General features: G+C 37.5%; 1 protein-coding gene and 1 pseudogene across 4 annotated transcripts; one reads left to right on the top strand and one right to left on the bottom strand.

Moving 5' to 3' along the window:
• Window positions 1-15,727: 15,727 nt before the first annotated feature.
• On the bottom strand, window positions 15,728-59,841 carry LOC148196555 (uncharacterized; annotated as a pseudogene).
• Window positions 39,603-56,942, top strand: LOC124847194 (uncharacterized). Of its 4 annotated transcripts, none has more exons than XM_088092800.1 (3): window positions 39,604-40,054; window positions 40,263-40,487; window positions 42,402-44,561. In XM_088092800.1, exon 3 carries the CDS (start codon window positions 42,889-42,891, stop codon window positions 44,245-44,247), a length of 1,359 nt encoding a protein of 452 aa, XP_087948926.1. In that variant the 5' UTR covers window positions 39,604-40,054; window positions 40,263-40,487; window positions 42,402-42,888; the 3' UTR covers window positions 44,248-44,561. The 4 variants fall into 4 exon arrangements, with proteins under 4 accessions (XP_087948927.1, XP_087948926.1, XP_087948925.1 ...); XM_088092802.1 differs by adding an exon at window positions 56,649-56,942 and having other exon boundaries at window positions 39,605-40,487; window positions 42,402-43,855; XM_088092801.1 differs by having other exon boundaries at window positions 39,603-40,487; window positions 42,886-44,561.
• Window positions 59,842-72,089: the final 12,248 nt, after the last annotated feature.

Genomic DNA, 72,089 nt, shown 5'->3' with positions numbered 1-72,089 from the left:
AACATCAATGATCATGCAATTGAATGAGTTAAAAAAAGCATGCATAGAGTATAGAGGAAAAACCCTAACAATTAATGAAGTAAAGCATATATAATGAAGAATCAATTCAATACATGAGAGTTTCAAAGGATTACATCGTTTCCCCAACAAGAATGGAGGTTTAGTTCACCATAGACATGGTGAAACTAGATGAACAATGGAATGAAAGAATGGAAGATATAGAAAAACCCTAGAAAGAGAAGAGGAGACTCCCGCATCCCCAAATCTACCCTCAAGGGGTGAAAAGTGTGTTTCTGTGCTCAAGCCATCAAAAGATACAATCCTTAGGACGTGCAAGTCCTTAAATAGAACATAAAAATAACAGAAAACAGGTCCAAGCCCATAAAAATAACAGAAAACAGGTCCAAGCCCACGTCGTCGACGCTTAGTGGGACTTTTGGCTCTCAGCAGTAGCTGCGACACTCAAATGACGCATGACCGTTCGGTTTCACTTTCGACCGATTGGTCTTACACTGTTGATCGTTTGGCATGACTTCTACCACTTCATTCAGCTTCTTGTCTCACAAACCGTTCGGTTTGCCTATGCTTTTCTGCAGCCGTTCGGTCCTCAATTACACCGTTTGGCAGTTGTCTTTCTTGGTCACACCGTTCGGCCTAGTTCAACCACCTTCACACTGTTCGGTCTTTGTTATGAACTGTTCGATCTCTGTCTTCTCCTCTATCTGACCGTTTGGTTACCGTTCGGTCTGGGTTCTTAACCGTTCGGTTTGTATTCTCCCGCATCCTACCATTTAGTCTGGTACTGTTTCTGTCTTTTTTGGGTTCCCACTCCTTGCTACTTCAACTTCTTTCATCCAATTCATCTTAATTCTTGTGAAAACAAGGAAAACCAAGCATAAAACCCATCCAACTCTCTTATTTCCAAAACTAAAACAAAAGCATGATTTCAAGCTAGTTTTTAAGTCATAAAGGTGTTTTTAATATCAAAATTAAGTATAAAAATAACGGGTTTTCAACCGTTATCAACTGTGCTTACTGCATCTGCCCAAAAGTACTTTGGCATGTTCCTTTCACTCAACATTGTTCTTGTTAACTCTTTCAATGCCCTATTCTTTCTTTCAACCACACCATTTTGTTGAGTTGTTCTAGGTGCTAAGAAATTGTGAGATATTCTCATTTCCGCACAGTATTCATCAAATGCTTCATTCTGAAATTCTTTGTCGTGGTCACACTAGAACAAAAACAGCATATTACGTCGATTATTTTTGGCTTTTAGCGACGAATTCGCGACTGACGTCATAGCGGGTGACGTAAATTTTACGTCGAATATCACTGGGTGACGTTGATAGGGGAATTTGACCTCAGTGGACCGAGAATTGACGTATGCCTAACGTCGATTTTATGCAACGACGTGAGGTTACGTCCATTAGTAAAGAGAATGACGTCCAATATTTGAATAAATATTTATATTTATAGTCAGATTTGTCGTCTGATGTACGAGGGAAGTGACGTAAAGTTAACGTTAATACGAAAGATAAGGGACGTAATGTTCACGTCGAAGTTCAAAGAGGACGTCAATTTTTGAGTAATATTTGAATAAATATTTTTATTTAAAGGAATGTTTGATGTCAAGTATAAGGGGATGGACGTAAGGTTAACGTCGAACTTTTCGACATTGGACGTTACTGTCGGTGTTTGAACGTCGTACGGGGTATACTTTGACGTTACATTCAGTGTTTTTTTTTAAATTTGATTCGGTTTAGCTCATTTAACCAAACCTGAAATACATAAACCAATTTTCCAATTCATATATATTCACAGAATTAATTAATTTAAACCATGCTATCATCAACTCATCAATTCCAATTAAATAGTAAAACTAAAAGATGCTAATGCTATCATCAAAACTTAAAAGAACCCAGTTTTCCATTCATCTATTCACAATATTAATATATTCACACTATTCATCTATTCATAATAATCTATTAACAGTTTAAAAGCTGCACAAGTAAGCAAATGCTACTATCATGAAAGGAAAAACCTAAAGTTATAGCTATTTAAAATGTTTATTCAAATATCCTGCCCAATCCTCTCTTATCGTCTTTATTACTGAAGTGGACAATGAAGAGGTAGTGTTGAACCGCTGCATAATCAAGGAAACTTTACTATTATATTCATTTTAATGTCAAAAGTTTATTGATATTTGTAAGATTTTCAAATGTAAATTTCTACCTCAGTCCATTCCCCTCTCATTTCTGCTCGGATGATTGCCTTTATCCATGACATGATGTAGTAGCCACATGCCCAGGAATCATTCTGCTTATTACACTAAACATGTGAAAGAACTTAGTCAAATGTAATGGTTTGTTTAAATTTGACTACGAAAATTAAAGGTTAAAGATCAACGAATTCCAACCTTAGGATATATAATTTCAAGTTGTTGTCCTCTGGTCCTAGTCACAACTCTAAACAAATTTGAAGCATTTGAAACATTAGAAACATAAGTTAATATATTAATATCATAATGAATTGATAAGAATGAATGTAATACTTACGTTTGTATCAAGGACTTCAACTTCGCTTTAATCTTCCTATGAAGAGAACAAAACCATACAACTTGTGATTTTTTTGGAATGATCACCATGAGTTGCCAATGGCCCCTATCATGTACCAACAACTAGTGAGTTAGTTTATTGATTAAAATTTGATAAAAGTTGACAATATTGGGAAACACATACGCATAAATGTATGACGCAATATATATCTCTCTGTTAGACTCAGTCATCCATGTTTGAATATATGATTTTCTGGAATCTAATGTGTTTCCAGATGGTTGAATGGTTTGAGGTTCAAGAAAGTCGTAAACTGACGCCTGACCTGATTCCACTACGATGGTGTCCGTGTACCTGTAAGAATAAAGTTAAGTATATTTATTAAAAAGTAATAATACTAATATACAAATTGAAAAATAACAAATAAAAAACTTACATGCACCATAGTTGTATGCATGAAATGTTCAGCATTTTTTCTCCACCAATGATCTCATATGCATCATCGAAATTAATATACAATGGAACATGGCACTCGAGGCCAAATGTTCTTAACTCCCATTGCATCTCTACCGGTCCTTTTCTCAACTTATTTAATCTCGAGGTCAATATGGATATAGGATCATGGTCTTCTGCTTCCTCACGACCCTCATTCACAGGTTGAGCAATTGGTTATTTCTTAGGACGGTAGACCTGTAACTCACATTTACAAAAGTTAGGAATCATTTAATTATAACACGAAGATTTAAGATAATAAAAAGTAGAATATAATATCGTTGGTGGGGCAAAATATGGCATGATCATAACCTTAGGCCAAGCTATAAATGTGCCTAAGTGATGAGAGGGTCGCACCTCTCACAAAAGTTGTGCATAAAAGAATGCAGTATAGTGCTAGGAAGTGACTCCTAGGTCGTCTCTCAAGGACCAAATGTGGTTCGAGTCTTAGGTCAAACATGAAGTGGGGGGTTTTGTGGATATTTTTGTGCAGAAAAATAAAATAAATTAAAAACAACAGTGTAGAACACGTAAATGACAGCAATGAAGAAAATACAGAAAAAAAAAACGGTAAATTTGGGAAAACGGTAAAAATGGAATTTAACTTTTTTGAAAACATAAATTGGAAACGAAATTTTGACAGAATTAAAATGCAAAGCTGAAATTCACAACAGAACAGAAAATGAAAGTAATTGCATCCAAAATCTAAACGAGAAAACGGAACGATAAACAAATTTTAATGCGTAGATGAAAGTAAAATTCAACAAGATTGATTAGAAAATGCAGAATGGAGATTACGATTAACATTCAACTTGAAACTGGAAATTAAAGAAACACAAAACCTCCCCCAGAGGGGAGGAGAAAACCAAAGCCAGAACGTAAATTTCTTCCTAATTCCTACTCCTAAAATCTACTCCTTTCTTCTCTGCTTGCTGCTGCCATTTTATAGCCAATTCTCTGACACTTCTCTGAACAAAGAAAAAAAGAAATGAACTAATACCGTGTGCACCTAATCCAGCAAAATCAATCACCGCTTGCAGCTGCTCAAAATGAAAATCACCGTGCAGAAGGGATAAAGCTCAATGGCAAATGGAAAATGGCAAATGCAATGCTTAGTCATCAATCAAAGAATCTCATTCACGGAAACACCACTTAAAAAAAAAAAGATAAATGTGTGAACAGTAAAATAAACTAAATGAGTAAGCTCCTAATGCATTCCAATGTATAACATGTAAAAGCTTCTCGGTCAACGAGTGTGCACCGCTAATAAATGAAAATGAGTTCTTTATTCAGCCGTAACCCTTCATCTCTCAATGTCCCTCCTGTTCAAAAACCGAGAGAAAAAGAAAGAGCCCTCCAAGTGGCGGCTGGACGTCCCTCACTCCCTACCCTACACTCTTTTTTCTACCCTTGCTGGACCCCCTTTGTGTGATATGTTGTGCTTCTTTTCTCCAGCTGCTGGGCCTTCCGTGTGCACCTCCCATGACTCCACGTTTCCAAGCTGGAATGCTGGATGCACCCCCCTGCTCCCATGCTTCCGTGATCTCTCTGCCACCACATTTCTCTGCTACGTGAAGCCCACCAACAGCCCTTTGCTTGCTGTTTTCCAAAAGAGAAAGAAAGGGAACGTGCGGATCCATGTGCTACTGTCCAAAAATCCCTTCTCATGGGCCCTCTCTCATTTCACGTGGCAGCTTCTTTTAAGGACATAGGATGTGTGCTATTTCTTCAATTGAATTGAATGTACTTTTCTTAATAGGCCAAAAATTAATCCAGCCATGACTGACACCGTTGGTTGGTTGCTGCCTTTCAATGTGGTCCCCTCCATTTTGCTTCTTAAAATTCAAGAATTAAAGGACTTGCTTAAGAGTGTTGGGAGGTCTTAGCATCATCCAATGATCAATTCCAGCCACCACAATTACTAAACAGCAAGCAAACAATGCAACGGATTAGAAATCACTCAAACAGCAGTAATCCTGGACTGACATATGAGAGTAAAATAAATACTGGGAACAGCACAGAATGAATTTGAACAAAGTAAAAACTATATGTTAAAATAGACATCCAGACGAAACTATGAAAAAAAATTGCATGGAAAACGGATAAGAATTGAACTCAAACGAAGACACACAAGTTGACACAAACAGCAGTAATCACTGGACTGACATATGAGAGTAAAATAAATACTGGGAACAGCACAGAATGAATTTGAACAAAGTAAAAACTATACGTGAAAATAGACATCCATACGAAACTATGAAAAAAAATTGGATAGAAAACGGATAAGAATTGAACTCGAACGAAGACACACAAGTTGACACAACATTCACGCAGCACTGTGCGAAAATTGAAATGACTGAGATGCATTTGGCTCAATTTCCATTTCTCATTTAACCTTCAAATGTCCCAAATTGTATCTCCAAATTTTCCTTGTAAAATAATTAGCTCAGATGATTCAAATTAGTTAAAATAAGAATTTCCGATCAAATTTAGCACAATTAGGAAAAATAGGATAATATTGTACATTCAAGCACAATTCCTTGATTAAATCCGGTACAATAAACTAAGTGAAATCAATAAAATATTGATTCATCAAAATAGACCACACTTAGTCTTTTGCACTCCTGGGCAAAATCAAGACGCAAATCAAGGAATAATTCAAGGGACATCAGGGAAGTGACACAATCTCAGCACATAGAAAACAGAGACTCACAAGAAAACAAACAGAATTACACAGTTCTCAAGAAATCTGGACAGAGAAAAGAAGTAGACAATTCCAACGCATAATGAATAAGAGAAAACAGATACTCATGAAATCATCCAAGCAATTCAAGACATGGCAAAATGATCAATCAGCTCAAGAGGTGAATCAAAAGTAACAGAACCTCACAGATGCACTACTGTATCTCTCAAGTGTCTAAGGTAAGAAATGTCAACTCAATGCACTCAAGAAAGCAAGCAACAACAGACTTGGCAAATCTCTAATATCAACACTCAAAACATATGCATGTTCAAATCAAAAGGTCTTTTATGGATGTAATGGGGCCAAGGACATGGGAGGATAACATATGGATGAGAAGCTATAAACCAAAAGAAATAGAGGAGCAATGGGGAACAAGTGTAAACACAGTCAACTCACACCCAAAACGTCTAATTCAATCCTCTTCTTGACTCCATTATTCACAAATTTTTATTTTTTTTTTTCATTTTTTTTTTCTCTATATTTTTTTTCTCATCCTGTCTCTTTTCTTTTCTCTCTGTTAGGACACAACTATAAGAGACAAGATGCACAACATATTTACAAACATAAAACAAGAAGAGGAACCAACCAGCCAATTCATCAGAAACCCCAAGGAGACCACACTTGTTCCCAAAACACTTCCACAACTCCAAAATTCCCTAAGGTTAAGGTAATCATGGTTTTTCACTTAGGGCTAGTGTATGAGCTTCAAAACAAAGAAATGAGGAAAGTATAGGCTCAAAAAGGGTTTTCAAAGGTTTAGAACAAGGTAGGCTTATTTGGCTAGAGAGGCTCAAGAACAAAAATGCCTTTATCACTTCCAAACATGCATATTAATCAAGAATTATCAACAAGAGTCAAACCAAGGCATATGTGCAAGCAATCAAGAGACATATCACACACAAGAAAGAACATCAAGTGGCTCAAATCTCACACAGGGTAATTCTGTCACAATCAATTCAACTCTCGAAAATCATAATCATCTTCCAAGCAGAGAAAAGCAAGGATTTCCAACCAATCAGAGTATCAATGAAGTGAAAGACACATCTACAACCTAAATAAAGTCCAGAAATCAAGAGAAACATGTAAAACTGTACACAAGACACGACAAAAATAACCTAGAAAAGAAAAAATTTAACACGAAAAACAAAAACTAACAAAGAAAAATCAGAATATCCCCCAATAGACCACACTTAAACTACACAGTGCCCTCAATGTGTCATAAGCATAAGATCGAAAATCAAAACAGTCAACAGATCATGGACAAGTGCAATAAAAGTAGGGAAAGGGGGAGAAGAGAGAAAGGAAACTCCCCTGATCATGGTGGCAGTTGCCAATTTTGGACTTTCAGGGAGATGTCTTCCACCACAGGATTCAGCAAACGAGTTTTGAGGAGGACCAACTTCATCAGTACCGCCATATCATCCAAGACGAGATGTTTCTTCTTTCTTCTCCCAGCAAACTCTTCCATCAGTAGCTTTCCTTCCACTGGCAGTTGTTCAGTGTGTGACATCGGAATGGAGATCTCTGGCTCAATCAAAGAAGTAGCAGTACACTCTCCTTCATTAATCATGATTTCCTTAATGTCAGCACCTGTATTCTCATTTAATTCTGCAGCATGGTCATCAAACTCACAATTAATAGCATCTGTTATACGCTTAGAATCTGTTTGTAACACATAATCAATTTCAATACAGATCGGGCAAGAACCAGATTCACAATCACATTCAAAGTTCTCAGAGAACTGTGTCAGATCAAAGTTCAGTCCTAACTCTATAGAGTTATCAGATTGCACAGTTTCCACCTCAAAATCAATATTGATATATGCATCATCAACAGAATCAAAGGTCAGTTCAAGGCTATTATCATTCAATATTTCATCACGGCAATCATGTCCATTCAAAACAACCCTTAGACCAATGGGTTCAATGGCTGATACTGAATCAAAAATTTTAGAATGGTCAATCAAATATGTATCAGTATCAGTCATGAATCCTATAGAATCAGTGTGCATCAAATCACAGGCATTTGAATGCATAAGCAAATCAGGTAAAGTGTTTGGAATCTCAAGTTCAGAATAAACCTGTTTTTGCTCACTGAAATTTTTCTTACCAATCTCCAAGTCATCAGCTGCATCCTTAAGGCTATCATTTAAATCAAGGTCAGTGCAAGGATAGTGAACATCACGTATGTCAATGTGCTCTACAGGGAATAATGAATCCACAACATGAGTGTGCACATGTGTATCAATATCAGAATCCAGAACAGGCTTAAATGGTTCAAGTTTTACCAATTCAAAAGCATTAAAATTTACTTGAACCTCAGATACATGAGTAGGGATTTCAAGTTTACAGTAAACCTGCTCAGGTTTTTCCTTTACTACCTCACTTGGATTTTGACCCGCCAGCTTGCAGAGCAACTTCTTTGCCTCTGTTGGAGTTCTGTCCATCAAAGATCCACCAGCAGCTACATCCACTAATATCCTTTCATTGTCCAGGAGCCCTTCATAAAAGTAAATCAAGAGCAAATGCTCTGAAATTTGGTGGTTTGGACAGGCTGTGCAGAGCCTGTTAAACCTCTCCCAATAATCTGCCAGGCTTTCTTCTTGAAATTGCTCAATGGTAGTGATCTCCCTCCTAATGTTGCTTACCTTTGCTGCTGGAAAGAACTTGTTGAGGAATCTCTGTTGTGTTTCCTGCCAACTATCAAAAGGATACTGGTATAGGAACCAGTCTCTTGCTGCACCTTGAAGGGACATTGGAAACACTTTCATCAACACTGTCTCCTTTGAAACACCAGGAGGCCTCATCGACAAACACACCAAACAAAACTCCTTGAGGTGCCTATATGGATCTTCATGTGCCAACCCATGGAATTTGGGAAGACTCTTGATCAGATCATATATCCAGTCTTGAGAATCTGTCATCTCCTCTATTGTAGTGCAAAACTTGTCTCAGACCTGGACTTCCACTTCAAACAAAGATTAAACCAAACATATAGAAACATAACATGGGGGAAAACCATTATTTACATAATTTGAAACTTCCAGAAACAACAACTAAATGCACAAAATACAAAAAAATGATAAAAATCTAAAAACACAAAAATCGATAAAAGAAGTAAACCCAAACAAGACTAACTAAACATCCTAAAACACATCACACAACACAACACTAACACAACAAAAGACACTAACACAACAAAAGACCTAAGACTGAACCGTTGGTCCCCGGCAACGGCGCCATTTTGATGAGAGGGTCGCACCTCTCACAAAAGTTGTGCATAAAAGAATGCAGTATAGTGCTAGGAAGTGACTCCTAGGTCGTCTCTCAAGGACCAAATGTGGTTCGAGTCTTAGGTCAAACATGAAGTGGGGGGTTTTGTGGATATTTTTGTGCAGAAAAATAAAATAAATTAAAAACAACAGTGTAGAACACGTAAATGACAGCAATGAAGAAAATACAGAAAAAAAAAAACGGTAAATTTGGGAAAACGGTAAAAATGGAATTTAACTTTTTTGAAAACATAAATTGGAAACGAAATTTTGACAGAATTAAAATGCAAAGCTGAAATTCACAACAGAACAGAAAATGAAAGTAATTGCATCCAAAATCTAAACGAGAAAACGGAACGATAAACAAATTTTAATGCGTAGATGAAAGTAAAATTCAACAAGATTGATTAGAAAATGCAGAATGGAGATTACGATTAACATTCAACTTGAAACTGGAAATTAAAGAAACACAAAACCTCCCCCAGAGGGGAGGAGAAAACCAAAGCCAGAACGTAAATTTCTTCCTAATTCCTACTCCTAAAATCTACTCCTTTCTTCTCTGCTTGCTGCTGCCATTTTATAGCCAATTCTCTGACACTTCTCTGAACAAAGAAAAAAAGAAATGAACTAATACCGTGTGCACCTAATCCAGCAAAATCAATCACCGCTTGCAGCTGCTCAAAATGAAAATCACCGTGCAGAAGGGATAAAGCTCAATGGCAAATGGAAAATGGCAAATGCAATGCTTAGTCATCAATCAAAGAATCTCATTCACGGAAACACCACTTAAAAAAAAAAAGATAAATGTGTGAACAGTAAAATAAACTAAATGAGTAAGCTCCTAATGCATTCCAATGTATAACATGTAAAAGCTTCTCGGTCAACGAGTGTGCACCGCTAATAAATGAAAATGAGTTCTTTATTCAGCCGTAACCCTTCATCTCTCAATGTCCCTCCTGTTCAAAAACCGAGAGAAAAAGAAAGAGCCCTCCAAGTGGCGGCTGGACGTCCCTCACTCCCTACCCTACACTCTTTTTTCTACCCTTGCTGGACCCCCTTTGTGTGATATGTTGTGCTTCTTTTCTCCAGCTGCTGGGCCTTCCGTGTGCACCTCTGATGAGTCAATATTTTATTCACTTCACTTAGTTTAGTGTGCTAAAATTAATCAGGGAATTGTGCATAAATGTCCGGTATTTTTCCGTTTTTGTTAATTGTGCTTAATTTGACCAAAAATTCTTATTTTAATTAATTTGAATTATTTGAGTTAATTATTTGCATTATTAATTACAGGAAAAATTTTGGAATTATATTTGGGACATTTGGAGGTCAAAAGAAAATGCCACATCAATTTTATTTTAAACTAAGATGAGAGAGGAGGTGTGGATTTCAATTTTGGGGGTGCATCTAGCACATGGTCCAGCCGAGAAAATGAACTGGAGGTGCTGCCACGTATTTTTGGAAGCACACAGCAGCCTTGGAGCTCACGGTTGCACATCACGCACAGCTCAGTCCAGCAGCTTTCACATGGGAAGAAAGGGGTGCATCCAGCAGCACACTCACGCTCACGGCCCATGGGGCCCATCCACCACCTACAAAGTCATTTTCTTTGGAAAAGAGGAGCACACCCCACGGCCATGTCCAGCAACACCACGCGGATGAAGAGCTCACAACCTGCACACACGCTGTCCAGCGTTGGAAGGGTCTACAAAAAGAAGAGAAGCAGCATGCGGTGGAGGGAGAAGAAGCTGGCCCAAAGCAGAAGTGAAGCACACATCAGCACACGGGTGCATCCAGCAGCCACGTCCACGGCCCAGCTAGCATCCAGCAAGACATGGAGGTGCACGAAGAAGCCATGGAAGAAGCGGTCCAGCACACGTCCAGAGCTCTCTGTCCAACACCCAATGGAGGAGGCCACGTCCAAAGAGGGAGGTGCAGCTGGTCCACGGGTTTTTGAATCCAGCAGAGAAAAGGGAGGTCTGGGCTTTGAATAAAGGTGGGTTACGGAGATGAGAAAAACACAAGGTGACGGGATGGAGAAGAGGGAGCTGACCTAGTAGGAGTTCTAGTAGGGTAGGGCTGTGGGACGTGTGTGGTTTAGCCGCCACCCTCACGGATTCATTAGATTGGAACGTTTTTTTTAATTTTAAAAACAGAGAAAGCAGCGCACGTAAGGGAGAGAAGGCAAGAACACGGGGGATTTTCTGGATTTCACTTTTTTCCTTTACTTTTTGGGTTCTGTAACCTTTGGAGCATCATGGATATTCAGTTTTAAATGGAAATTGGTCGATTCTTCTCATATTCCTTTAATCTCTATGCATTTCCACTCATGTTACTTGCAGTTCAGTTTAGTTTTTCATTTTTTAGGTTTTATAGTTTCTGAAGTTAGGAGCTTCATTAGTGGTAGCAGTATGTGTCACGGTTTTGGAAAGGACAAGGAAGTGGGGTCTTTGAATACTGCATGGTTCCTATTCCCTTTCTTAGAGTAATCCACGGTTTTGGGGAAAGAAAAGAAGTGTATTTTAATCATTTGAGAAGCTCATGGTGCAGCACGTTGATAGAATGTAGTGCGTGAAAGGAGTGGAGGATGCAGCTGCAACAAGTCAGCAAGTTTAGGTAGAAAACAAAGTGGTGGAGCCATGAAAAGGCCTTTCACGTGAAGAAGATGGCAAGTGGCCCACGGCCACCTTGATTGCATTTCTTTGTGTCTTTTGGAATGTATGGTTACACGTTATTAGCTTTCCATTTAATTGCTTTCAATTGTTTTTGCAATGAGTGGATCATGTGGTGATTAAATTATGAAGAAGTTGGAAGTGCACGTTGTTGCTGGAAGGAAGTAGCATGCCAATTGTTTTAACTTTTCATTGTTTGCAACACATAAGTGTCACGGCCAAGAGGAACTAAGCAGAAGCATGTGATTTGTTTAATTTTCTCTAAGGGGAATTTAAGAAGTGTGCACGGTGTTGGAGCATTTTCAAGAGACTAGAAAGTTTTATTCTCTTTAGTTAATCATTTAAGGAAGATGATGCAGAGGTGTGAAATTTTTATTTGGAAAAGAAGTGGGATACGTTGGAGATGTGGGGTCATGGTTAATGGTAGAAAAGTTTTATTTTCTTTTATTTCTTTTGTCTTGGAATATTTTATATTGTATGTTTAAATGCTTTTCTTCTTTTTGATGGTGAATGTGTAGGATAGATGATAATATTGTGCATTTAATGTTTTAGTGTAACCGTTGCATGTTTACAGCTTGAATTGTGTTTGGATATTTATCTGTTGTAATTTCCATTTCAATGTTTTTATTCATGTTCGGTTGTGTTTAATTCCCAGTTTTAATTTAGTTTATTCTTAATCACAAAAACACTTTCAAAAAAAAAAAAAAAAAACCCCCCCACTACGTGTTTGATCTGAGACTGAACCCAATTTGGTCCTTGAGAGACGACCTAGGAGTCACTTCCTAGTCTATACTGCATTCTTTTATGCACAACTTTTGTTGAGAGGTGCGACCCTCTCATCAACCTCCCATGACTCCACGTTTCCAAGCTGGAATGCTGGATGCACCCCCCTGCTCCCATGCTTCCGTGATCTCTCTGCCACCACATTTCTCTGCTACGTGAAGCCCACCAACAGCCCTTTGCTTGCTGTTTTCCAAAAGAGAAAGAAAGGGAACGTGCGGATCCATGTGCTACTGTCCAAAAATCCCTTCTCATGGGCCCTCTCTCATTTCACGTGGCAGCTTCTTTTAAGGACATAGGATGTGTGCTATTTCTTCAATTGAATTGAATGTACTTTTCTTAATAGGCCAAAAATTAATCCAGCCATGACTGACACCGTTGGTTGGTTGCTGCCTTTCAATGTGGTCCCCTCCATTTTGCTTCTTAAAATTCAAGAATTAAAGGACTTGCTTAAGAGTGTTGGGAGGTCTTAGCATCATCCAATGATCAATTCCAGCCACCACAATTACTAAACAGCAAGCAAACAATGCAACGGATTAGAAATCACTCAAACAGCAGTAATCCTGGACTGACATATGAGAGTAAAATAAATACTGGGAACAGCACAGAATGAATTTGAACAAAGTAAAAACTATATGTTAAAATAGACATCCAGACGAAACTATGAAAAAAAATTGCATGGAAAACGGATAAGAATTGAACTCAAACGAAGACACACAAGTTGACACAAACAGCAGTAATCACTGGACTGACATATGAGAGTAAAATAAATACTGGGAACAGCACAGAATGAATTTGAACAAAGTAAAAACTATACGTGAAAATAGACATCCATACGAAACTATGAAAAAAAATTGCATAGAAAACGGATAAGAATTGAACTCGAACGAAGACACACAAGTTGACACAACATTCACGCAGCACTGTGCGAAAATTGAAATGACTGAGATGCATTTGGCTCAATTTCCATTTCTCATTTAACCTTCAAATGTCCCAAATTGTATCTCCAAATTTTCCTTGTAAAATAATTAGCTCAGATGATTCAAATTAGTTAAAATAAGAATTTCCGATCAAATTTAGCACAATTAGGAAAAATAGGATAATATTGTACATTCAAGCACAATTCCTTGATTAAATCCGGTACAATAAACTAAGTGAAATCAATAAAATATTGATTCATCAAAATAGACCACACTTAGTCTTTTGCACTCCTGGGCAAAATCAAGACGCAAATCAAGGAATAATTCAAGGGACATCAGGGAAGTGACACAATCTCAGCACATAGAAAACAGAGACTCACAAGAAAACAAACAGAATTACACAGTTCTCAAGAAATCTGGACAGAGAAAAGAAGTAGACAATTCCAACGCATAATGAATAAGAGAAAACAAATACTCATGAAATCATCCAAGCAATTCAAGACATGGCAAAATGATCAATCAGCTCAAGAGGTGAATCAAAAGTAACAGAACCTCACAGATGCACTACTGTATCTCTCAAGTGTCTAAGGTAAGAAATGTCAACTCAATGCACTCAAGAAAGCAAGCAACAACAGACTTGGCAAATCTCTAATATCAACACTCAAAACATATGCATGTTCAAATCAAAAGGTCTTTTATGGATGTAATGGGGCCAAGGACAATACATTGCAAACTAGTGATTAGGAGTAGGCTTTCTTCACCGAGACATCGGGTTTAAGGTAAATTAAAAAGTGGCATTAACATTAATGAAGAAAGATGAATTCTTGAATATATGAGAGTGGATAGGATTAATTGAAAACCCCAACAACATCATCATTCCATATATTTCAATCACGTTTTGCTTCTTTTGTCCAATTGATCAATACATGCATTCATATTTACATTTTAGTATTTGCATTTAAATCTACAAGAATTCGTTCACAAGTCTAATTTAATCAACAAATCACATAACTGTTTAGGCCGTGAGTCCTTTGGGAAATGATACTTGGTCTTACCATTTTATTATTACTTGATACAATTCGGTTACACTTGCCGAGGGTTAACAGCACTACGCACGCAGGATCCTCATCAACCAAAAACTCATAATGAATATTGTAATCAGTACAATCTGTAGTAGAGCATGAGGCTTTGGTGCTCAAACGAGGTGTAGTAGGATCATCTGTAGGGGCGTCCTCCTGCTGTGACTGTTGTTGTTGCTCTTGTTGTTCTTGTTGTTGTTGTTGTTTTTCTGTTGTTGTTGTTGGGTGATATCGCAAGTTTTTCTTTGATCAATCTTAAGCGTTCACCCATGCTTTCCTCTAATTCGACTTGCACCTATTGCCTGATGTTACTAACGATTTCCTGAGGCACGACTTCTATGCTTCTTGGTTTAGGGCCAAAGTAGTCCCTCAATCCAATAGCTCCTCCAACAGCACGCACACGACCTGGACGGTCTAGCCGACCTGTGGTTGCTACTAGGAGGTCCTCCCTACCTTGTGCCACAAATGTGCCTTGACTATATTGGTCAACCAAGTCATCCTGCATATCATAATGAAGTTAGACACATTAAAAAGTTTGTTACAAATTTTTTTTATGAACTATGGTAATCAGTTAAAAGTTTCTACTTACAATTCTCTCTGAAACCTCCTGAGCAGACTGGGATGTAAACTGGCCATTGGACTTTGTTCGTGCAACCTTCCACAATTCATGTCTGGCTGGTGGAGGTGCTAGATCAAGTGACTCAAGACCTAACTCCTCAGCGTGACGTTTTCTCATCTTTTTCTCTAATAACGCATAACCACCATGTGACAGTACGTGGTGTATCATTAAGCTTCTGCCTCTGCTGGGCGGCTATCCTTTTCACCTATGAAAAAATGAAAATCATTAAGCATAAATCACAACTTAACATCTTGTGTGACTAGAGAAAAATATTAAAAAACATACCTGGCAGTCAGGAGTAAGTCTAGATTCTTTAAACTGCACCCACTCCTCCTAAGTTATTTTATATTGTGTACAAGGAGTGTCATTCTGTTTAGAGCCAAAGACGTATTGACGTGTCATTCTTGTCTTGAAGTCCCTCTACCGGACTGCAATGTGGGATAAAATCTTCTTCCTTATCCTCTCATCATTAGGGATATCCCAATTTTCCTATTAAAAACAAAATTAATGTTAAAGCATGATCAACAAAAATAAGTCAAGTAAAACATCTTAAACGTACCAAAATATCCTGCCATAGTAGATTTTTGTCAACCTGTGGGACATCATCTCAACAAGTAGCGACAATAGGGGACATGTGCTTTTGCCATCACGCCCAAGTAACTCCTGAACGATGCTGCATGTGCCCCAATACGCACAAATGTTCGGGGATCAAACTCCACCGTCACTGGTTTCTCATTAACCCGACGGGATGTGACATCAGGCATCCGAGTCACAGATCTACCCCCTCCTCCCGTCGGACCAGATCCAGAGCTCGTCATACCTGTTTACAAAGTGTTAGTTAATTATAGTTAGAACAGACAAAATAAATAAATTGTACAAGTAATTAAAACAATGTTAAGACACCTATTTATCCCATATGCCTTCATTGGGATCACATAGAGTTGCATGTATTTCATCGGGTACATCATCAACCTTATTTTCATTGGTTCTTGATGAGAAGGAGCTTATCTCAAGTATATCGAGAGAGTCTTCATCATCAGTTGTGTGCATGGCTCTGCCTTCCAATACCACTGACCATTTATTATTCACTGGGTCAGTGACGTAGAATATTTGTCTTGCTTGACTAGCCATAATAAATGGTTCATCCATGTAACTCATTTTGTTAAGATCCACCAAAGTGAATCCGAGGTCTTATGTCACCACACCAGAATTACTGTCAACCCATTTACACTTGAAAACTGGAACTCTAAAAGTGACATAATAAATTTACCAAATTTCTTGTATTATTCGAAAATAACTGATTGATGTTGTAATTGGATTCATATGCTTGGAACTGGAAATTGTACAACCTCAGCTTGTAGGGTAACTCCACTATTTTGAACTCTACTTTTATCGTATTCCTCCTTTGAATAGAACAAGTAATTGTTTATGTAATAGCCGCCAAAAGTGATCACATTAGTGTTAGGTCCACGAGCTAGTCTCAATAGATTTTCAGAAACATTCGGAGTCGCATAAATCTTTTTCTTAAACCAAGCTAAAAAGGATTTGTTATGTTCACTAAGTGTCCACTTTTCACTCATACGTGGATGTGCTGACTTAATTTCATCAATGTGTTGTGAAATGTAAGGAATAACATCCTCTGTGTTGTTTAAAATGTACAAATGTGCTTGATTAACTTCTTTTCTACTAACACTTTCAATCCTTACTCCTCGAACTCCCTTTCCTTCACGTCTGTTTTCATGTCTTTTCTTTGGAAGTCTTATTGGGTCACAACTTGGCATATAACTTGAGCATAATTCAATGGCTTCCTCTGCAATGTAGCACTCTATAATCGAAGCTTCCAGTCTCAATTGATTCTTAACATATCCCTTTAAGATCTTCATGTATCTTTCAATCGGGTACATCCACCTCAAGAAAACCGGCCCACATATTCGAATTTCTCTCACTAGATGGACAATCAAATGAACCATGATATCAAAAAATAAGGGTGGGAAATACATTTCCAATTGGCACAATAGTCTGATGGCCTCATTTTGCAAATCATCTAACTATCGAGGATCAACAACTTTCTTGCAAATGGCATTGAAAAACAAACTCAAACGTGTGAGAATACCTCTAACAGAGGCAGGTAATATGGCTCGAAGAGCTACTGGTAAAAGTTGTTGCATTAAGACATGACAATCATGAGACTTTAAACCAACCAACTTCAAATCTTTCTTAGAAACAAGGCTACTAATATTCGATGAATAACCTTATGGAACCTTCACACTATGTAAACATTGACAAAAAAATTGTTTTTTTTTTGAAAGAGTGTGACAAGCTGGAGGAAGATAGGTGCGTCTTTGATGAAAAATTTATGAACATCGAAAAACGGCGCCACAAACTTGTTTAACAATCGGCAAGTGTGACCAAATCATATCAAGTAATAAAACAAGGTAAGACCAAGTATCGTTTTCCCAAAGGACTCACGGCCTAGTTTAGCTATGTGATTTGTTGATTATTTAAGACTTAAGAACAAATTGATTGTAGGTTTAAATGCAAGAAACAGTAATTAAATATGTATGCATGAATGTTGATCAATGGAAAAGAGGAAAACAAACACTTTAATGAATTAAATGGATGAGTATGTTGTTGGGGTTATCAATTTCATCTTATCCACTCTCATATACTTTTAGGAATTGCTAATGCCACTCTCTAAATCACCTTGCAAGAAGGCCTATCCTTAATTACGAGTTCATACAATTCCTAGCATTCCTAGTAATTAGTTCTGAAGTGTAGGAGCTTAAAGGCAACCAATATGCTATTGGGAGAAATTCCCCGGATCTAGATTTCCCCGTACGTTCCCATATCGACAAAATCAATAATCATGGCAATGAATGAGTTAAACAAAGCAAGCAATAAGCAAAGAGGAAAAACCCTAGCTAAAGATGAAAGAAAGCATATATCTTAAAATAAGACGTTAAAATAAATTCCATATATGAGAGTTTCACAAGACTACATTGATTCCCCAATAACAATACAAGGTTTAGTTCACCATATTCAAGGTGAAACTAGATGAACAATAATGAAAGAATGAAAGATAGAACCCTAGAAAGAGGAGGCCGTAGCCTGAGCATCCAAGATCTTCCTTCAAGGGGTGGAAAAGAGAGTGTTTGCTTCGTCTCTGCCAAAGATACAAACCCTAGGACGTCCTAAAGCTTATATACTATTCTAAAATTATAGAAAATTAGGCCCAAGCCCAAAATAGTGCCACTCAACGGTAAGTGCGTGAGTTGTTTTTCTCCCCTCAGCGACCTTTTCACCCCTCAACGGAGCCAACGTGGGTTTCTGAGTGCCGCTCAACAGTAAACTGCCGCTGCGCGGTACTTGCGGCTTCTCCTTTTGCACTTTTTGATGTCTTTTTTGATTCCATCTCTATCCTTCTTCACTTCTTTCACCAAATTCATCTTAAAACCTGCACAAAAACACTGAAATCAAGCATAAACCTGTCCAGCTCTCTTATTTCTAAAAATATAACCAAAAGTATGATTTCAAGCTAGTTTCTAAGTGTTAAAGGTTGCTTTTAGTATCAATTTTAAGCATGAAAATAACAGTTTTTCAACTGTTATCACAACCCCAAACTTAGAACTTTGCTTGTCCTTAAGCAAACAAGATGTAACTCAATCTTCTACCAATCCTTATAATGGTTCACTCATTCAAAAATCTTCTTTTCAAGATAAGTAAAGACTTCAATCAAACTCATGACAAAGATTTCAATCAAGATGTGCACATGCTTTGGTGTTCACAAAGTCACTTAATATCCAACAAATGCTATTTTTCATGAATGATCAATCAACTAAACATGGATGTTCATGTGTTCAATGAATATTTCCTCACTAGGTAAAGTGTTTCACTCAAACACAAGTGTATAAGAGGTAATCACTCATTCACTTTACTATCACAATGTCACATGAATTGACTTTGCCTTTCGTTTAACCACAATCAAATAAATTCACAAGCATGCATCATCACAAGGACTTTTCAATGGCTTGTAATGTGGCTGGGCTAACAAGAAAATTGGTTTTTCTAGATCACAAAACCCTTAAGTTAATAGAAACATATAAACACAATCATTCTTATTTATTCCCAACTTTCTTTTGCATTGAGCTTTGCTTTTTCTTTTCTTTTCTTTCTTTTTTTTTCTTTTTCTTTTAACATTATTATTTCTTAGCACTTAGCTCAATGCTTTCAATTTCCCTTTCTCTTTTCCAACAACCCCAAACTTGAACATTTGTCAATACCACAAAATATTTTCTACTTAACTCAAGGTAAAGCTTTTCAACTAGGGTTTTCAAATCATGTTCAAGGCTAAGGGTTCAAATGATAGAACACATAGTGTTCTCTTTTAGTGGGCTAAATTTATGAATTTGGCTAATAAAAGGGTTATCAACAAATGCCCTTGATCATATGATGCAAACAAGCAAGTAATTCAATCATAGAAAACCTGGGCAAAGTCATTCATGCTTTCACAGTAATAGTATTCAACAATAACAACTCTGGAGCTCAAAACCTCACATATAAGCTCATTCACATTCCACATATAATATCCTGCTTAGAATCATAATCACAATCACAACATCTTGCATTTGTTCACAATGCTTGTGAACCACCTGTATAAGCATATAATGTGCACATTCTCAACATCAATCAATATCAAAGCATCATCAGGCATTACTTATCAAACAACAATCATAAGCAAACCATCATAAAAGACAAAGTTTCCAATTGAGTACATCAAATCCTATTCTAAAAAAAAAAGTGATTGATAAAACAAATCCTACTCTAGTGCTTTGAAAAACTCAGCCCCATCAATGATGCTCTCTCCCAACCCTAAACTTAGATGGAAAACTAGTGAGTAACTGAGTGGAAGGGAGATTTTCTAAAGAGGAATGAAAGGAAAAATGTAGAGAACCTTTTGAAAAAGTATGTAGGAGTGTGTGTGGAGAAAAATCTGAAAAGATAAACTAAGGCGCAACTTAGGGTATAAAAATACCCTAATGGGCTCGGATTCCGCTTAGGGGCAACCTAACCCCAATCTGCGACACTACCGCTCAGCGACCCTTTCGGGAAGTGCTCTTCTTCTTCCTAGCTTAACCTAGGTGCTTCCTACTGATAACAGTTGAAAAACTGTTATTTTCATGCTTAAAAGTGATACTAAAAGCAACCTTTAGACTTAGAAACTAGCTTGAAATCATGCATTTTGTTTATATTTTCAGAAATAAGAGAGCTGGACAGGTTTATGCTTGATTTGAGTGTTTTTGTGCAGGTTTTGAGGTGAATTTGGTGAAAGAAGTGAAGAATGAGAGAGAGGACATTAGAAAAGACAAGAAAGAGTGCAAAAAGGAGAAGTCGAAGGCACCACTCAGCGGCAAACTACCGCTGAGCGGCACTCAAGAGGTGACGTTGGAACCGCTGAGGGGCAAAATGGCCGCTGAGGGGAAGAAAGAAGACGCGTAACCACCGCTGAGCGGTAAATGGCGCTGAGCGGCACTTTTTGGGCTTGGACTTTTATAATCTTTTGTAACTCTAGATTAGTATTTAAGGGCTTGCACGTCCTTTAGTTAGTATCTTTGGCAGAAACGAGGCAAACACTCTCTCTTTCACCCCTTTGAAGGAGGATCTTGGATGCTCAGGCTACCTCTTCACCTTTATTGGGTTTATTCTTTCATACTTTCATTGTTATTCATCTAGGTTCACCATGAATATGGTGAACTAAACCTTGTATGTTTGTTGGGGAATCAATGTAATCTCTTGAAGCTCTCATATATGGATTTGTTGAATACATCTTTGAATTAAGACATATGCTTTCTTTTCATCATTAGTTAGGGTTTTTCCTCTTTGCTCAATGCTTGCATTGTTTAACTCATTCTAATGCATGATTATTGGTTTTGTTGATACGGACACGTACGGGGAAATCTAGATCCGGGGAATTTCTCCCAATATTTTACTGACAATATTATATTGGTTGCCTTAAGCTCCTGCGGTAATGAACTAATCATTAGGAATGCTAGGAATTGTATGAACTATTTGATTAGGGAGAAGCCATCTAGAATGGTACATTAGTGAGTGGCATTAACAATGATGATTTGAAAGAGGAATTCCTAAAATATATGAGAGTGGATGAGATAAAATTGACCCCCAACAACATATTCATTCATTTAATCCATTGAAAGTGTTTATCTTATGTCTTTGCCATTGATCAATTCATGCATACATGTTTATTTTCGTCTTGCATATTAAAATTTCAATCATTGTTTTCTTAAGTCTTAGCTAATCAAGAAATCACATAACTAAACTAGGCCGTGAGTCCTTTGGGAAGAACGATACTTGGTCTTACCAAGTTTTATTACTTGAACGATTCGGTCATACTTGCCGATTGTGAAACAAGTTTGTGACATCATATTTTGGTGCTTACAAATTTGTCCATCAAGTTTTTGGCGCCGTTGCCGGGGACTCGTGGTTTAACTGGTTAATTTGTGTGATTATTGATTATCTTTGACTTATTTTTTTTATTTTATTTTAAATTTCGAATTTTTATGTTATTTTATTTTTCTGTTTATATTTTTCAGTTTGTATTTTATTTGATTTTATTTTATTTTTTTTTGTTTTCTGTTTTTCTGTTTTCTGTTTTTATTTTCTGTTTTTTATTTTTCGGTTTTTATTTGATTTTATTTTATCTTTTTAGATTAGATTTTATTTTATTTTATTAGATTTTATCTTTTTATCTTTTTAGGTTAGATTTTATTTTATTCTTATTCTATCTTTTAGGTTAGGTTAGATTTTATTTTATTTTATCTTTTAGATTATGTTTTATTTTTTAGATTAGGTTTTATTCTATTTTATTTGATTCTATCTTCTAAATTTTTTATCTTCTTATATCTTTTGAATCTCTATCTTCTCCTATATCTTTTTGTGCTAACAATTGTTTTTAGGGTTTTGTGCCTAATGTCTGCAGAATGCAATTTGGTCAAGAGTTTAACTATAGGGGCACTCAATTCTACCAAAGTAATCTCAACCAATGGTGGGAACCTCACTCAAGCATGGATCAAAGCCAATTTTGGCAAGCTGCTGGACAATTTGAGAACCAACCACAACAACAATGGCAGCAACAACCCTTTCTATCAGGAAGTTTGGATAGGTTGGAGGACACCCTTCAACGATTTTTGAAAAATTCCGACTCTACTCAGAAAAGCATTGAAGAATCATGTAAAAGAATGGAGATGCAACTTCGTCACATTAGTCAGATATTAAATGATGATGTTAATACTGATGTTAACCTTAAGGAGGAAGGGCAAGTCATTATCACTAAAAGTGACAAGATTCTTGATGAGGAAAAATTAGAGGGAGATGAGGAAAAAGAAGAGAGAAAAGAGAAAGAAGAGTTGAGTGAGAAAGATAAAGATGAAGAAAAAGAAAAAGAATTGGTTGAGAGAGAAGAGAGAAAGAAAATTTGTGTGAAGATAAAGAAGTTGAGGAGAAAAAGAGAAAGGAAGAAAAAAATAAAAGAAGAGAAAAAGAGAAAATTTAGGGAGAGAAAAAGGAAGAAAAAGAAGATGAGAGGAAAGAAGAAGAAATCACATGAAAAATCACATCCTCATCTAAAGAAGAATCATAGGAAGGAAAAGAAATTTAAGTGCTTCATGGAAATCTTCAAGAAATTGGAGATTAAAGTTCCTATGATTGAGACACTGCAACAGGTTCCTGGTTTGATCAAATTTCTGAAGAAGTTCAGTAGGAAGAAGAAGAAAAAGAAGAAGGAACTTGAGCTTTACTGGGTCAAGCTAATGACGTTAAAAGAGCGCTTGCTGGGAGGCAACCCAGTGGATTTAAAAACTTTTGATTTGGTTTTGTAATTTATAATTTGTGAACATTATTCTGGACATTATTTTGTTGGATCTAGCATCTACTGAAGGATGCTAGGTGATTAAGTATCTACTGAAGGATACTAAGTTTGTAACACCTACTGATGGGTGTTGGTGAGAAGATTTTGCACCTACTGATGGGTGCTGGTAAGTTTGAAACACCTACTGATGGGTGTTGGTGGATTTTGGGTCAGGCTCGTGACGTTAAACAAGCGCTACCTGGGAGGCAACCCAGTTGATTGATTGTTTTTTGTTTGTTTATTTTAGTTAGGGTTTGCATAAGCATTTTTAACATTGAATTGCAGGGAACCTATGAGGGGTATGCTAGGAAGGCACGTAGGTCAAGAAAAGAAGGAGAGGAGCACATCACGAAAGTGCCGCTGAGCGGTATTTTACCGCTGAGCGGTACTCTCGCAGACTGGGCTTTAGTTCCCCTTAGCGGGACCCGAGCCCATTAGGGTATTTTTATACCCCAAGCTGCGTTTTAGGGTTTATTTCCAGACTTCTCTCTGCACAAACACTTCCACACACCTTCTCCTAGGTTTTCCACATCTTTTTACTCTTCCCTCTTTAGAAAATTTCTCTTCCACTCACTTTTACACTAGTGTGCTATCAAAGTTTGGGGTTGGAAGAGAGCATTCTAGTTTGGAAGCATTCTCATATCATCTAGCATCTCCACCCAAGTAAGTAAAATGCATTTTGTTCATTCTAGGGTTCTTGAAATTGACTGTGATTGTCAAAGCATGAATACTTAGGGGTTTTAGTTTCTATGCATGATTTGATGATATATTTGATGTTTGAACCGATTAAACTGCTTGATTATGAACTGGAAAACTGAAAATTGCATTTGGGTGGAGTTAGGACTGTTTTAAAAAGAGATTTGCAAAAATCTGCAGATCACCGCTGAGCGCCATTTACCGCTGAGCGGCACTCTGCCAGATTTGTTTTTTCTGGTTTATTGCGTGTTTGAATGTGGCACTGGTGGCGCTGAGGGGAAATTCTGGCCCTCAGCGGTGGTTTAGCTTCGAAAGGAGTTGTGTTCTGAGTTTACTAATGATGAACATCATGTTCTGTGGTTTTGGATTTGTGTTTGAATGCAGGAATGGCATCCTCTTCAGGAAAGAGATTGAAAACCATGGCAACCAAGAGGAAGGAAAAGGAACCAGAGCAGCCCCATAATGGCAGGTTCCTCTCTAGGAAACATGAGAAGCACTTTAGGGTGGTTCAGGACAGGAGACTTCTAATGGAGAGAAAGGTTGGAATGATACCTAACTTTGCTCCTCAATTTGGAGAGCAAGTGTTAGGGAATGATTGGGGAAAGCTAGCCACCTATCCAGCACCTGCCAACATAGCTGTGGTCAAGGAATTCTACACCAATGCAAAGAAGATTGGTGATCATCCAGCTGAGAATTATTTGGGCTATGTTAGAGGCCATGCTATCAGGTATGATCCTGACTCCATCAATAACTTCCTGGATACTGTGTGGGCTGGTGAGCAATGCCAGTTTGCTCTTAGCATGGAGGAAGGTGCTGACTTTGAGGATGTTGAGAGAGTATTGTGCATACCTGGAGGACACTTTCAAAGGAATAGATCTGGAGCAGTGGTTAACATTAGGAGGACAGACTTGACTCCTCTTGCAAAGTATTGGATGGCATTTTCTCATGCCAACATTCAGCCATGCTCACATGTGTCAGATATCACTCTCAGCAGGGCACTATTCATCTATTGTGCTATCAGAAACTTGAATGTTAATATTGGGCAAGTGATAGCTGATGAGATTAGTGTGTGTGCTAACACCTCAAACAACAAAGCACCACTGGGACATCCTTCTTTGATCACTCACCTTTGCAAGCTAGCTGGGGTGGATACTTCTGTTCCACCATTTGAGAGGCCAAGAAAAGCTATAGATGAGGCCTATTACAGACAGTACTGTGGAGGAGAGGAGGCAGCCCAGCCAGTGCCACCACGCCAGGCTCGTAGAGAGAGAAGGCCAGCACAGAGCAGGACTTCTGCTGATACTCATGAGGCAGAACCATTCCAGATGAGGGACATGTATATGTCTCTTATAGGTGCTCAGTTGCAGTCCATCCACAGAGGGCAGGTGGCCACGGCTGAGATGATAGTGGGGATGTATGATACCCCTCCAGCACACAGGTGGACTATGGATGAATTTCATAATGTGGTAGCTTGGCCAGAAGAACCAGTATATGGAGGAGCTGGAGCAGCTGAAGCTTCAGCCAGAGATATGGAGGAAGATGAAGCAGAGGAGGAGGATGCATTTGAAGATGATGATGAAGAGGAAGAGGAAGATACAGAGAGCTCGGACTGATGAGGAGCTGAGATAGCATTTACTGATGAATGCTATCATATGATTATGCTTTTGTGGTTTAAGTTTTCTGAACTTATTTGTTTTTGTTTTTAGATTAGGGTTTGATGTACTCTATTGAACACCTGGTTTGTTATGATGGTTTGCTATTAACTGTGATTGTGTGATAAGTAATGCTTGATGATGCTTATTGATTGATTGATGTTGAGATGATGTGCACATTAAAATGCTTATACAGGTGATTCACAAGCTTTGTGAACAAATGCATAATATCATGATTGTGATTGTGAAATTAAGCAGGATGTGCATGTCAAATGTGAATGAGCTTATATGTGAGGTTTTGAGCTCCAGAGTTGTTATTGTTGAATGTTATTACTTTGAAAGCATGAATGACTTTGCCCAGGTTTTTTATGATTGAATCAATTGCTTGTTTTGCATCATATGATCAAAGGCCGTGTTTTTGAAACCCTTTTTATTGGCCAAATTCATAAAGTTAGCCTTCTAAAAGAGAACACGTTGTGTTCTATCCTTTGAACCCTTAGCCTTAAATATACACTGAACACCCTTGATTGAAAATCTTTACCTTGAGTTAAGTAGAAGATCTTGTGTGGTATTGTTAAATGTTCAAGTTTGGGGTTATTGGGGAAACATGAAAAAGGAAAAGCATTGAGCTAAGAGCTAAAAGTAAAAATATGCAAAGAAAAAGCAAAGAAAAGAAAAAGAAGCAAAGCTCAATGCAAATGCAAAAGAAAATTCAAAGGCAAGTTGGGAAGAATAAGAATAATTGTGTTGTTATGACTCTCTTAACTCAAGGATTTTGTGATCCAGAAAAACCAATTTTCTTGTTAGCCCAGCCACATTATAAGCCATTGAAAAGTCCTTGTGATGATGCATGCTTGTGAATGTATTTGATTGTGGTTAAATGAAAGGCAAAGTTGATTCATGTGACATTGTGATAGTGGAGTGAATGAGTGAAACACTTTACCTCTTATACACTTGTGTGTTGAGTGAAACACTTTACCTAGTGAGGAAATATTCCATAAGCACATGAACATCCATGCTTAATTGATTGATCATTCATGAAAAATAGCATTTGTTGGAATTTAAATGACTTTGTGAATACTAAAGCATGTGCACATCTTGATTGAACTCTTGGTCATAAGTTTGAGTGAAGTTGTTACTTATTTTGAAAGAGAGGATTTTTGAATGAGTGAACCATCATATGAATTGGTTGGAGATGGAGTTACATTTTATTTGCTTGAGGACAAGCAAAGTTCTAAGTTTGGGGTTGTGATAACAGTTGAAAAACTGTTATTTTCATGCTTAAAAGTGATACTAAAAGCAACCTTTAGACTTAGAAACTAGCTTGAAATCATGCATTTTGTTTATATTTTCAGAAATAAGAGAGCTGGACAGGTTTATGCTTGATTTGAGTGTTTTTGTGCAGGTTTTGAGGTGAATTTGGTGAAAGAAGTGAAGAATGAGAGAGAGGACATTAGAAAAGACAAGAAAGAGTGCAAAAAGGAGAAGTCGAAGGCACCGCTCAGCGGCAAACTACCGCTGAGCGGCACTCAAGAGGTGACGTTGGAACCGCTGAGGGGCAAAATGGCCGCTGAGGGGAAGAAAGAAGACGCGTAACCACCGCTGAGCGGTAAATGGCGCTGAGCGGCACTTTTTGGGCTTGGACTTTTATAATCTTTTGTAACTCTAGATTAGTATTTAAGGGCTTGCACGTCCTTTAGTTAGTATCTTTGGCAGAAACGAGGCAAACACTCTCTCTTTCACCCCTTTGAAGGAGGATCTTGGATGCTCAGGCTACCTCTTCACCTTTATTGGGTTTATTCTTTCATACTTTCATTGTTATTCATCTAGGTTCACCATGAATATGGTGAACTAAACCTTGTATGTTTGTTGGGGAATCAATGTAATCTCTTGAAGCTCTCATATATGGATTTGTTGAATACATCTTTGAATTAAGACATATGCTTTCTTTTCATCATTAGTTAGGGTTTTTCCTCTTTGCTCAATGCTTGCATTGTTTAACTCATTCTAATGCATGATTATTGGTTTTGTTGATACGGACACGTACGGGGAAATCTAGATCCGGGGAATTTCTCCCAATATTTTACTGACAATATTATATTGGTTGCCTTAAGCTCCTGCGGTAATGAACTAATCATTAGGAATGCTAGGAATTGTATGAACTATTTGATTAGGGAGAAGCCATCTAGAATGGTACATTAGTGAGTGGCATTAACAATGATGATTTGAAAGAGGAATTCCTAAAATATATGAGAGTGGATGAGATGAAATTGACCCCCAACAACATATTCATTCATTTAATCCATTGAAAGTGTTTATCTTATGTCTTTGCCATTGATCAATTCATGCATACATGTTTATTTTCGTCTTGCATATTAAAATTTCAATCATTGTTTTCTTAAGTCTTAGCTAATCAAGAAATCACATAACTAAACTAGGCCGTGAGTCCTTTGGGAAGAACGATACTTGGTCTTACCAAGTTTTATTACTTGAACGATTCGGTCATACTTGCCGATTGTGAAACAAGTTTGTGACATCATATTTTGGTGCTTACAAATTTGTCCATCACCTACCCATGCCTCTCACTTATTCCCTGCAATAACATGTTCAGATTACTCATGCAAAATCCTATTATGCAACTACAGCAGAACAAACAAAAATATAATCAATCAACTGGGTTGCCTCCCAGGTAGCGCTTGTTTAACGTCACGAGCCTGACCCAAAATCCACCAGCACCCATCAATAGGTGCAAAACTTTCTTACCAACACCCATCAGTAGGTGTATAAAAACATAGTATCCTTCAGTAGATACTCTTCCGCCTAACATCCATCAGTAGATGTAAACCCTATAACAGACTTATAACAAAAACAAAAATACCCAAAAGTTCAAAATTACATCACCAAACCAAAAATTAAAAGTTCTTAAATCACTGGGTTGCCTCCCAGCAAGCGCTCTTTTAACGTCATTAGCTTGACCCAATAAAGTTCAAGTTCCTTCTTCCTGGTTGATGTCCATATTCCACCAACTCCTCAACTGCTTCCGGTGTATTGTTTTGACTCTTCTAGAATATGGAGACTCTATCTCTATCATCTCCTTTTCTTTATAGCCTTTCACAACCCACAATTTGTTTTTGACTCTCACAGGTGTACCCAGTTGGAGTTGTTCTTTCATCCAGTCATCAGGAACTTTCCTTCCTCTTCCAATCTTTTCTTTTTCCAGTACCTGAAACAATAAACAATGTTTACCTTTAACCTTGGGCTTTTCATCTTGAGAGCTAGTCAGGAGTACATCTTGAAATGCAGCTTTATGACTAGCTTCTTCCTCCTGCATCTGCCTCTCTTCTTTGAAGACATCTACAACAACTCTCTCTTCTCTGTCTTGGAGCACCACTATACCTTCGTTCACATCAATGATAGCTTTGGCCGTTTTCATAAACGGTCTTCCAAGAATAATGGGTATCTTTTCAGTCTCCATCTCCATCACCACAAAGTCTACCAAGAACTGGAGTTTGCCCACACAAACTATAATATCTTCTGTGATTCCACAGGGTTCCTTTGAAGATCCATCTGCCATTATTAAGTTAACCTTTACAGGCTTCACATCAACCTCACCGATCTGCTCCAATAAAGAATAAGGTATCAAGTTAACACTTGATCCTAAATCGAGTAAGGCCTTGTTTATCCTCTTCTTCCCTATTGTGCATGGAATGGAGAAACCTCCTGGATCTTTTGCCTTTGGAGGGAATGGCTCCTTTTTAATAGCTTTATACTTCTTTGTATCATCATCTCTACGCCTTTTCTTTATAGAGACTTCTTCCTCAGGTTTAGTATAAACTGCAATTTGTTGTAATATCTGATTCCAAGGTACATCATTGTCCACCATCTTGAATAATTCTGTAAAATCAAATTGCTTCTCTTGATTTATTGGAAAAGGAAAAATATCATTACTCTCTATCTCTCTTCTCTCTCCTTTCTCTTTTCTCTCTTTTTCTTTTTCTCTCTTTTCTCTCTCTTCTTTTTCTTTCTTTTCTCTCTTGTCTTTTAACTCAACTCTCTCATCATTTGTAATCTCCACCACTTTGCATTCTTCCCCGGGGTTAACCTCAGTATTAGCCCCAAAATTTTTGTTTGGCCTCTCTTCCAACTGCTTGGTAATCTGACCCATTTGAGTCTCCCAATTCTTAATAAAAGCCTCAGTGCTCTTTTGAGTAGACTCAGTTTTCTGTATGAACTGATGAAGAGTTTCTTCCATCCTTATTGACCTTTCATTTAGTATAGAAATCTGTTGCCATAAGGTTGGTTGTTGCTGCTGCTTATTGAATTGCCCAGTTTGTCCAGCTTGCCCAGTTTGTCCTTGACCAATGCTTGGGTGTGGTTTCCACCCTTGATTAAAATTCCCCTGACGGTATTGATTGGCCATGAAGTTTACATCCTCTAATGCTTCTACTGGAAAAGCGCATTAACCATTGATATGGTCACCTCCACATAATTCACACAACTGTGATTGAGCCTGCGCAACAGTCTTTAACTCTTTTGGTAGTTGTGCAAGTGTTTTCGTAAGAGTCTCCAGTTGTTGAGTTAGTATCTTATTTTGTGCTAGCAAGGCATCATGGGTTTGTAACTGTAGAACTCCTTTTTGTTGTATAGGAGCTCCTCTTTCACTGTTGAGTTCATTGTCACTAGTAGCCATATTGTCAATGATTTCTGTAGCTTCCTCTGGAGTTTTCCATTTGATATTTCCTCCTGCTGAGGCGTCAAGAATCATCTTAGTTTATGAACCAAGACCTCCAAGGAAGGTTAGGACTACTTGCACATCATCAAAGCCATGCGTGGGTGTCTTTCTTAATAAGCATTTATACCTATCCCATGCATGCCCCAGTGATTCCTCCATGCCTTGCCTGAATGATGAAATCTTTTGCTTTCCTTTATTTACTTTTGATTGTGCAAAGTATTTGTTTAGGAACTTGGTCACCACTGCTTCCCACTCTGTAAAGCTTTCTTCTGGAAAAGAATTTAACCAAAGCTTAGCATTGCCTCCTAGTGAGAATGGAAACAAGCTAAGTTTGATTGCTTCATCCGGCACCCCATTTATTTTCACCGTGTTGCAGATCTCATTAAAAGTTGTGAGGTGCTCATATGAGCTTTCGTGAGATAACCCATTAAATTGATTACTCTTCACCAGTTGAATTAATGCTGGCTTAACCTCCATGTTGACTGCATTGACCCTCGGTCTTGCTATGCTGTTAAAGTGTTGAGGTCCAGCTATATTTGTGTAATCTGCAAGAGTTCTTCTGGCATTATTATTCTCCATATTTTCAGTGCTATGGTCAGAACCTTGTGGTGATGGTTGTAACAGAGTTTCTGGAGGAGGAAAAAGTTCTCTAGATGTACGGATTCTTCTCCTCCGTCTACTTGATAACAGTTGAAAAACTGTTATTTTCATGCTTAAAGTTGATACTAAAAGCAACCTTTAGACTTAGAAACTAGCTTGAAATCATGCCTTTTGTTTATATTTTCAGAAATAAGAGAGCTGGACAGGTTTATGCTTGATTTAAGTGTTCTTGTGCAGGTTTTGAGGTGAATTTGGTGAAAGAAGTGAAGAATAAGAGAGAGGACATTAGAAAAGACAAGAAAGAGTGCAAAAAGGAGAAGTCGAAGGCACCGCTCAGCGGCAAACTACCGCTGAGCGGCACTCAAGAGGTGACGTTGGAACCGCTGAGGGGCAAAATGGCCGCTGAGGGGAAGAAAGAAGACGCGCAATCACCGCTGAGCGGTAAATACCGCTGAGCGGCACTTTTTGGGCTTGGACTTTTGTAATCTTTTGTAACTCTAGATTAGTATATAAGGGCTTGCACGTCCTATAGTTAGGCATCTTTGGCAGAAACGAGGCAAACACTCTCTCTTTCACCCCTTTGAAGGAGGATCTTGGATGCTCAGGCTACCTCTTCACCTTTATTGGGTTTATTCTTTCATACTTTCATTGTAATTCATCTAGGTTCACCATGAATATGGTGAACTAAACCTTGTATGTTTGTTGGGGAATCAAAGTAATCTCTTGAAGCTCTCATATATGGATTTGTTGAGTACATCTTTGAATTAAGACATATGCTTTCTTTCATCATTAGTTAGGGTTTTTCCTCTTTGCTCAATGCTTGCATTGTTTAACTCATTCTAATGCATGATTATTGGTTTTGTTGATACGGACACGTACGGGGAAATCTAGATCCGGGGAATTTCTCCCAATATTATACTGACAATATTATATTGGTTGCCTTTAAGCTCCTGCACTCATGAACTAATCATTAGGAATGCTAGGAATTGTATGAACTATTTGATTAGGGAGAAGCCATCTAGAATGGTACATTAGAGAGTGGCATTAACAATGATGATTTGAATGTTGAATTCCTAAAATATATGAGAGTGGATGAGATGAAATTGACCCCCAACAACATATTCATTCATATATTTCCTTGAAAGTGTTTATCTTTTGTCTTTGTCATTGATCAATTCATGCATACATATTTAATTTTCGTCTTTGCATATTAAACTTCAATTATTGTGTTCTTAAGTTTTAGCTAATCAACAAATCACATAACTAAACTAGGCCGTGAGTCCTTTGGGAGAACGATACTTGGTCTTACCAAGTTTATTACTTGAAACGATTCGGTCATACTTGCCGATTGTGAAACAAGTTTGTGACATCATATTTTGGTGCTTACAAATTTGTCCATCACTACTCTCGTCTAAACCTTCAAGAAGAGGTTCTGCAGTTTTCTTGCTTCTAGTTCGGATTGCTTCCTGCATACACAAGAAAACAAAACCCTAGAAAAATTGGTTAGCACAAAAAGATATAAAAGAAGATATAAGATTAAAGATAAGAAGATAAAATAAAAACAGAAAATAAAAATAAAATAAAATAAAAACAGAAAATAAAATAAAATAAAATAAAATAAAATAAATAAAAACAGAAATTCAAATTTCAAAATTCAAAATTCAAGTCAAAGATAATCGATAATCACACAAATGAACTAGTTAAACCACGAGTCCCCGGCAACGGCGCCAAAAACTTGATGACAAATTTATGAACACCGAAAAACGACGCCACAAACTTGTTTAACAATCGGCAAGTGTGACCGAATCGTATCAAGTAATAAAACAAGGTAAGACCAAGTATCGTTTTCCCAAAGGACTCACGGCCTAGTTTAGCTATGTGATTTGTTGATTATTTAAGACTTAAGAACAAATTGATTGTAGGTTTAAATGCAAGAGACAGTAATTAAATATGTATGCATGAATGTTGATCAATGGAAAAGAGGAAAACAAACACTTTAATGAATTAAATGGATGAGTATGTTGTTGGGGTTATCAATTTCATCTTATCCACTCTCATATACTTTTAGGAATTGCTAATGCCACTCTCTAAATCACCTTGCAAGAAGGCCTATCCTTAATTACGAGTTCATACAATTCCTAGCATTCCTAGTAATTAGTTCTGAAGTGTAGGAGCTTAAAGGCAACCAATATGCTATTGGGAGAAATTCCCCGGATCTAGATTTCCCCGTACGTTCCCGTATCGACAAAATCAATAATCATGGCAATGAATGAGTTAAACAAAGCAAGCAATAAGCAAAGAGGAAAAACCCTAGGTAAAGATGAAAGTCTTTTAATTAAGACTTATGCTTTCTTTCATCATTAGTTAGGGTTTTTCCTCTTTGCTTAATGCTTGCATTGTTTAACTCATTCGATGCATGATTATTGGTTTTGTCGATACGGGCACGTACGGGGAAGTCTAGATCCGGGGAATTTCTCCCAATTTTATATTGGTTGTCGTTAAGCTCCTGCACTTATGAACTGATCATTAGGAATGCTAGGAATTGTATGAACTCGTGATTAGGGAGAAGCCTTCTAGAAAGGTACATTAGAGAGTGGCATTAACAATGATGATTTGATTGTTGAATTCCTAAAATATATGAGAGTGGATAAGATGAAATTGACCCCCAACAACATATCCATACATAAATTTCATTGAAAGTGTTTATCTTTTGCTTTTTGCCATTGATCAAAATTCATGCATACATATTTATTTTCTGTCTTGCATTTTAAACCCCAATTAATGCGTTTGTAAGTCTTAGTTAATTAAGAAATCACATAACTAAACTAGGCCGTGAGTCCTTTGGGAAGAACGATACTTGGTCTAACTAAGTTTATTACTTGAACGATTCGGTCATACTTGCCGATTGAAAACAAGTTTGTGACATCATATTTTGGTGTTCAAAAATTTCTCCATCAAGTTTTTGGCGCCGCTGCCGGGGACTCGTGGTTTAACTGGTTAATTTGTGTGATTATTGATTATCTTTGACTTATTTTTTTATTTTATTTTTAAATTTCGAATTTTTATTTTATTTTTCTGTTTTTTATTTTTTTTTTATTATTTTCTGAATATTATATCTTCTCTTATATCTTTTTGTGCTAACCAAATCTTTTCTAGGGTTTTGTGTTCTTGTGTATGCAGGAGGCAATTCGAACTAGGAGCAAGAAAACAACAGAACCTCTGCTTGAAGGATTAGAAGACAGTAGACGGAGGAGAAGAATCAGAACATCTAGAGAACTTTTCCCTCCTCCGGAAACTCTGTTGCAACCATCACCACAAGGTTCTGACAATAGCACAGAAAATATGGAGAATAATAATATCAGAAGAACTCTTGCTGATTACACCAACATAGCTGGACCTCAACACTTTAACAGCATAGCTAGACCTAGAGTCAATGCAGCCAATATGGAGGTCAAACCAGCACTAATCCAACTGGTGAAGAGTAATCAATTTAATGGGTTATCTCATGAAAGCCCATATGAGCACCTTACTACATTTAATAAATTTGCAACACAGTGAAAATCAATGGGGTGCCAGACGAAGCAATCAAACTTAGTTTGTTTCCTTTCTCATTGGGAGGCAATGCTAAGCTTTGGTTGAACTCTTTTCCAGAAGGAAGTTTCACAGAGTGGGAAGCAGTGGTAACAAAGTTTTTGAACAAGTACTTTCCACAATCAAAGGTGACAAAAGGCAAGCAAGAGATATCTTCATTTAAGCAGGGCATGGAAGAATCACTGGGGCATGCATGGGATAGATACAAAAGTCTGCTAAGAAAAACACCCACGCATGGCTTCAAAGAAGAAGAAGTAGTCCTAACTTTCCTTGGAGGTCTTGGTTCACAAGCTAAGATGATGCTTCATGCCTCAGCAGGAGGAAACATTAAATGGAAAACTCCAGAGGAAGCAACTGAAATTATTGAAAATATGGCTACTAATGACAATGAACTCAACATTGAAAAAGGAGATTTTAGTCAGAAGGAGTTGTTACAATTAAATGAGGCTTTGCTTATTCAAAATAGAATTATCTCTCAACAGCTTGAAGAAGTAACTATGAAACTTTCTCAAATACCACAGGAAATACAACAGGTCTCAATGGTTCAAGTGCAACAACCAAAATGGCAGATGCAATTTACTCCAGTTGAGAAAACAACAAAGCTTGAAGAGACTTTCCAAAGATTCTTGAAGACGAATGCGTCTTATTGTCATAATGTGGATGTTGCATTTAAAAAATGGAGGTTTATGTTGAGAGAATAGTTGACGAGATGAAACATGATAATCTGGAAAGGAGTGTAAAACTGTTGTGACTAGAAGTGGTAGAGTGTTAGAGGAGAGACAAAAAGAAAGAGAAGAGAAAGAAAATGAGAGTGAGAGTGAAAAAGAAACATGTGAGTGGAAAGAAAGAGTTGAGAGAGAAAAAAGGAAAAAGAAGAAGAGGAGAGGAGAGAAAAAAAAAGAGAGAGAGAGAGAGAGAGACAGAAAGAAAAAGAGTATGAAAAGCCACTTCCTTATCCAAAGAGTTATTCAAGGAAGGAGAAAGAAAAGCAGTTGGAAAGATTCATGGAATTGTTTAAGAAGTTGGAGATCACTATACCATTCTCTGAAGCATTGCAACAGATGCCAGCATATGCGAAATTTTTGAAGGAACTCCTCACAAAGAAACACAAGTACATTGAGAAGGAAACTATCAATATACAGGGCAACTGCAGTGCAATCATACAGAAACTACCTCCTAAACTTAAAGATCCAGGAAGCTTCACTATTCCATGCACCATAGGAGATGTGAAAGTTGGAAGAGCATTGATTGATTTGGGAGCTAGCATTAATCTAATGCCGCTATCCATGTGCAGAACAATTCAGGGGCTGGAAATTAAACCAACCAGAATGGCTCTTCAATTGGCGGACAGGTCTCTTAAGTATCCATATGGAGTGGTTGAAGATGTTCTAGTGAAGGTTGACAAATTTGTATTCCCAGTGGATTTTATTGTGATGGAGATGGAAGGAACTAGTGATGTTCCTCTTATTCTTGGGAGACCTTTTATGAAGACTGCTAGAGTTTTGATTGATGTAGAGAATGGTAAGCTTAAATTGAGAGTTGACGATGAAGAAGTCACTTTTGACGTATCCAAGGCCATGACATATCCAAATGATGACAAAGCATGTTTTCAATTTGATGAACTTGACGAAGTTTGTATGGTGCAAGAAAGGATGGTGCGAAATATTTCTCCATTGGAAAAAACTCTCATTGATGCATGTGAAGATTTAGATGAAGAAGAAGAGAAATTGATTGATGAATGTCTGATGGACTTGGAAACATTGAAAAAGAGTCCAGAGGAAGATCCAATATTTGAAATAATTGATAAGGAAGAAACAGTCAAAACACAGACACCAGAATTAAAAAGATTGCCATCACATCTGAAATATGTGTTTCTAGAAGAAGATGGAACAAAGCCAGTCATCATCAATAACTCTTTATCTCTACAAGAAGAAGAGCAATTGATAGAAATTCTGAAAGCCAACAAAGAAGCAATTGGGTGGTCAATATCAGATCTCAAAGGTATTAGCCCAACTTACTGCATGCACAAAATTTTTATGGAAGAAGATTATAAACCAAGTGCTCAACCACAGAGAAGGTTAAATCCTGTTATGAAGGAGGTTGTCAGAAAAGAAGTGTTGAAACTGTTAGAAGCTGGTATCATCTATCCAATCTCTGACAGTGAATGGGTGAGTCCAGTACAGGTGGTTCCAAAGAAAGGTGGGATGACAGTAATTTATAATGATAAGAATGAACTTATTCCTACTCGGACAGTTACTGGTTGGCGTATGTGCATTGATTACAGGAAGCTGAATAAAGCTACTAGGAAAGATCATTTTCCTCTTCCTTTCATGGATCAGATGCTAGAAAGGTTATCAGGGCAGGCTTTCTATTGTTTTCTAGATGGATATTCTGGATATAATCAAATTGTGGTGGATCCAAAAGACCAGGAGAAGACGGCTTTTACTTGTCCTTTTGGTATCTTTGCGTATAGAAAGATGCCTTTTGGATTATGTAATGCTCCAGCTACGTTTCAGAGGTGTATGCAGGCAATTTTTGCGGATCTTTTAGAAAAATGCATTGAAGTATTCATGGATGATTTCTCAGTTTTTGGAAATTCTTTCCAAAGATGTTTGGCTAATTTGAACACTGTCCTCAAAAGATGTGTTCAGACAAATCTTGTTTTGAATTGGGAAAAATGTCATTTCATGGTAACTGAAGGAATTGTATTGGGGCATAAAATCTCTGCTAAAGGAATTGAGGTAGACAAAGCTAAAGTAGAAGTCATTGAGAAACTACCTCCACCAACAAATGTAAAGGGGATTAGAAGTTTTCTTGGTCATGCTGGGTTTTATAGAAGATTCATCAAGGATTTCTCAAAAATTGCTAAACCATTGAGTAATCTTTTGATGAAGGATGCACCTTTTGTGATGAATGAAGATTGTTGAAAGCTTTTGACACATTGAAGAAGAAGTTAGTGTCAGCTCCAGTAATTGTAGCACCAGATTGGAATCAAAACTTTGAATTAATGTGTGATGCAAGTGATTATGCAATAGGAGTTGTCCTTGGCCAGCGGAAAGAACAAAAGTTTCATCCAATTTATTATGCTAGCAAGGTTCTGAATGATGCTCAATTGAATTATGCTACAACCGAGAAAGAATTTCTTGCTATTGTGTATGCTCTAGAGAAATTTAGACCTTATCTTATTGGGTCCAAGGTAACTGTCTATACAGATCATGCAGCTATCAAATATTTGTTGACAAAACCAGATTCTAAGCCACGTCTGATTAGATTTTACTATTGCAAGAATTTGATGTAGACATCCGTGATAAGAAAGGAAGTGAAAACTTAATTGCTGATCATTTGTCACGGTTAGTCAATAATGAAGTCACTAGCAAGGAGTCTGAAATCTGGGAATCTTTTTCAGATGAATCACTCATGTATATTCAGCAGAGACCCTGGTTTGCTGATATGGCTAATTTCAAAGCTGCAAGGGTCATGCCGGAAGACTTAACTTGGCAACAAAGAAAGAAATTTTTGCATGATGCCAAGCAGTTTGTTTGGGATGATCCTTATTTGTTCAAAATTGGAGCAGATAATCTTCTGAGGAGATGTGTTACAAATGAAGAAGCAGAAGGAATTCTCTGGCATTGTCATGATTCACCTTATGGAGGACATTTTAATGGAGAAAGAACAGCAGCAAAAGTCCTTCAATCAGGATTTTATTGGCCAACTTTGTTTAAAGATGCTCATAATCATGCTAAAAATTGTGACAAATGTCAAAGAGCAGGGACAATCACTAAACGTCATGAGATGCCTTTACAAGGTATTTTAGAGGTTGAGGTTTTTGATTGTTGGGGTATTGACTTTGTTGGACCCTTCCCTCCATCTTTCAACAATGAATATATTCTGGTAGCAGTGGATTATGTGAGTAAATGGGTGGAAGCATTAGCTTGTCCTAAAAATGATGCTAGCACGGTAATTAAATTCCTGAAGAGGCAGATATTCTCACGTTTTGGCACTCCAAGAGTGTTGATCAGTGATGGAGGATCTCATTTTTGCAATTATCAGCTAGAGAAAGTACTCAAACACTATGGAGTAAAACATAAGGTAGCTGCACCTTATCATCCACAAACCAATGGACAAGCTGAGGTATCTAACAGGGAGATAAAACGGATCCTGGAAAAAACAGTGACTTCATCAAGAAAGGATTGGTCTCTCAAATTGGATGATGCTCTTTGGGCTTATAGGACAGCAATGAAGACGTCTATGGGATTATCACCATTTCAATTAGTCTATGGGAAAGCATGCCATTTGCCTGTAGAATTGGAGCATAAAGCATTATGGGCTTTGAAATTCTTGAATTTCGATCCTTATGAAACTAAATGCACACGCAGACGGCAGATTTTGGAGCTTGAAGAAATGCGATTACATGCATATGATTCATCCAAGGCTTACAAAGACAAAATTAAATTTTAGCATGACAGAAAGTTGGTGAACAGAGTTTTCAATCCAGGACAACAGGTATTATTGTTCAATTCAAGATTGAAGATATTTCCTGGGAAGCTGAAGTCAAAATGGTCAGGACCATATGTGATAAAAGAAGTGCATCCGCATGGAGCAATTGAAATATTTAATCCAGTTGCTGCTGATCCACAAAGAAGTTGGGTGGTGAATGGTCAACGTCTCAAACCTTATCTAGGGGGAGAGGTGCAACAATTTTCCACAATGATGTTGTTGGTTGATCCTTGAAAGTTTGGGTCAGGCTCGTGACGTTAAACAAGCAGTCATTGGGAGGCAACCCAGTGTTTTGTAAGTATTTTCTGTTTTTAGATTAGGGTTTGATGTACTTTATTTGAAACCTGGTTTCTTGTGATGGTTTGCTATTAACTGTGATTGTGTGATAAGTAATACTGAATGATGCTTATGATTAACTGATGTTGAGATGATGTGCACATTAAAATGCTTATACAGGTGATTCACAAGCTTTGTGAACAAATGCATGATATCATGATTGTGATTGTGAAATTAAGCAGGATGTGTATGTCAAATGTGAATGAGCTTACATGTGAGATTTTAAGCTTCAGAGTTGTTATTGTTGAATGCTATTACTTTGAAAGCATGAATGGTTTTGCCCAGGTTTTCTATGATTGAATCAATTGCTTGTTTTGCATCACATGATCAAGGCCATTTGTTGAAAACCTTTTTATTGGCCAAATTCATAAAATTAGCCCACTAAAAGAGAACCCTGTGTGTTCTATCCTTTGAACCCTTAGCCTTGAATATATGTAAGACCCTAGAACCTCAAGAATTTACCAAGTTGTAAAAAGTTCAAGTTATAATGTAAAATGGAATGCTGTCAGGTTTGACATGGTTTACTATTTTAATCATAACTTTTTGTAGAAAATATCAATTGAGTTGATTCTTGTTTTATTGAAAACTAGACTCAAATATCTTTAATTGGACATATAAATATAAATTTTTGGACTACCGGGCTAGCTGCAGTAAAATTATTAAAACTCGGAAACGTTAATCACGCTCAGGTATGTTCAGTTTTGACCTATGATGACTGTTTTGCTTATTACTTTCTCTACCGAACTCCAATTGAGTTGATTCTTGTTTCATTGGAAACTAGACTCAAAGAGCTTCAATTTGACTACTCATACGCATATTTTGGACTTCGGGAAGGTGTCTAACTGAGCTGGGGAAAACGTGACAGTGTTGCTGTCCAGGGGCTAGCGTCCAACCTTAATTTTAGGTACATTTTTACAAGTTGCGATTTTTTTGGAGTGGGTAGGTTGTGTTCTGAACTAGGAGAACATTTTGGAACCTTTGGAGACTTTCCTACCATGTTTTAGGGCTGAAAAAAAAATGGTTTAGGATGGTTCATTGGTTGTTTATTATTGCTAAGTACCAAGTGCATAGGTCCTTTGTTGTCTAAGGCATCTTCTTTAATTCCAAATCAGATTTGGAGTTTTGGGGGAGAGTAGAGAGGTCCTTGGTGGGAGGTGAACGAAAATCCTAAGTGTTCTAAGTGTGGAGACTGACTTGGTCTAGCAAGGAGGAGAAGAATTGCTCTCTTGGAAGAAGAGAGATTTAAGTTAGAATTTTCCTTGAAATTGAAAGTGAAAACAAGCAAAGGTGGTGGTCTAGAGGTATCAAGAGTGAAGAATTTCTTGCAAGGAGAAGAGGTAGGGGAGCTAATCCTTTCTTGATTATGATCATGAATATGAGTATGAATGTGTTAAAATTTGGTAATGGTAGTTATCTATTGACTTGTGAAAAATTTGGGTTTCATGATTATAATTTCTTATTTTCGAGTTACTGTGGTGAAAAATTTCTATTAATTGTTTTCACCGTTGGATTTAGCTAAAATATTAGTATGTGAATCCCAAGACCTATTACTAAACTTTGACCGTTCGGATTTGAAAATAAAAGTCTGTACTTGGAGAAATAAATACTGCAATTTTGAGTAAATTAGTTACCCTGTAGTTCTGTTACTAAGTTGTCTCGGTAAAAATATAGATTTTGACCTATTTAACCGTTAGATCAACCTCAAAATTTGATATATGATTCTTAGGACATATTAATACAATTTGACCGATCGGATTTGTAATTGAAGGTCTATGTTTAGAGAAAGAAATTTCGAAAGTGTGAAACAATCGGATGAACACTGTATTGCTGTTCTTAAGCTATCATGGTACCAATTTTGTATATATTTCATCTACCGTTAGATTGAGCCCAAACTTTAGTATGTAGTTCATAAGACATATTAAGTGATCTTGACCGTTCAGATTTGGAATTAGATGTCTGTGCTTAGAGGAATTCATTCCGCATTTTGAGTTTAACCGAGAACCACTTAAGTTTCTGTCTCTGAGTTACCTCGGTAAAACCTCCATATCTACTTAGTTAACCGTTGGATTACCCTGAAATTTTAATATGTTGTTTCTAAACGATAGTGTCATACTTGGACCGTTCCGATTTTAAATCGGAGATACAGATTTATAGATATTAATTTCGTATCTTCTCAGGGATCTTAATATTGCTTAATTTATGTTTTTGGATCATTTATACATAAATTATGATTTCCGCCTCATTAACCGTTGGATTGGACTGAAAATTTTACCATATGAGTTAAACATGTTGTTTATTAGTTTGATTGGTTCAGATCTGTAATTAATGATATGAGTGAAGAGTAATATTTTCACGAAATAGTAAATTTATTTGTATTGGGTAAAAACTTGGATAATTATATTCTTAAATTGTATGTGTAGTTGTATTTTGGAGATTGGAGGATGAGTAATATAATATATTCTATATTAGAAAATTAAATTATATTGAATATTCTAAGTTGTAATAATTATTTGAGTTAAATCATGAATTGTAAATAAGTTGATGGTAAATTTGGATGGGTGGTATAGGCATTATTGCCATAATTGTAAATCTGAAATTTTATTTATTTTCCTACGACTTTGGTAAGTCGGGAGAGGAGAGGTTTGAAGTCGGACACTACTTTGGTAAGTAGGTGGGAAAATGAGAGGTGAATTTGACATAAACCGCACTGCTTTGGTAAGTAGGCGGAGTGTTCCACGCTATGCTACTTTGGTAAGTAGATAATATTACATTATTGTGCTACTTTGGTAAGTAGACAATATCACCTTGTTATACTACTTTGGTAAGTAGATCACCTCGTTAGATTACTTTGGTAAGTAGTCAGTATCACATGGTTATACTACTTTGGTAAGTAGATCACCTTGTTAGATTACTTTGGTAAGTAATCAGTATATCATGGTTATACTACTTTGGTAAGTAGACAGAAGGATTGTTGACTGCTGTGCTTTGGTAAGTAGGCAGATTAATAATATGTTGTATTGACTCTAGTGAATCGACTGATGATTTTGACTGGAGAAATATTATAAAGTATCAGTGTAATAGTTGGTTTTTGAGTATGTTTGAGATGCATGTATTTGACTGATTGCCACACTTGTGATGTTAGTAAGATTGTGGATGATGTATATTTCTTGAATTGGTTAGCTCACCCTATTGTTTGTGTTTGTGTATGTGAATGCAATGATCGTATAATGTATGATATTATACGGGAGCAGAAACTATTTCAGATGAATTAGCAGATGGTTCTGAAAATGCTTAGAAGATGAGAGATCTGCGGGGAAAAGGAGACATGGGGAATTTCTAAAATAGATCTATGTTTGAATTTCCGAACTGTGTGAAATTTTAAATTTCAGAAGTTTATGAACTGTGTGGACTTTTATTTTTAGAAGACTTGTGCTGTAATAAAGAACTTAATATTTTATGGGTGCTGAAATTTGTTAAAAAAAAAAATTACATATGTATTTTGTGGAAAATAAATTGTAACGCCTAAATCGGGGTGTTACACTGTTTGGTATCAGAGCCATGGTTTTCAAAAATCTTTTGGGGCTTTTGGGAAGTGAGCTCGTTAACTTCTGTTGTGTGACTCTGTGATTTGTTGTGATTATTTTGTAGCTCTTTTGGAGAGCGTTGGTTTGAAAGGTAGAGATATGCATTGTTTTGACTTGTGTTTAAATTAATTTCTTTTGACGTATATGGTAGAACATGGCACGTCGATCTAACAATGTTGGTCAAACACCTCCAATTGATGATTTTAATCGGGCTGTTGATCGGATGATCAACGCAATGGAGAGGCAGCATACCACTCAGGAACCGAGGACTTATTCGAGGCTGAATGACTTTTTGAGGCACGACCCAACAAGGTTCAATGGAAGAGCTACGCCAGATAAAGCAGATGCTTGGATCAAGGACATTGAGAAGATCTTTCATGTGATCAAGTGCACAGATGAGGAAAAACTAGATTACGCAACCTTCATACTGAAAGAGGAAGCAGAGTACTGGTGGGATGGTATGAAGCGACTGATGGAATCTGATGAAGAGGCTATTACTTGGAACAGTTTCAAGGACAAGTTTTTGGAAAAGTACTTCCCGACTAGTGCCAAGATCGAAAGGGAGCAAGAGTTCTTGGCCTTGCGTCAAAGTGGGATGTCAGTGCAAGAGTACATCGACAGGTTTGAGTATCTTATCCGTTTTTATAGTCAGCACATGACGGAAGGGTGGAAGTGTCAAAGATTTGAGCAGGGTCTGAGGTATGACCTGAGGAGAATGATTGTACCTCTTGAAATCAAGAAGTTTCCAGCCTTAGTTGAGAAGACAAAAAAGGTGGAGTTACTGGAAATGAACCGAAACCGAGTTGACAAGACTCAGAAGGACAAGTTTATTAGAGGAAAGCCATGGAAGAAGCCATATCAGCGACCCCAACCGCTTATGCGAACAGCCGTGAAATGTTTTGAATGCGGTGGTGCGCACTACAAGAAGGATTGTCCTAAGCTCTCTGGAGTGAAGGTTGAAGAGAAGAGGTGCTTTGTGTGTAACAAGCCAGGACATTTCGCTCATGTTTGTCCTGAGAAGAAGATAGCATATGCACCACAACAACCAAGTTCTTCAGGCGTGAAGCCCAAGATAGCTGGAAGAGTTTTCGCTTTGACCGGTGAAGAGGCTGCAAAGCCAGGTAATCTCATCCTTGACACATGCCTTTTGTTTGGTAAATGTGTGCATGTATTGTTTGATTCCGGAGCTACGCACTCCTTTGTTTCTTCTACTTGTTTGAAAGACTTCAGTATACCGGTGAGTAATCTAAGGTATGAATTGGTGGTTTCGACACCAACATCGGGTCAGATCTCAACCAGTTCAATCTGTGTTGGATGCCCGATTGTAGTCTTCGGACGCAAGTTCAAAGTGAACTTGATTTCCTTACCTCTCGAAGGCTTAGATGTAATTCTGGGAATGGATTGGTTGACCGCCAATCACGTTCTTCTTGACTGTGGACAACAACGATTGGTTTTTTCCAGACTCGGATGGTTTAGAACTGATCTCAACCAAAGAAGTTCTAAAGGATGTTAGTGATGGGGCCATGTGTTTTGTACTGGTAGCTCAAGAGAAGAAGAGTTTTGAGGTTCAGACGATGGGTATCCCAGTAGTGGAAGAGTTCGAGGATGTCTTTCCAGATGAAGTACCAGGGTTGCCACCAAGCAGGGAAGTGGAGTTCTCTATAGACTTGGTACCAGGAGCTGGACCAGTGTCTATGGCTCCGTATAGGATGGCTCCGACAGAGCTAGCAGAGCTGAAGAGACAAATTGAGGAACTACTGAAGAAGAGGTTTATCAGGCCGAGTGTGTCACCATGGGGAGCTCCAGTCTTGTTAGTAAAGAAGAAAGATGGTAGTTCAAGGTTATGCATCGACTACCGGCAGCTGAATAAGTTGACGATTAAGAACAAGTACCCACTACCAAGAATTGATGACTTGTTGGATCAGTTGCGAGGAGCTGGTGTGTTTTCAAAAATTGACCTGAGGTCTGGTTACCATCAGATCTTGGTCAAATCAGAGGATAGTCAGAAGACGGCTTTCAGGTCACGTTACGGTCACTACGAGTATGTGGTGATGCCGTTTGGAGTGACCAATGCTCCTGCTATATTCATGGATTACATGAATCGAATATTTCGACCGTGGCTAGATAAATTTGTTGTTGTGTTCATAGACGACATTCTTATATATTCAAGGGATCGTGAAGAACATGCTGAACATTTGAGGATTGTGTTGGAGACTCTTAGGGAGCATCAATTGTTTGGGAAATTATCTAAATGTGAATTTTGGTTGGAGGAAATACAATTCCTTGGCCACGTGATTTCTGCCAAAGGAATTTCTGTAGATCCAACGAAGGTGGAGGCAGTGCTAAAGTGGGAACGTCCAAAGACGGTGTCAGAAGTAAGAAGTTTTGTGGGCCTAGCTGGTTACTACAGGAAGTTCGTCGAAGGTTTCTCCAAGATAGTGGGTCCTTTGACGCAGTTGACTCGTAAAGAACAACCTTTCTTATGGACCGACAAGTGTGAAACAAGTTTTGAAGAGATGAAGAAACGATTGACAAGTGCTCCAGTATTAGCAGTCCCTGATACTTCTAAAGCTTTTGAAGTGTTTTGTGATGCTTCATACCATGGGCTCGGTTGTGTATTGATGCAGGAGAAGCGACCAGTAGCTTATGCATCGAGACAGTTGAAGGTGCATGAAAGGAACTATCCAACGCACGACATCGAATTAGCGGCTGTGGTTTTTGCTTTGAGGACTTGGAGGCACTATCTTTACGGATCACGTTTTCAAATCTTTAGTGATCACAAGAGTTTAAAGTATCTCTTCGATCAGAAGGAGTTGAACATGAGGCAGAGAAGGTGGATGGAGTACTTGAAGGATTTTGATTTTGAGTTACAGTACCATCCAGGGAAAGCAAATGTTGTAGCCGATGCTTTGAGTAGGAAGCGAATGCATGTGTCAGCTTTGATGGTGAAGGAGTTTGAATTAATAGAAAAGTTCAGAGATATGAACTTGGGATTACAGCTGAGCCAAGATCACCTTTGGTGTTGTCATTTAAAGATCACAAATGATTTCTTGGAAGAGATCAAATTGGGACAAAAGGAAGACACAAGTCTACAAGATACAGTGGAGTTGTTGGGAACGGATCAAGCTAAAGACTTCAGTTTGGGATTAGATGGTATTATTCGTTTTAAGAATAGAGTCTGCATTCCAGCAAAGGATGAGTTGAAGAAGATGATTCTAGAAGAAGGACACAAGAGTCGTCTTAGCATACATCCTGGTATGACTAAGATGTACAAAGACTTGAAAGAATCTTTCTGGTGGAGTGGGATGAAAAAGGATGTGGCAAAGTTTGTATCTTCTTGTTTGGTATGTCAGAAGGCTAAGATAGAACATCAAAGGCCAGGTGGAATGTTACAACAGTTGGATATTCCCCAATGGAAATGGGACAACATCTCGATGGACTTTGTAACTCACTTACCAAGATCATTGAAGGGTCATGATTCCATTTGGGTGATAGTTGATCGATTGACGAAAAGTGCTCACTTTTTGCCAATCAACCTGAGAATGTCAATGCAGAAGTTGGCAGAGTTGTATATTCAGGAAATAGTGAGATTGCATGGTGTACCAAATAGCATTGTTTCAGATCGGGATCCAAGGTTTACGTCAAGGTTCTGGCAGCAATTGCAAGAGGCTTTGGGTTCAAAGTTAAGAATGAGTTCAGCATATCATCCTCAAACAGATGGACAAACTGAAAGGACTATTCAGTCATTGGAAGATCTGCTGAGAACGTGTGTATTGGATCATTTGGGAGGTTGGAGTGAGGTTTTGCCTTTGGTGGAATTCACATACAACAACAGCTTTCATGCGAGCATTGGAATGGCACCGTATGAAGCATTGTATGGGAGAAGGTGCAGGACACCTTTGTGCTGGTTTCAGGATGGAGAAACAATTTCAGTAGGTCCCGAGTTATTGCAGCAAACAACAGAAAAAGTCAAGTTGATACAAGACCGGATGCGTGCAACACAAAGTCGACAAAAATCTTATGCAGACAAGATGATGGAATCCTCCTTGACGTAGTCCTCCTTTTGTATTTTTACTTTTCCTAGCTTAGCTCTTAAGGAGTATGGGTTACTATAAATACCCAATTCCTCTATTGTATTAGCACTTTTGAGCTGAATGAGAATTATATTTCTGAAATCAGAATAATTCTCTCTTGAAAGTCATAGGCTAGAGAGTCCAAAGACTCCCTCTAGCCACCTTCCAAGCACACTCTCATTCTTCCATTTTCTCCAAAATTCCACGGTGCTTTCTCACTCCTCCACGCTGCATCCTTCACTGCCACGCACACCACAGTCTCTTTCTCGTTCCTTCACTCACGCATCCACATTTCTCTCATTTTCCATTTTGAAGAAACCTCATCTGCTAGGGTTTCTCCCTCTCAAACGCATCATCATCACAGATCCACGTCTCTTCCTCCGTAAGTTTCATTCCTCTTCATGAATATACATCTCCTTCCATATTTGCACCTCATCTTCACCATTTCTTTTGATTTCCACCGATTAAAACCTTGTTTCACATTCGATCCAGACTTTTCACCGATTGTTTTCCTCCAATTTTATGTTTGAACCGATTAATCGGTTCATTTTGAGTTTTCCCTCTTTTCTAGAGTTCGTTCATGATTTTAGGGTTTTCTATTCGAGTTTAACCTTCTGTTTTTGTTCTTCTTCGAGTTTTTGTCCATTTCCGCTGCGTCTTCACTCGTCGGAGAAGCTTCGAGGAGTCCGAATCGAGCTCGCACAGCTTCGGTTGTCAGCTTCTCGGGCGTTCGTCCATCAAGTGGTATCAGAGCCAGGTTGAACACGCTTCGAAGGTAAGTATCTCGGTTCGTCTCTATTCTGAGTTAAGTGTTTTGCGTCTCTGTTTCGATTCTACTGTTCTTGCGTTTGATTCGCGTCTTTGTCTTTGTTTCTAGTTATGTCTTGATTCGTTCATTGTTTCTGTTTTGAGTTTTGTTTCATTTGATTCAGTGTTGCTTTTTGTTTTGTCTCGCGTCTTTGATTCAAATCGTGTTGATCTGTTTAGCTTATGCGTTGTTCATCATTTCTTTTACTGTCTTGTTTTGAGTTTTATATTCTGATTAGGTGCATCTGTGCATTTTTCTGTGTTGAGTCAGTGTTCATCATTTTAAATCGGTGCATTCTATTTTGAGTCAATTTTCTTTTGAAATCCAAGTTCAGTTTTGTCTAAAAGTCATGTGCATTGGTTGAAACTGATGTAGTTTTTTGAATGTCCTAAAACTGATTTCAGTTGTGCATTTGATTGTCAAATTGTGTTTGAGCCTTGGTATAAAGTCTATCACACCGCAAAAGCAATGAAACATTTAAATGAATGAGCTGGTTGATAGATATCCATTGGCCAGTCCAATTGATTCTTTAAAGTTGAAAAATGTTTTAGTCAAGATTCTTTTGATAAATTCATTTCTGGATTTTGAGCTGCTGTTAAAAAGCAAGTGCATACTGCAAAGATCAATGAAAGGCATAGCCTAGATTAGTAGCACTTGTGAACACAGTTAAACCTTGTTGCAGCAGTTGGCCGATCTGCATTACTTTGCTTGAGTCTATTTTCTTTGTGTTTTGAATCTGGTTTAGCATATAGATCCTTGCTAGACATCTTACATCAATTTCATAGTGTGTTTTTCAAACTTTAAATTTTGTTTTTGAGTTTAGTTAGCTGATCAAAAGTTATTTGATTTCATTGAGTCAAAATTTGAGTGGTTAAGTTGCTTACATTGAGTAATTTGGGGGCTGATTAAGTCAAATTTTGAGATAGTGTGTTTCTGCACCTATTTGCTTTACAAACAAGTTTGTTTTAGTTGTTTGAAACTGATGATGCAAAGAAACCACGAGTTATAGCTGCCCTAAGCATTTGCACTTTTTAACCACCAAATTTTTGGCATTTTTCATTGACAAGTTGCTAGTTGGTTGTCTTTTCTGAAATCTGTGATTGGTGCATGTGAAATTGAGTTGTCATTGCAGCAAAAGCTTGGTCGTTCTGTTTTTATATAAAAAAAAAAAAAAACAATTGACAAAAGAAACATTTATATAGTTATAAAAAGCTGAAAGACCAGTGCAATTAACTTTTCTGAAATCTGATGCACCAGAAAACTGTTGTTCTCTATTAGCATTTTATGAAACAGTTTCATTCAATTGCTTTGAGCTTAAAATCTTGATGATATTGCAACTTGTTTCTGTTTTTCGTTTTATGAATCTGTTCTAGTGCTAATCATAGGTTCAGTTTGAGTGCTCACTTTGATCAAAAGCTTTGTTTCTTGATTGTCATTGTTGAATGTCTTAGTTTTGTCTACATTACATGTAAAATCTGTTCAGCTGTTCTTAATTTGAGCTTTAATTGCTTTATTCATCTGATCTAGAGTTGTCTTAAGCAATAGATCTGCTGTGTTGTCATTGTCTTGTGGCTGTCCTGTTTTTTTTTTCTGGTTTCTGATTTTGACCTTAGCCTAGCCATTCTTGATTGAGAAGCTTGTTACACTCTGGTTTCTGGAATTTGAAAGAAGGTTTGTGTGCTTGGTAGCATCTTAGGTGGTGGTGGTCTGAAAGACTCTCCAACTGTGTACTGCCAAGGGAGAATCTCCCTTCCCAAACCTTTACATTTTGAGTGCTTTAAGCTTTTAAAAAGAAGCCTGAGTGTTGTGAGTTTTGTAAGGCTGACTTGGCCTAATTCCTTGGCACTTTGAAATAGAGAATTCATTGTTAATCTAACTGTTTTGTGATTGTTCATTGTGCAGGAAAAGAAATTGGATCAATTAGATTGGATCAGTTGTGGTTTGCTTAAACTGACATTGCATTCATTTTGGATTATAAACTGCTTGCTGAAATCATTGAGATATTATATGTCTGAATGTGATTACTGATTTCATGGTTTGCTTACAATTGTTGAAATCTGTTGGATACTTATTAGCACCATCATTCTTTCGTTGTTGAGATCAATTTTTCCAAATGCATATAGAAAATATTTTCCTGGTATTAATCACATGCAGATTTCAGTTTTGTTCAGATTGATTGATTGAATACCTTGCATGCCACCTAATTAGTTGTTCATGAACTGATTTATGCATGAATTGATTTGCTTGGAGTAATTAGGCTTGTGCATGAACTTGTTTTAACTGCCAAAGCATCATTCCATTTGAAGAAGTGACTAAAGCACTTAATTTCCAATTCTGACGTTGTGGTTGAACTAAGCACATAATTCTTTTTACCCATTGGATTGATCAAAATTTAAATTAGAATTGACTGGTTGTTTAAATCAGTTTAGTTCAGCTTTGAATTACACCCATTGCATCTGGTTTAATATCCATGTCCTTGTGTATTTTGCTGGAGTTGGTGTAATTTCTGTGAGCAGATCTAAACCGAATCAGTGCAGGGAGAAAGTGAAGAATGAATCTGCTGATTAGTTGAGCACAAGGAAGAAAATACAACAAAGTCCACTAAAAACAACAACTAGAAATAGCATTAATCAGGGAAGTTGCTTAGCTATATTGCTTCTATTTGTTTAAACTGTTTGTGTTATAGCTTGCAATTTGTTGGATGTTGTGATTTGCTGAATTGGAATCTGGTTTGATTTTAATGTGTGCAGAGCTGATACTTGAGAGTTTAGCTTGAGCAGAAATTTACTGAGAAAATAGCAACCTAAGCACTTAATGTGGAAGCTTTGAACTAAAGGGAATTATTTAGTTTAATTGCTTCTGACTGTTTAAACTGTTTTGGACTTAAATTGTTCATTGTTGGATTGCATGATCTGCTGATTTAGTGTGAATTCTCTGTGCAGATTTGCTTTCATTGGAATTCAATTTATGTACAATTTTAATTGAGCAGCCGCAGAATTTTAATTGAAAGTTTAGAAAGATTGTGCAGCCATGAGAAAGGGAAGTTCTTACTGCCCTGTATATTCTTTTGCAAACTAGTTTTACTAAGGGTGTAAGTGACAGCAGCTTTGATTCATTTGTGTTACAGGATTGGACAAGTTTAGGCTGAGAGTTGAAAGGAATATTTAGACTCTTGAAGATTTTGTGCAAAATGGAGAAGTGGACCAGGACCGTAGCATAGTTTGTTTTTGTATTTGATTTGTTCAAATTGTTTGTAATAGGCTTGTGTTAGCCTACTGTTAGTTTCATTTTTGTTGTGTAAAAGGGCCTTTTATAAAGTCCAAGTTCTTTGGAAGAGTCCTTGGTGCTCTTTCAAACTCTTGGCAACTTTATTTGCTTTTATTTTTAGCATAGCTAGACAGGTGAATGTGTCTTGTTAGCCAAAGCTACAAGCTTCACCATAGGGGTAGACTTTAATATTGATTTGAATTGTGTTTATCGTAGGGGTCATTAGAGTCCGCTGGATTCTTAGTGTTTTGTTTATATTGATTTGTTTTGAGTTTTACGTTTAGGGTTGATTTAGGCTAAAAGGGATTAAACTCTAAGCCTTATCACATTAGAGTCCGAGTGTCTAGTCTTTTGATTGTGCTTAATTGTTTGTGATTGTTTGAGTTGTGTACTTTGTTTCTAAAGGTGATTTTAGTTTAAGGGGTAATTAGTTAGTAGCCTAAGACATGTCTGGCAAGGCAAGACTTGGTACTTAAGCAGCTCTTTAGCTCACCTCTCTTACCTGGGACTTGTCTAAGTGAAAGTTTTGAACCCTTTAGATTAAGAAAACTTTTAAAAACAAAGATGTCTTATGGTTCATATAGGTCTTCTAGGTTAGATAAAGTTGATGAAATGTTTAAACACGCTAGGAATCTTCCATTCTTTGGTAAAGACATAGGTGCATTAACATATCTAGCTTGGGAAAAAGAAATTGATAAAATAAATCCTTGGTTTTGTGAAGAGAGTGAATATTATGTTCTTAGTATATATCTCTCTAAGTTAGAAGAGCATGCAAGTGAGTGGTGGGATGAAAGACAATATCATGTTAGGAAAGGTAGAAAGTCCTCAATACGTGATTGGCATGATTTAAAAGCTTGCATGAGAAGAAAGTTTTTGCCTTCAAGCATTAAAAGAAACCTAGAACTAATTAGGGATTGCATTGATGATGGAAAATTATTTCTTGAGAGTTTAAATGATCATGGGTTTCTTCGTAGAGAATTAGAATTTGGGGCAAGACTTAAGGAGATCAAGGATAAGAAAAGAGAAAGAGAGATTGAGAGAAAAGAAAAGGAAGAAAGGAAAGAAGAAGAGAAGAGAGAGAGAGAACAAATAGAGAAAAGAGAAGAGAGAAGAAGAGAGGAATTAAGAAGAGAAGAAGAGAGAAAAGAAGAAAAGAGAGAAAGGCAAGAAAGAGAGAAGAAAGAAAAGGAGAAATTGTTACTGATGACAAATCCTATTCTTTCAAAGACTATGGAACCTAAAAGGGAAGGTTTCCAAATCTTAACTTCTTTTCCAATAATTGATTACTTTTCAATTTTTGACTTCTCTTTCAAACCAATTGTCATGAAAACATTTTCAAAATATGACAATTCAAATCTTGAGTTATTCTTATCTTTAAGAAAACAATTAACTCAAGATAAAATTGAATTTGGACTTCTAAAATTTTTAAAAATTACTAATCAAAGTATTAGAAGTTCTTATTCTCTTGTTTTTAAAGAAAAATTCTTTCTTGGATTGATATTAACCGAAGATATATTTGATGTGTATTGCAGATTCGTGTTTGATCCAGGAGGAAGAAAACTAGATCTAAAAGAATAAGGCCACTCCAAGATGGCCATGCTCCCCAAGATTGTGTGGAGTTTCTTCATAAGGCGATTGCCAGATTTGAGGACAAATCTTTTCTTAAGAGGGAGGGCATGATGGAATCCTCCTTGACGTAGTCCTCCTTTTGTATTTTTACTTTTCCTAGCTTAGCTCTTAAGGAGTATGGGTTACTATAAATACCCAATTCCTCTATTGTATTAGCACTTTTGAGCTGAATGAGAATTATATTTCTGAAATCAGAATAATTCTCTCTTGAAAGTCATAGGCTAGAGAGTCCAAAGACTCCCTCTAGCCACCTTCCAAGCACACTCTCATTCTTCCATTTTCTCCAAAATTCCACGGTGCTTTCTCACTCCTCCACGCTGCATCCTTCACTGCCACGCACACCACAGTCTCTTTCTCGTTCCTTCACTCACGCATCCACATTTCTCTCATTTTCCATTTTGAAGAAACCTCATCTGCTAGGGTTTCTCCCTCTCAAACGCATCATCATCACAGATCCACGTCTCTTCCTCCGTAAGTTTCATTCCTCTTCATGAATATACATCTCCTTCCATATTTGCACCTCATCTTCACCATTTCTTTTGATTTCCACCGATTAAAACCTTGTTTCACATTCGATCCAGACTTTTCACCGATTGTTTTCCTCCAATTTTATGTTTGAACCGATTAATCGGTTCATTTTGAGTTTTCCCTCTTTTCTAGAGTTCGTTCATGATTTTAGGGTTTTCTATTCGAGTTTAACCTTCTGTTTTTGTTCTTCTTCGAGTTTTTGTCCATTTCCGCTGCGTCTTCACTCGTCGGAGAAGCTTCGAGGAGTCCGAATCGAGCTCGCACAGCTTCGGTTGTCAGCTTCTCGGGCGTTCGTCCATCACAAGAGAAGAAGACCTCTTGAGTTCAACGAAGGAGATCATGTGTTTCTACGTGTGACACCAATTACCGGCATGGGTAGGGCTATTAAATCAAGGAAGTTGTCACCAAAGTTTCTTGGTCCTTACGATATTCTTAGGAGGATTGGACCAGTAGCATATGAGGTAGCGTTACCACCACAGTTGGCGAACTTGCATAATGTGTTCCACGTGTCGCAGCTGAGGAAGTATGTCTCTGATCTGACTCATGTTTTGGAAACAGATGACATTCAAGTGCGTGAAGATCTTACTATCGAAGTGATGCCAGTAAGGGTGTTAGAAGTTCAAACAAAGAAGTTACGAGGAAAGGAAATTCATACAGTGAAGGTGCTTTGGAACGAGGAAACCCAAGAGATGACATGGGAGCTAGAGGATTATATGATAAAAGAATACCCTCATTTGTTTGAGTAACATCTTAATTTTCGAGGACGAAAATTTTTTTAAGGGGGGTAGAATGTAAGACCCTAGAACCTCAAGAATTTACCAAGTTGTAAAAAGTTCAAGTTATAATGTAAAATGGAATGCTGTCAGGTTTGACATGGTTTACTATTTTAATCATAACTTTTTGTAGAAAATATCAATTGAGTTGATTCTTGTTTTATTGAAAACTAGACTCAAATATCTTTAATTGGACATATAAATATAAATTTTTGGACTACCGGGCTAGCTGCAGTAAAATTATTAAAACTCGGAAACGTTAATCACGCTCAGGTATGTTCAGTTTTGACCTATGATGACTGTTTTGCTTATTACTTTCTCTACCGAACTCCAATTGAGTTGATTCTTGTTTCATTGGAAACTAGACTCAAAGAGCTTCAATTTGACTACTCATACGCATATTTTGGACTTCGGGAAGGTGTCTAACTGAGCTGGGGAAAACGTGACAGTGTTGCTGTCCAGGGGCTAGCGTCCAACCTTAATTTTAGGTACATTTTTACAAGTTGCGATTTTTTTTGGAGTGGGTAGGTTGTGTTCTGAACTAGGAGAACATTTTGGAACCTTTGGAGACTTTCCTACCATGTTTTAGGGCTGAAAAAAAAATGGTTTAGGATGGTTCATTGGTTGTTTATTATTGCTAAGTACCAAGTGCATAGGTCCTTTGTTGTCTAAGGCATCTTCTTTAATTCCAAATCAGATTTGGAGTTTTGGGGGAGAGTAGAGAGGTCCTTGGTGGGAGGTGAACGAAAATCCTAAGTGTTCTAAGTGTGGAGACTGACTTGGTCTAGCAAGGAGGAGAAGAATTGCTCTCTTGGAAGAAGAGAGATTTAAGTTAGAATTTTCCTTGAAATTGAAAGTGAAAACAAGCAAAGGTGGTGGTCTAGAGGTATCAAGAGTGAAGAATTTCTTGCAAGGAGAAGAGGTAGGGGAGCTAATCCTTTCTTGATTATGATCATGAATATGAGTATGAATGTGTTAAAATTTGGTAATGGTAGTTATCTATTGACTTGTGAAAAATTTGGGTTTCATGATTATAATTTCTTATTTTCGAGTTACTGTGGTGAAAAATTTCTATTAATTGTTTTCACCGTTGGATTTAGCTAAAATATTAGTATGTGAATCCCAAGACCTATTACTAAACTTTGACCGTTCGGATTTGAAAATAAAAGTCTGTACTTGGAGAAATAAATACTGCAATTTTGAGTAAATTAGTTACCCTGTAGTTCTGTTACTAAGTTGTCTCGGTAAAAATATAGATTTTGACCTATTTAACCGTTAGATCAACCTCAAAATTTGATATATGATTCTTAGGACATATTAATACAATTTGACCGATCGGATTTGTAATTGAAGGTCTATGTTTAGAGAAAGAAATTTCGAAAGTGTGAAACAATCGGATGAACACTGTATTGCTGTTCTTAAGCTATCATGGTACCAATTTTGTATATATTTCATCTACCGTTAGATTGAGCCCAAACTTTAGTATGTAGTTCATAAGACATATTAAGTGATCTTGACCGTTCAGATTTGGAATTAGATGTCTGTGCTTAGAGGAATTCATTCCGCATTTTGAGTTTAACCGAGAACCACTTAAGTTTCTGTCTCTGAGTTACCTCGGTAAAACCTCCATATCTACTTAGTTAACCGTTGGATTACCCTGAAATTTTAATATGTTGTTTCTAAACGATAGTGTCATACTTGGACCGTTCCGATTTTAAATCGGAGATAAAGATTTATAGATATTAATTTCGTATCTTCTCAGGGATCTTAATATTGCTTAATTTATGTTTTTGGATCATTTATACATAAATTATGATTTCCGCCTCATTAACCGTTGGATTGGACTGAAAATTTTACCATATGAGTTAAACATGTTGTTTATTAGTTTGATTGGTTCAGATCTGTAATTAATGATATGAGTGAAGAGTAATATTTTCACGAAATAGTAAATTTATTTGTATTGGGTAAAAACTTGGATAATTATATTCTTAAATTGTATGTGTAGTTGTATTTTGGAGATTGGAGGATGAGTAATATAATATATTCTATATTAGAAAATTAAATTATATTGAATATTCTAAGTTGTAATAATTATTTGAGTTAAATCATGAATTGTAAATAAGTTGATGGTAAATTTGGATGGGTGGTATAGGCATTATTGCCATAATTGTAAATCTGAAATTTTATTTATTTTCCTACGACTTTGGTAAGTCGGGAGAGGAGAGGTTTGAAGTCGGACACTACTTTGGTAAGTAGGTGGGAAAATGAGAGGTGAATTTGACATAAACCGCACTGCTTTGGTAAGTAGGCGGAGTGTTCCACGCTATGCTACTTTGGTAAGTAGATAATATTACATTATTGTGCTACTTTGGTAAGTAGACAATATCACCTTGTTATACTACTTTGGTAAGTAGATCACCTCGTTAGATTACTTTGGTAAGTATTCAGTATCACATGGTTATACTACTTTGGTAAGTAGATCACCTTGTTAGATTACTTTGGTAAGTAATCAGTATATCATGGTTATACTACTTTGGTAAGTAGACAGAAGGATTGTTGACTGCTGTGCTTTGGTAAGTAGGCAGATTAATAATATGTTGTATTGACTCTAGTGAATCAACTGATGATTTTGACTGGAGAAATATTATAAAGTATCAGTGTAATAGTTGGTTTTTGAGTATGTTTGAGATGCATGTATTTGACTGATTGCCACACTTGTGATGTTAGTAAGATTGTGGATGATGTATATTTCTTGAATTGGTTAGCTCACCCTATTGTTTGTGTTTGTGTATGTGAATGCAATGATCGTATAATGTGTGATATTATACGGGAGCAGAAACTATTTCAGATGAATTAGCAGATGGTTCTGAAAATGCTTAGAAGATGAGAGATCTGCGGGGAAAAGGAGACATGGGGAATTTCTAAAATAGATCTATGTTTGAATTTCCGAACTGTGTGAAATTTTAAATTTCAGAAGTTTATGAACTGTGTGGACTTTTATTTTTAGAAGACTTGTGCTGTAATAAAGAACTTAATATTTTATGGGTGCTGAAATTTGTTAAAAAAAAAAATTACATATGTATTTTGTGGAAAATAAATTGTAACGCCTAAATCGGGGTGTTACAATATACACTGAAAACCCTTAGTTGAAAATCTTTACCTTGAGTTAAGTAGAAGATTTTGTGTGGTATTGTTTAATGTTCAAGTTTGGGGTTGTTGGGAAAACATGAAAAGCATTGAGCTAAGAGCTAAAAAGTAAGAATATGCAAAGAAAAAGAAAAGAAAAGAAAAAGAAGCAAAGCTCAATGCAAAGGCAAAAGAAAGTTGGGAAAGAATAAGATGATTGTGTTGTATGATTCTCTTAACTCAAGGATTTTGTGATCCAGAAAAACCAATTTTCTTGTTAGCCCAGCCACATTATAAGCCATAGAAAAGTCCTTGTGATGATGCATGCTTGTGAATTTTTTTGATTGTGGTAAAATGAAAGGCAAAGTTAATTCATGTAACATTGTGATAGTAGAGTGAATGAGTGATCATCTCTTATACACTTGAGTGTGAGTGAAACACTTGACTTAGTGAGGAAATATCACATGAACACATGAACATCCATGCTTAATTGATTGATCATTCATGAAAATAGCATTTGTTGGAATTTAAATGACTTTGTGAACACTAAAGCATGTGAACATCTTGATTGAACTCTTGGTCATAAGTTTGAGTGAAGTTTTTGCTTATCTTGAAAAGAAGATTTTTGAATGAAGTGAACCATCATATGAATTGGTTTAAAGATGGAGTTACATATTATTTGCTTGAGGACAAGCAAAGTTTTAAGTTTGGGGTTGTGATAACAGTTGAAAAACTGTTATTTTTATGATTAAAATTGACACTAAAAGCAACCTTTACACTTAGAAACTAGCTTGAAATCATGCTTTTCTTTATATTTTTGGAAATAAGAGAGCTGGACAGGTTTATGCTTGATTTCAGTGTTTTTGTGCAGGTTTTAAGGTGAATTTGGTGAAAGAAGTGAAGAAGGAGAGAGATGAAATCAGAAAAGACAATAAAAAGTGCAAAAGGAGAAGCCGAAGTCACCGCTCAGCGGCAGTTTACCGCTGAGCGGCACTCAGAAGCTTGCGAGAGGTCCGCTAAGGGGCAAAGTGGCCGCTGAGGGGAGAAAACAAGTCACGCACTCACCGCTGAGCGGCACTCTGGAAGTCACGTAAGGTCCGCTGAGGGGCAAAATGGCCGCTGAGGGGAGAAAACAAGTCACGCACTCACTGCTGAGCGGTATTTTACCGTTGAGCGGCACTTTAATGGGCTTGGATTTGACTTTTTTGTAATTTACGAATGATATATAAGCTTTAGGGTTTCCTAGGGTTAGGCATCTCTGGCTGGAACGAAGAAAACACTCTCTCTTCCACCCCTTTGAAGGAGGATCTTGGATGCTGAGGCTTCCTCTTCACCTTTTTAGGGTTTATTCTTTCATTCTTTCATTGTAATTCATCTAGGTTCACCATGAATATGGTGAACTAAACTCTGTATGTTTGTTGGGGAATCAATGTAATCTTATGAAACTCTCATATATGGAATCTGTTTTTACATCTTTTAATTAAGACTTATGCTTTCTTTCATCATTAGTTAGGGTTTTTCCTCTTTGCTTAATGCTTGCATTGTTTAACTCATTCGATGCATGATTATTGGTTTTGTCGATACGGGCACGTACGGGGAAGTCTAGATCCGGGGAATTTCTCCCAATTTTATATTGGTTGTCGTTAAGCTCCTGCACTTATGAACTGATCATTAGGAATGCTAGGAATTGTATGAACTCGTGATTAGGGAGAAGCCTTCTAGAAAGGTACATTAGAGAGTGGCATTAACAATGATGATTTGATTGTTGAATTCCTAAAATATATGAGAGTGGATAAGATGAAATTGACCCCCAACAACATATCCATACATAAATTTCATTGAAAGTGTTTATCTTTTGCTTTTTGCCATTGATCAATATTCATGCATACATATTTATTTTCTGTCTTGCATTTTAAACCCCAATTAATGCGTTTGTAAGTCTTAGTTAATTAAGAAATCACATAACTAAACTAGGCCGTGAGTCCTTTGGGAAGAACGATACTTGGTCTAACTAAGTTTATTACTTGAACGATTCGGTCATACTTGCCGATTGAAAACAAGTTTGTGACATCATATTTTTGTGTTCATAAATTTGTCCATCAACTGCCGCTGAGCGGTACTTGCGGCTTCTCCTTTTGCACTTTTTGATGTCTTTTCTGATTCCATCTCTATCCTTCTTCACTTCTTATACCAAATTCATCTTAAAACCTGCACAAAAACACTGAAATCAAGCATAAACCTGTCCAACTCTCTTATTTCTAAAAATATAACCAAAAGTGTGATTTCAAGCTAGTTTCTAAGTGTTAAAGGTTGCTTTTAGTATCAATTTTAAGCATGAAAATAACAGTTTTTCAATTGTTATCAGTCTTCGTGTGGATTGCAGATGTAACTTAGAACGGATTCCCATGTCCCAAGTCTTGTCGTGCTTTCACTCCATCTTTTGTCTTTCCTTTAACGTTTAGTAAAGTCCCAACAACACTATCACATACATTTTTTTCAACATGCATCACGTCTATGCAATGTCGCACATCAAGTTTACACCAATATGGAAGATTAAAGAATATTGATCGGTTTTTCCAAATGTTTTTCTCAACGGTCTTCTTTTTATGTTTTCCGAAGACAACATCAATGTTCCTCACTTGGTCGTATACTTCTTCCCCATTACGTGGTCTGCACACTACATCATCCTCAGGACTTCCATTAAACGCTTTTTTCAATCTACGGTAAGGGTGATTTCGAGGAAGGAATCTTCGGTGTCTTGTGTACACAGTTTTCTGCCCATGCTTTAGTTGAAGATAGCTAGTATTTTCTTCACAAATCGGACATGCAAAATGACCTTTAACACTGTAACCACTCAAGTTCCCATATGCTGGGAAATCATTTATGGTGCAAAACAACATTGCACGCAAACGAAAGTTTTCTTCTGAATATGAATCGAAGACCTCGACGCCCTTGATGGACAAATTTATGAACACCAAAATATGATGTCACAAACTTGTTTTACTATTGCCAAGTATGAACGAATCGTTCAAGTTATAAACTTGGTAAGACCAAGTATCGTTCTTCCCAAAGGACTCACGACCTAGTTTAGTTGTGTGGTTTGTTGATTAGCTAAGACTTAAAGACGAAATATTTGGATTATATTATGCAAAAGACGAAAATAAACATGTATGCATGAAGTTTTGATCAATGGCAAAGGCAAAACATAAACACTTTCAATGAAATATACGTATGAATATGTTGTTGGGGGCAATTTCATCTCATCCACTCTCATATATTTTCGGAATTCAACATTCAAATCATCATTGTTAATGCCACTCTCTAAAGTACCTTTCAAGAAGGCTTCTCCCTAATTACGAGTTCATACAATTCCTAGCATTCCTAATAATTAGTTCATCAAGTGCAGGAGCTTAACGACAACCAATATAATATTGGGAGAGATTCCCGGATCTAGACTTCCCCGTACGTTCCCGTATCGACAAAATCAATAATCATGCATCGAATGAGTTAAACAACGCAAGCATTAAGCAAAGAGGAAAAACCTTAACTAATGATGAAAGAAAGCATAAATCTTAAATATAAGATGTAAAAGCAAATTCCATATATGAGAGCTTCAAAAGATTACATTGATTCCCCAACAAACATACAAGGTTTAGTTCACCATATTCATGGTGAACCTAGATGAATAACAATGAAAGAATGAAAGATAAAACCCTAGAAAGGTGAAGAGGAAGCCTGAGCATCCAAGATCCTCCTTCAAAGGGGTGGAAGAGAGAGTGTTTGCTTCGTTTCTGCCAAAGATACCTAACCCTAGGAAACCCTAAAGCTTATATATTATTCGTAAATTATAGAAAATTAGGTCCAAGCCCATAAAAGTGCCGCTCAGCGGTAAATTGCCGCTCAGCGGTAAGTGCGTGAGTCATTTCTTCCCCTCAGCGGCCATTTTGCCCCTCAGCGGATCTCCCGTAAGCTCCTGAATGCCGCTCAGTGGTAAACTGCCGCTCAGCGGTACTTGCGGCTTCTCCTTTTGCACTTTTTGATGTCTTTTCTGATTTCATCTCTCTCCTTCTTCACTTCTTTCACCAAATTCACCTTAAAACCTGCACAAAAACACTGAAATCAAGCATAAACCTGTCCAGCTCTCTTATTTTTGAAAATATGGATAAAAGCATGATTTCAAGCTAGTTTCTAAGTGTAAAGGTTGCTTTTTGTGTCAATTTTAAGCATGAAAATAACAGTTTTTCAACTGTTATCACAACCCCAAACTTAGAACTTTGCTTGTCCTCAAGCAAACAAGATGTAACTCAATCTTCAACCAATTCATATGATGGTTCACTCATTCAAAAATCCTCTTTGTAGATAAGTAAAAACTTCAATCAAACTTATGACCAAGAGTTCAATCAAGATGTGCACATGCTTTAGTGTTTCACAAAGTCAGTTAATACCCAACAAATGCTCTTTTTCATGAATGACCAATCAATTAAGCATGGATGTTCATGTGCTAATGGAATATTTCCTCACTAGGTAAAGTGTTTCACTCAACACACAAGTGTATAAGAGGTAAACACTCATTCACTCCACTATCACAATGTCACATGAATCAACTTTGCCTTTCATTTCACCACAATCAAAAACATTCACAAGCATGCATCATCACAAGGACTTTTCAATGGCTTATAATGTGGCTGGGCTAACAAGAAAATTGGTTTTTCTGGATCACAAAATTCTTGAGTTAAGAGAATCATAATCAACACAATTATTCTTATTTTTCCCAACTTGCCTTTTGCATTTGTATTGAGCTTTGCTTCTTTTTTTCTTGTCTTTTCTTTTTCTTTGCATATTCTTACTTTTTAGCTATTAGCTCAATGCTTTTCCTTTTTCATGTTTTCCCAATAACCCTAAACTTGAACATGTAACAATACCACACAATATCTTCTACTTAACTCAAGGTAAAGATTTTCAATCAAGGATTTTAGTGTATGTTCAAGGCTAAGGGTTCAAAGGATAGAACACAAAGTGTTCTCTTTTAGTGGGCTAACTTTATGAATTTGGCCAATAAAAAGGGTTCCAACAAACGGCCTTGATCATATGATGCAAAACAAGCAATTGATTCAATCATAGAAAACCTGGGCAAAGTCATTCATGCTTTCAAAGTAATAGCATTTAACAATACCAACTCTGGAGCTCAAAACCTCACATATAAGCTCATCCATATTTGACATACACATCCTGCTTAATCTCACAATCACAATCATGATATCATGCATTTGTTCACAAAGCTTGTGAATCACCTGTATAAACATTTTAATGTGCACATCATCTCAACATCAATCAATCAATAAGCATCATCAAGCATTACTTATCAAACAATCACAGTTAATACCAAACCATCACACAAACCAGGTTTCCAATAGAGTACATCAAACCCTAATCTAAAAACAAAGACAAATAAGTTCAGAAAACTTAAACCAACAAACGCATAAGCATATGATAACATTCATCAGTAAATGCTATCTCAGCTCCTCATCAATCTGAGCTGTCCTCTGTATCTTCCTCTTCCTCCTCATCTTCATCATCTTCAAATGCATCATCCTCATCAGCTTCATCTTCTTCCATCTCTCTAACTGAAGCTTCAGCTGCTTCAGCTCCTCCATGCACTGGCTCCTCTGGCCAAGCTACCACATTATGGAATTCATCCATAGTCCACCTGTGGGCTGGAGGTGTATCATACATCCCCACAATCATCTCAGTAGTGGCCACCTGCCCTCTGTGAATGGACTGCAACTGAGCACCTATAAGAGACATATACATGTCCCTCATATGGAATGGTTCTGCTTCATGTGTCTCAGCAGATGTCTGGCTCTGTGTTGGCCCTCTCTCTCTACGAGCACGGCGTGGTGGAACTGGCTGAGCTGCTTCCTCACCTCCACAGTACTGTCTGTAATAAGCCTCATCAATAGCTTTTCTTGGCCTCTCAAATGGTGGAGCAGAAGTGTCCACCCCAGCTATCTTGCAAAGGTGAGTGATCAAAGAGGGATGTCCTAGTGGTGCTTTGTTGTTTGAGGTATTGGCGCACACACTAATCTCATCAGCTATCACCTGCCCAATATTAACATTCAAGTTTCTGATAGCACAGTAGATGAATAGTGCCCTGTTGAGAGTAATATCTGACACATGTGAACATGGCTGAATGTTGGCACGAGAAAACGCCATCCAATACTTTGCAAGAGGAGTCAAATCCGTCCTCCTAATGTTAACCACTGAGCCAGATCGATTCCTTTGGAAGTGTCCTCCAGGTATACACAGTACTCTCTCCACATCCTCATAATCAACACCTTCCTCCATGCAAAGAGCAAACTGGCATTACTCACCAGCCCACACAGTGTCCAGGAAGTTGTTGATAGAATCAGGTTCATACCTGATAGCATGGCCTCTGACATAGCCCAAATAATTCTCAGCTGGATAATCACCAATCTTCTTTGCATTGGTGTAAAATTCCTTTACCACAGCTATGTTGGCAGGTGCAGGATAGGTGGCTAGCTTTCCCCAGTCATTCCCTAACACTTGTTCTCCAAATTGAGGAGCAAAGTTAGGTATCATTCCAACCTTTCTCTCCATCAGAAGTCTCCTGTCCTCAACCACCCTAAAGTACTTCTCATGTTTCCTAGAGAGGAACCTGCTAGAGTGGGGTTGCTCTGGTTCCTTTTCCTTTCTCTTGGTTGCCATGGTTTTCAATCTCTTTCCTGAAGAGGATGTCATTCCTGCATTCAAACACAAATACAAAACCACAGAACATGATGTTAATCATTAGTAAACACAGAACACAACTCCTTTCGAAGCTAAACCACCGCTGAGGGCCAGAATTTCCCCTCAGCGCCACCAGTGCCATAGTCCAGATCACAAAAAACCAGAAAAACCAAATCTGGCAAAGTGCCGCTCAGCGGCAGTTTACCCCTCAGCGGTAACTCTGCAGATTTTTGAAAATCTTGTTTTAAAGTTGTCCTAACTCCACCCAAATGCAATTTTCAGTTTTCCAGTTCATAATCATGCAGTTTAATCGGTTCAAACATCAAACATATAATCAAATCATGCATAGAAATCAAAACCCCTAAATATTCATGCTTTGACAATCATATTCAAATTCAAGAACCCTAGAATGAACAAAATGCATTTTACTTACTTGGGTGGAGATACTAAATGCAATGAGAATGCTTCCAAGCTAGAATGCTCTCTTCCAACCCCAAACTTTGATAGCACACTAGTGAAAAAGTGAGTGGAAGAGAAATTTTCTTAAGAGGGAAGAGTGGAAAGATGTGGAAAACCTTGGAGAAGGTATGTGGGGGTGTTTGTGCAGAGAAAAACCTGAAAGTATGAGAACTTGCGCAGCTTAGGGTTTAAAAATACCCTAATGGGCTCGGGTCCCGCTAAGGGGAACTAAAGCCCATCTGTGAGAGTACCGCTCAGCGGTACTTTCGTGATGTGCTCTTCTCCTTCTTTTCTTAACCTACATGCCTCCCATACATGCCCCTCACTGGTTCCCTGCAATTCAATGTTTAAAATGCTTATGCAAACCCTAACTAAAATAAACAAACAGAAATATTCAATCAACTGGGTTGCCTCCCAGGTAGCGCTTGTTTAACGTCACGAGCCTGACCCAAAATCCACCAACAGCCATTAGTAGGTGCAAAATTTTCTTACCAACACCCATCAGTAGGTGTTACAAACATAGTATCCTTCAGTAGATACTTAACCACCTAGCATCCATCCTTCAGTAGATGCTATCTCCAACAAAATAGTTACAAAAATAGAGTCCAAAAATTAAAAATTACATAGCCAAATCAAAAGTTTTTAAATCCACTGGGTTGCCTCCCAGCAAGCGCTCTTTTAACGTCATTAGCTTGACCCAATAAAGTTTAAGTTTCATCTTCTTTATAGTTGATGTTGTCATTCCACCAACTCCTCAACTGTTTCCTGTGAACTGTTTTGGTCCTTCTAGAATATGGAGACTCTATCTCTATCATCTCCTTCTCTTTAAAGCCTTTCACAACCCACAACTTGTTCTTGATTCTTACAGGTGTGCCAAGTTGGAGTCTTCTTTTCTCCCAGTCACTAGGAATTTCTCCTCCTCTTCCAATATTTTCTTCGTTGGGTACCTGAAACAACAAACAATGGTTACCTGCAACCTTGAGATTTTCATCTTTACGGTTACTCATGGGTGCATTTTGAAATGCAACTTTATAACTAGCTTCTTCCTCCTTTGCTTGCGTCTCATCTTTGAAGACGTCTACCACCACTCTCTCCTCTCTGTCCTGGAGCACTACTATACCTTCATTTCCATCAATGATAGCTTTGGCCGTTTTCATAAACGGTCTTCCAAGTATGATAGGTATCTTCTCTGTCTCCATCTTCATCACCACAAAGTCTGCCAAGAACTGAAGTTTGCCAACACAAACTATAATGTCCTCTGCAATCCCACATGGCTCCTTTGAAGATCCATCGGCCATTACTAGATTAACCTTTACAGGTTTCACTTTAACATTGCCAATTTGCTCTAGTAAAGAGTAAGGTATCAAGTTAACACTTGAACCTAAATCAAGGAGAGCTTTCTTTACCTTTTTCTTCCCTGTGGTACAAGGGATAGAAAAACTGCCTGGATCTGATGCTTTAGGAGGGAATGACTCTTTTTTAACAGTTATACACTCCTTTGCTTCATCATCTCTACGTCTCTTCTTGGTAGAGATTTCTTCATCAGATTTTGTGTAAACTGTGATTTGCTGTAGAATTTGTTCCCAAGGTGCTTCATTATCCACCATTCTGAATAATTCTGTGAAGTCCAGTTGTTTCCCTTTATGGATTGGAAAAGGAAAAGTACTTTTGCTCTCTATTTCTCTTCTCTCTTCTGTATCTAACTCAACTTTCTCATCATCAACACTCTTTACCACCTTGCACTCTTCTTTGGGGTTAACCTCAGTATTAGCCCCAAAATTTCTATTTGGCCTTTCTTCCAATTGCTTGGTAATCTGACCCATTTGAATCTCCAAGTTCTTTATAGCAGCTTCAGTGCTCTTTTGAGAAGATTCAGTTTTCTGTATGAATTGCTGAAGAGTTTCTTCCAACCTTGTTGATCTTTCATTAAGGATAGATAACTGTTGCCAAAAGGTGGGATGCTGTTGCTGCTTATTATACTGACTAGCTTGCCCAGTTTGTTGATAACAATTGAAAAACTGTTATTTTTATGATAAAAATTGACACTAAAAGCAACCTTTATACTTAGAAACTAGCTTGAAATCATGCTTTTCTTCATATTTTTAGAAATAAGAGAGCTGGACAGGTTTATGCTTGATTTCAGTGTTTTTGTGCAGGTGTTAAGGTAAATTTGGTGAAAGAAGTGAAGAAGGAGAGAGATGAAATCAGAAAAGACATCAAAAAGTGCAAAAGGAGAAGCCGAAGTCACCGCTCAGCGGCAGTTTACCGCTGAGCGGCACTCAGGCACTCACGAGAGATCCGCTGAGGGGCAAAATGGCCGCTGAGGGGAGAAAGCAAGACACGCACTTACCGCTGAGCGGTATTTTACCGCTGAGCGGCACTTTAATGGGCTTGGACCTAAGTTTTTGTAATTTACGAATGGTATTTAAGCTTTAGGGTTTCCTAGGGTTAGGTATCTTTGGCTGGAACGAAGCAAACACTCTCTCTTCCACCCCTTTGAAGGAGGATCTTGGATGCTGAGGCTTCCTCTTCACCTTTTTAGGGTTTATTCTTTCATTCTTTCATTGTAATTCATCTAGGTTCACCATGAATATGGTGAACTAAACTCTGTATGTTTGTTGGGGAATCAATGTAATCTTGTGAAACTCTCATATATGGAATCTGTTTTTACATCTTTTAATTAAGACTTATGCTTTCTTTTCATCATTAGTTAGGGTTTTTCCTCTTTGCTTAATGCTTGCATTGTTTAACTCATTCGATGCATGATTATTGGTTTTGTCGATACGGGCACGTACGGGGAAGTCTAGATCCGGGGAATTTCTCCCAATTTTATATTGGTTGTCATTAAGCTCCTGCACTTATGAACTGATCATTAGGAATGCTAGGAATTGTATGAACTCGTGATTAGGGAGAAGCCTTCTGGAAAGGTACATTAGAGAGTGGCATTAACAATGATGATTTGACTGTTGAATTCCTAAAAATATATGAGAGTGGATAAGATGAAATTGACCCCCAACAACATATTCATATCTATATTTCATTGAAAGTGTTTATCTTTTGCTTTTTGCCATTGATCAAAATTCATGCATACATGTTTATTTTCTGTCTTGCATCTTAAACCCCAAATATTTCGTTTGTAAGTCTTAGTTAATCAAGAAACCACATAACTAAACTAGGTCGTGAGTCCTTTGGGAAGAACGATACTTGGTCCAACCAATTTTATTACTTGAACGATTCGGTCATACTTGCCGATTGAAAACAAGTTTGTGACATCATAATTTGGTGTTCATAAATTTGTCCATCATTTGTCCTTGACCAATGCTTGGGTGTGGTTTCCACCCTTGATTGTAGTTCCCTTGACGGTATGGAAATTGATTGGCCATGAAATTAACATCCTCCACGACTTCAACTAGAAAAGCACATTGACCATTGATATGGTCACTGATGGACAAATTTGTAAGCACCAAAATATGATGTCACAAACTTGTTTCACAATCGGCAAGTATGACCGAATCGTTTCAAGTAATAAACTTGGTAAGACCAAGTATCGTTCTCCCAAAGGACTCACGGCCTAGTTTAGTTATGTGATTTGTTGATTAGCTAAGACTTAAGAACACAATAATTGAAGTTTAATATGCAAAGACGAAAATTAAATATGTATGCATGAATTGATCAATGACAAAGACAAAAGATAAACACTTTCAAGGAAATATATGAATGAATATGTTGTTGGGGGTCAATTTCATCTCATCCACTCTCATATATTTTAGGAATTCAACATTCAAATCATCATTGTTAATGCCACTCTCTAATGTACCATTCTAGATGGCTTCTCCCTAATCAAATAGTTCATACAATTCCTAGCATTCCTAATGATTAGTTCATGAGTGCAGGAGCTTAAAGGCAACCAATATAATATTGTCAGTATAATATTGGGAGAAATTCCCCGGATCTAGATTCCCCCGTACGTGTCCGTATCAACAAAACCAATAATCATGCATTAGAATGAGTTAAACAATGCAAGCATTGAGCAAAGAGGAAAAACCCTAACTAATGATGAAAGAAAGCATATGTCTTAATTCAAAGATGTACTCAACAAATCCATATATGAGAGCTTCAAGAGATTACTTTGATTCCCCAACAAACATACAAGGTTTAGTTCACCATATTCATGGTGAACCTAGATGAATTACAATGAAAGTATGAAAGAATAGACCCAATAAAGGTGAAGAGGTAGCCTGAGCATCCAAGATCCTCCTTCAAAGGGGTGAAAGAGAGAGTGTTTGCCTCGTTTCTGCCAAAGATGCCTAACTATAGGACGTGCAAGTCCTTATATACTAATCTAGAGTTACAAAAGATTACAAAAGTCCAAGCCCAAAAAGTGCCGCTCAGCGGTATTTACCGCTCAGCGGTGATTGCGCGTCTTCTTTCTTCCCCTCAGCGGCCATTTTGCCCCTCAGCGGTTCCAACGTCACCTCTTGAGTGCCGCTCAGCGGTAGTTTGCCGCTGAGCGGTGCCTTCGACTTCTCCTTTTTGCACTCTTTCTTGTCTTTTCTAATGTCCTCTCTCTTATTCTTCACTTCTTTCACCAAATTCACCTCAAAACCTGCACAAAAACACTTAAATCAAGCATAAACCTGTCCAGCTCTCTTATTTCTGAAAATATAAACAAAAGGCATGATTTCAAGCTAGTTTCTAAGTCTAAAGGTTGCTTTTAGTATCAACTTTAAGCATGAAAATAACAGTTTTTCAACTGTTATCACAACCCCAAACTTAGAACTTTGCTTGTCCTCAAGCAAATAAAATGTAACACCATCTCCAACCAATTCATATGATGGTTTACTCATTCAAAATCCTCTTTTCAAGATAAGTAATAACTTCACTCAAACTTAAGACCAAGAGTTCAATCAAGATGTGCACATGCTTTAGTGTTCACAAAGTCATTTAAATTCCAACAAATGCTATTTTTCATGAATGATCAATCAATTAAGCATGGATGTTCATGTGCTTATGGAATATTTCCTCACTAGGTAAAGTGTTTCACTCAACACACAAGTGTATAAGAGGTAAAGTGTTTCACTCATTCACTCCACTATCACAATGTCACATGAATCAACTTTGCCTTTCATTTAACCACAATCAAATACATTCACAAGCATGCATCATCACAAGGACTTTTCAATGGCTTATAATGTGGCTGGGCTAACAAGAAAATTGGTTTTTCTGGATCACAAAATCCTTGAGTTAAGAGAATGATAACAACACAATCTTCCTATTCATTCCCAACTTTCTTTTGCCTTTGCTTTTGCATTTGCATTGAGCTTTGCTTCTTTTTCTTTTCTTTTCTTTGCATATTCTTACTTTTTAGCTCTTAGCTCAATGTTTTTTTCCTTTTTCATGTTTCCCCAATAACCCCAAACTTGAACATTTAACAATACCACACAAGATCTTCTACTTAACTCAAGGTAAAGATTTTCAATCAAGGGTGTTCAGTGTATATTTAAGGCTAAGGGTTCAAAGGATAGAACACAACGTGTTCTTTTTAGTAGGCTAACTTTATGAATTTGGCCAATAAAAAGGGTTTCAACAACACGGCCTTGATCATATGATGCAAAACAAGTAATTGATTCAATCATAGAAAACCTGGGCAAAGTCATTCATGCTTTCAAAGTAATAGCATTCAACAATAACAACTCTGGAGCTCAAAACCTCACATATAAGCTCATTCACATTTGACATGCACATCCTGCTTAATTTCTCAATCACAATCATGATATTATGCATTTGTTCACAAAGCTTGTGAATCACCTGTATAAGCATTTTAATGTGCACATCATCTCAACATCAATCAATCAATAAGCATCATCAAGCATTACTTATCACACAATCACAGTTAATAGCAAACCATCATAACAAACCAGGTGTTCAATAGAGTACATCAAACCCTAATCTAAAAACAAAAACAAATAAGTTCAGAAAACTTAAACCACAAAAGCATAATCATATGATAGCATTCATCAGTAAATGCTATCTCAGCTCCTCATCAGTCCGAGCTCTCTGTATCTTCCTCTTCCTCTTCATCATCATCTTCATCAAATGCATCCTCCTCCTCAGCTTCATCTTCATCCATGTCTCGGGCTGAAGCTTCAGCTGCTTCAGCTCCTCCATGCCATGGTTCTTCTGGCCAAGCTACCACATTATGGAATTCATCCATAGTCCACCTGTGTGCTGGAGGGGTATCATACATCCCCACTATCATCTCAGCTGTGGCCACCTGCCCTCTGTGGATGGACTGCAACTGAGCACCTATAAGAGACATATACATGTCCCTCATCTGGAATGGTTCTGCCTCATGAGTATCAGCAGAAGTCCTGCTCTGTGCTGGCCTTTTCTCTCTACGAGCCTGGCGTGGTGGCACTGGCTGGGCTGCCTCCTCACCTCCACAGTACTGTCTGTAATAGGCCTCATCTATAGCTTTTCTTGGCCTCTCAAATGGTGGAACAGAAGTGTCCACCCCAGCTAGCTTGCAAAGGTGAGTAATCAAGGAGGGATGTCCTAATGGTGCTTTGTTGTTTGAGGTGTTGGCGCACATACTAATTTCATCAGCTATCACCTGCCCAATATTAACATTTAAGCTTCTGATAGCACAGTAGATGAAGAGTGCCCTGTTGAGAGTAATATCTGACACATGTGAACATGGCTGAATGTTGGCATGAGAAAATGCCATCCAATACTTTGCAAGAGGAGTCAAATCTGTCCTCCTAATATTAACCACTGAGCCAGATCTATTCCTTTGGAAGTGTCCTCCAGGTATGCACAATACTCTCTCAACATCCTCAAAGTCAGCACCTTCCTCCATGCTAAGAGCAAACTGGCATTGCTCACCAGCCCACACAGTATTCAGAAAGTTATTGATGGAGTCAGGATCATACCTGATAGCATGGCCTCTGACATAGCCCAAATAAGTCTCAGCTGGATAATCACCAATCTTCTTTGCATTGGTGTAGAATTCTTTCACCACAGCTATGTTGGCAGGTGCAGGATAGGTGGCTAACTTTCCCCAGTCATTCCCTAACACTTGCTCTCCAAATTGAGGAGCAAGGTTAGGTATCATTCCAACCTTTCTCTCCATCAGAAGTCTCCTGTCCTGAACCACCCTAAAGTGCTTCTCATGTTTCCTAGAGAGGAACCTGCTAGAGTGGGGTTGCTCTGGTTCCTTTTCCTTTCTCTTGGTTGCCATGGTTTTCAATCTTTTTCCTGATGAGGATGCCATTCCTACATTCAAAACACAAGCAAAACCACAGAACATGATGTTAATCATTAGTAAAACATAGAACATAACTCCTGTCGAAGCTAAACCACCGCTGAGGGCCAGAATTTCCCCTCAGCGCCACCAGCGCCACATTCCAACATGCAAAAATCAGAAAAAACCAAATCCGGCTGCCGCTCAGCGGTAATTTACCCCTCAGCGGTAACTCTACAGATTTTTGAAAAATCAGTTTTAAAGCTTCCCTAACTCCACACAAATGCAATTTTCAGTTTTCCAGTTCATAATCATGCAGTTTAATCGGTTCAAACATCAAATATATCATCAAATCATGCATAGAAATCAAAACCCCTAAATATTCATGCTTTGACAATCACATTCAAATTCAAGAACCCTAGAATGAACAAAATGCATTTTACTTACTTGGGTGGAGATACTAGATGCAATGAGAATGCCTTCAAACTAGAATGCTCTCTTCCAACCCCAAACTTTGATGGCACACTAGTGAAAAAGTGAATAGAAGAGAGATTTTCTTAAGAGGGAAGAGTGAAAAGATGTGGAAAACCTAGGAGAAGGTGTGTGGAAGTGTTTGTGCAGAGAGAAGTCTGGAAATAAACCCTAAAACGCAGCTTGGGGTATAAAAATACCCTAATGGGCTCGGGTCCCGCTAAGGGGAAC

The sequence above is a fragment of the Vigna umbellata genome, chromosome 6 (genome assembly GCF_029865625.1).
Source record: "Vigna umbellata cultivar VRB3 chromosome 6, Vumbellata_1.0, whole genome shotgun sequence".
Lineage (NCBI taxonomy): Eukaryota > Viridiplantae > Streptophyta > Magnoliopsida > Fabales > Fabaceae > Vigna > Vigna umbellata.
Note: the sequence above shows the minus strand (reverse complement) of the source record. Positions and strands in the feature narration are given on the sequence as shown.

Bases quoted from the DNA above. Each gene is read 5' to 3' on its own strand.
- LOC124847194 (XM_088092801.1), top strand. From the start codon at position 42,889: ATGGCACGTCGATCTAACAATGTTGGTCAAACACCTCCAATTGATGAT.